This window comes from Leopardus geoffroyi, chromosome B2 (genome assembly GCF_018350155.1).
Source record: "Leopardus geoffroyi isolate Oge1 chromosome B2, O.geoffroyi_Oge1_pat1.0, whole genome shotgun sequence".
In the NCBI taxonomy this organism is placed as follows: Eukaryota; Metazoa; Chordata; class Mammalia; order Carnivora; family Felidae; genus Leopardus; species Leopardus geoffroyi.
This window is the reverse complement of record NC_059332.1, coordinates 77,945,079-78,017,167: the sequence shown is the minus strand read 5'-3', so window position 1 is coordinate 78,017,167 and position 72,089 is coordinate 77,945,079. Positions and strand designations below refer to the sequence as shown.

General features: G+C 38.6%; 1 long non-coding RNA gene across 1 annotated transcript; it reads left to right on the top strand.

Moving 5' to 3' along the window:
- Positions 1-22,031: 22,031 nt before the first annotated feature.
- Positions 22,032-68,229, top strand: LOC123608695. The gene is made up of 3 exons (XR_006717390.1): positions 22,032-22,086; positions 23,030-23,093; positions 68,085-68,229. It is a non-coding gene; the product is annotated as an uncharacterized LOC123608695 (long non-coding RNA).
- The last annotated feature ends 3,860 nt before the right edge of the window (positions 68,230-72,089 follow it).

The following is a 72,089-nucleotide window of genomic DNA, read 5'->3' as shown; positions in this document are numbered from 1 at the left end:
GGGCAGGGAGAGAGAGAGAATCCCAAGCAGACTCCACAATCAACGTGGACCCCCACACAGGGTTTGATCTCAGGAAAAATGAGAACATGACCTAAGCTGAAATCAAGAGTGAGCCGCTTAATTGACTGAGCCACCTAGGTGCCCCTGCTGTACTTCTTACCCATGTGACTTACTCATTTCACATCTGGAAGCCTGTATCTCCCACTCTCCTTTACCAGTTTTGCCCATTCCCTGACCCCCTCCCCTCTGGAATGATCAGTTTGTTCTCTATGTTTATGGGTCTGTTTCTGCTTTTTTGTTGTTTGTTCATGTGTTTTGTTTTTAGGCTCCACATATATCATATGGTATTTGTTTTGTCTGACATATTTCACTTACCTTAATGCCCTCTAGTCCAACCATGCTGTCACAAATGGCAAGATGTCATTCTTTATTATGGCTGAGTAATATTCTATTTTAGATGTATATATCCATTCATCTATTGATGGATACTTGGATTGCTACTGTATCTTGGCTTTTGTAAATAACGCTACAGTAAACATAGGGGCACATGTATCTTTAGGTAAGTACCCAGTAGTGGAATTACTGGTTCACATGGTATTTCTATTTTCAAGTTTTTGAGGAACCTCCATACTTTTCCACAGTTGGACGCACCAATTTATATGGCCACCAAAAGTGCACAAGGGTTCCTTTTTCTCCATGTTTTCACTAACTTATGTTATTTCTTATATTTTTGATTCTAGCCATTGTAACAAATGTAAGGTAATATCTCATTATGGTTTTGATTTGCATTTCCCTTATGATTAGTGATGTTGAGCGTATTTTCACTCAAATATTCCCTTTATAAGAACACCAGTCATATTGGATTATGACTTCACTTTAACTTGATTACCTCTGTAAAGACTATCTCCAAATTATATCACACTCTCAGATACTGAAGGTTAGGTTATATGAAATTATTTTTTGGTTGGGAGAAACACAATTGAACCCATAGCATCTCCCCTCTTTCCCTTTATTGACTATTAGTACGTACTCATGGTTTTTTTAAAAATTATAATCCATTTCTGTCATTATTAATTTTAATGCTCAAATTATCCCAGATTTGGTCTACAGGAGCTTCTCTGGTCTATCTCTGACATCCTTTTAACATATGTGTCTATCATTTTTTCAGCACTGCCCTACTATCTGGTCTAACAGGCTCCAGGTTCTTTTTATACTTTCCCTGCCCCAGTCCTGAAACTAGCCATTTCTCCAAGGACCTCTGGTTCTTTTTAGAGCTAAGCTCCATTTTCTTTAATTCAAACTTGGCTAGAAAACATAATGGGAGTTTGAAACTATAAACAATAACTAGTAGTTTTCTGAGAAATCTTGTTTGTTTTATGAATGTTGACTTATAACCTTGAGACTAAAAATGTTTATTAGGGTGACCTACATTTGTTAAAATGATTATTGTAGAAGGTGTCTTTGTTCACATAAATTTCTAACTGTATTTTCCATAATGTGTTGACTTTATTACTAAACTATCATGATCTCTCAATCTGTCTCTAGTTAACCAGTATGAAAGTTACCGTGTAGATTCTCTTAAAATTAGGCAATTAATTAATTAATTATTAATATTTTCTTTATTTTTTAGGGAGAGAAAGAGAGAGAGAACAAGCAGGGGAGGGGCAAAGAGAGAAGGGGGAGAGAGGATCTGAAGTGGGCTCTGTGCTGACAGGCTGACAGCAGCGAGCCAGATGTGGAGCTCAAACTCATGAACTCTGAGATCATGATCTAAACAGAAGTCGGATGCTCAACCGACTGAGCCACCCAGGCACCCCAAATTATTTATTTTTTTGTAAATATTTATTTTACGAAAAATAATGTGACTCTGACAGGTCAATTTTGAATCTCCGTATAACTGTATCAATCCTTATGTCTCTCCTCACTGTCTCAGAGGAACACATGTCCTTCCTCCTGAAGGTAAGTCCAGTTACTCATGAATTGGTTCTGTCCTTTCCTATCTCCTTGAGGATCTTGTTCCATCAATTATCTCTACTGTATTTTAAATTTGTCTATCTCCATTGCATCCTCCTCATTCTATAAGCACTGTAAACACAGCCTATAATTACTATCTTCTCATTACTCTTATCCCTCCTCCTCATCCAGGATAAAGTCCCAGGACTATTGCTTGAGACACAGTTTTGCTAGAACTCTGCTAATTTATTATGCTTCTGTCGCATTCACAAAAACTCTAATCCTGATGAATACAACTGCTTGCCCTCTGCTGCCTGCATTTGGCAGCTGATAAAGATTGCATACCTAGACTGATGCCACCATAAATTCATTCCAACAACCTCAACAAAGATGTCCAAGCTGCAGAACGACCCCACTCTGTTTCCATGGTGTGCTGTCTCTCCTTCACATAGTTGCTTTTCACATTCTCTGCTGTCTTGGATCTCCCTATATCCCAGTCCTTCACTCCTTCCAGTGCTCTTTGCAGATGATCTTTCCTCCCACTTTGTTCAGGGAAGAGTTACAAGTGAGTCTACAAACTTACTGCTCTGCCAGCACACCTACTTCCTTCCCTCCTGTGACAACGTCCCTCATTCCATTTGAGGCTCTTCTCTGAACTCTGCTCAGCAGAGCTTCCTCTTTTCTCTTCTACCTCAACTCTAGCGTATCATCTCTCTCTCCTCAGTGTTTAAATGATTTTCTGTGTACAAGCCTTTCCCATCAGTTTAAAACTGTCTGCATCTTTCCTGTGTAAGATAACAAACTCTCCCAGAGCCCATATGTTGCTCCACAGCTACGGCAGCTCCCTTCACTCTTTCATATCCACTTTTCCCTTCTTCCACCACCTCTCTGCTTCTCAATCCACTGTGCTCCCTCTTATGTGACCAAGGCAGGGAAAGACCTCTCACCCGTAAATACTCTGACATGCATTCAGTCCATGTGCTTTAGTCCTTGTTGACTTACACCATGGCAACATTTTATGCCTGTGATGCTCTTCTTCTGAAGGACTTGTTTCCCTTGCTTTGCATTTCCTACCTGCTCCAGTTATTTGATACTCTGGGCTGCCCTCTCAGTCCCCTTTGCAAGCTGCTCTTTCTGCACCAGCCCTAGAATGTTGGTGTTCCTGTCTTAGTCCTCCCCCACACACTGTTTACGGTCCACACTTTTACTACATGCACTCCCCTAGCTTCAGCTGGTATCTTTGTATCCAAAGTCCCCACTTCTGTTTTTGGCTTGGACTTCTCTTCTGACTGTACATCCACATGTGTAACTGGCTCAATCTTTGTATATCCAAATCTGGACTCAATCTTTTACTTCAGAGCTATTCTCCTTTCTTTTATTCCTCAGTTTAGTGACACTGCTTTCCATTCCTCTGCCCGTATCCGACAGATTATCAGGTCTGGGAGATGCCCAGTGTTACAATCTTGAGTCTTTCCATTTCTCTTTATTCCCACTACAAGTACTATTATTTCAACTCAACATTATCTTTCAGCCAGAATACCTCACGCCTCTCATGTGCTTTTCCTGTTTTACTGCCGTTTAATCTGTCTGTTCCCTGCACTGCTACCGAAGGGAACTTTCTACAGTGTAAATTTGATCACATGGGAAGACTAAACTGCTGATGACTTCTGTTGCCTTAAGAATCAGCCTTGTGGTTCAGCCCTGCGTCAAGCTCCATGCTGACAGCTCAGAGCCTGGAGCCTGCTTTGGATTCTGTGTCTCCCTCTCTCTGCTCCTCCCCTGCTCACACACACACACACACACACACACACACACACACACAGACACACACACACACACACTCTCTCTCTCTCTCTCAAAAATAAATAAACATTAGAAAAAATTTAAAAAAAAGGATCAGCCCTATGGATTTCAGGGTCCTTCACGATCTAGTCTCTGCTAGGAGGTCCAGGCTTCTCTTTACTGTTTACTCCTTTGCCCTTTTGTTTTTCAGTCATACTAAAATTAATTCAGTTCCTAAAATAAAGCATGTGCACTCTCTCCTAACCATATCTATTTATATAGTAATAAATAGATCTATCTATCTAGCAATCTATCTAGTAATATCTATCTATCTATCTATCTATCTATCTATCTAGTCCCATTTTTCTCAGTTGACTGATAAATGCACTGCATTTTCTTCTTATGTGGGGGAAAATCTGTTTATATTTACATGTGATATTATGTATATGATAAAGTCAAAATATTGTGCATATTTCTTTTAAAGATGAGTGTTCCTTGGAATGTACCTTCATCCAGAATTCTAGGAACCCAACTTTAGATAACCTAGTAACATTTAAAATAAAGTAGTTTGGTTAAGTCGTCCTTACTTTAAGGCAGGAAGACTGAATGGCATTTATGCTGTCACTTCCCCATATTGCCAGATAGTGCTCATTAGCCATGGCACTCTTTTGAAGAGCTGACTCAACCTCATGATTACTCCAGCAAGTCACTGCCAGTAGGAAGTTTTCCTAAGTTGAAACCCTTTGCCAATTGTATGAGTGGGCATGGCAAACAGTTTTGCACTGAGGACTTGAGGACAAATAAGTCCAGGGAAGTGAATTCTTACTTGAATATATACGTATATTATATATATATGTGTGTGTCTTATATTAGACATCTATCTTAGATACCATAATCTTAGAGGAATAATTCTGGTCTAGATATCTTTAAACAAGGTATGTATACCCATGGGGGATTTTCCAGGGGTACACAGCTTAGGCAGCTTTAAGGAAATCATTTTGTAGGTGCTCAGCTTCTATTGTATCCCTTTCTAAAGCTGATCTGTCCGAGAACCACTCCTGCAGTCAGTGTTTCTTTCTCCTTTCCTGTCTCCCTTTTCACAGTTGATTGTCCTGCTTTACGAAGGAAATGTGTACCTCTCCCCCATCTGAATCTTATTGTGAGGCATTTCCCAGGGTGTAAAAAAACTTAGAGGTACTAAACAGAGGGATGTTTGAAAATGTAGAGCTCCTGAATGAGGGCCCCTAGATTTGGTCAAGTGGACAAACAAAAATAATAAAATAATGGAAGAGAGCAATGCCTGATTTCATTCGGGCCACAAACTCATGGAAGGGCTCTATTCCCATCTTGTTTCTGTCTATGTGTGTTGGAATTGGGATTCATAAACAAAAGCGTGGCTATGGAGCACATCGTGATATTTTTACTTAAGTTGAAAAGTGGCAAAAGAAAGTCTGATTTCATTAATTGGTTTGACCATGAGAACTGCTTTGACAGTAAGGTTTTATATAGCAGTTATGTTTCATTAATTGAATAGGCTAAACCTGAAACTCCAAGTATATTTTAAGATATAGATCGCTCTCTATTACTCTATTTTAAGATATATTTAAATGTAGTAAATAATATTCAATATACTAGAAATTGCATTTTTGTAACTGTTACATTTGAGATAAAAATTTAGATTCAGAGTAAAAATATATGAGGAGGTATATAATTTTTCAAAATTGGTGTCAAGTTGCCAATATTTTAGGTACATTGTAAAGCAAATTTTCAAGTTTAGTATCCTATAATAATTTGAAAACAACAACAACAAAAAAAATTGTGCCTTGAATAATGGGGCCTGAGCATGTTCAGAGACCATAAAGACCCTCAGAATTTAATGATGAGAAAATTAGGGTGCAGAAAAATCAGTGAGTAACCCATAACCATACTCTAAAATAAGGACAGGTCCCAGCTAGTTCTTCTAATTTGTCAGTATACTGTTCTTTATATTCCTTATAAAAGGCCTATAAAATTGGCATTGACATCCCATAGACCTTGATTATACAAGGAAGCACAAATATACCATAAAGTGTAAGAAGCCTCATGTGTAGAGCTCTACTGTGTTATAAATTTAGCCTTTAAATGATATAACATATATACTGAACATTAATTGAGCACTTAATTAATTGCAATTTTTCTTACCTTCTTAACATTTAGAAAAGCTTTTAGAAATTATTTTTGTAGCACAGATCTTTTAAAATGCCGTCCAGGGAACTATGGATCAATTTTTCATTTTCTTTCATTAATTTTTTTCTTGGCAAATAAAGGCATTCCAAGCTGTTACAACTATCATTAATTTACTAATTAGCCATCTTAATACCTTGTAGAAGAAAGAACACCAGTCTCAGGAAATAGGAGTCCTGGACTTTAGTCCCAGATCTATCACTAATTTGTTTTGTGACCTTAGATCTTAATGTGTGTATGTGTGTTTGTCAGAGCATTGAATAGATTTTACTCAGAAGGCCAACTCTAATTGATAACAATTTCCTGGAGTTTTTCATTAAGAATGATTCTAAGGCTACTTCTGACATTTGTGGGAAAGGGTGCTATGACTGGTTTAGAATATTTCTTATGGGCATAAATGAGGAATGTTGTATATTTATCACCCCATATGATAAAAAAATTTATGTTGTCAGTATTTGGTCTTCTGGTACATGAGAGGTGTGTATATGTGTTTCCTCCTTCTAAATAAGGGTTCATTAAAAAAATAAAAAGTCAAGAACAGTCATATTTTCTTTAATTAATGTTGAAGTAGTTGGCCTTTAAGAATTTTAAAAAATAACTGACAAGATCACCTCACTGTTTCCCTAGATTTACAGCTTACAAGAGATCCACAAATGAGAATTAGAAATGCATTTATAGGAATTTGAGGAAAGGCCAATGAGTTTGTTTTTGAGGGACAGTTCAGTTGTGGGTAGAGCCTTTTAGAAAAAGAATTGTGTTTGACTCCTCATTTTCCATTGTTTATTCTATTTCCTTGCAGGTCTAAGAAAAAAGATTTGCTTGGTTCAACCAGAGATTATTATCTCTTGATGATAAACTCATTGCTATTAAATTCTCTTACATCATAACATTATATTCAATTCATGCTGGGTGGCAAGACCTTTTATGAATCTCTTACCAAAGATTTGCACTTCCTAGTAGTAAAGTACCTGGAGGTGAACTTATTATGGTCATAGGATGAGCATGGAACTATAGTACTAGAAGTAACGTGTTAAAGTGCCATTGAAAAGGTTCAAATGGTATATTGGACACCTGACTTAAGGGGCAATCTATTATAATCAGTAGGGGACCTGTTTTCCTTTTTATCTTAGAATGTTGTCTAGCACATGTATATAACAGTTTTTATTAAATCATATCCCCATGAGATATAATTTTGGGGTTTATGGAACTTAAGGAGGATAGTATCTGGGCTGAAAGGTTGGCAATGCCCAGATCTATCTGAGACTGTGCTACAGTTAATGGATGAGTGCCGTGTGACAGAATTTCAAGAGTTTCAACATGTAGAGAAGATAATAGAGATCACCTTCAAGTACAAATGTTCCAAAAAGAAGCAATGACTTACATGCTGAATTTGCTCCTTGTTATGGGATGTAAACTATTATGGGAAATGGGAGGCTGAACTGGGATGGTGTAATGCATGGGGTTGTAATCTATGTAAACTTACCCAGGGTGAGTCTTTGGGTCTTTTTTTTTTTTAATTTTATTTTTTATTTTCTAAAATTTACATCCAAATTCGTTAGCATATAGTGCAACAATGATTTCAGGAGTAGATTCCTTAATGTCCCTTACCCATTTAACCCATTACCCCTCTCACAACCCCTCTAGGAACCCTCAGTTTGTTCTCCATATTTATGAGTCTCTTCTGTTTTCTTCCCCTGCCTGTTTTTATATTATTTTTGTTTCCCTTCCCTTATGTTCATCTGTTTTGCCTCTTAAAGTCCTCATATGAGTGAAGTCATATGATTTTTGTCTTTCTCTGACTGACTAATTTCATTTAGTATAATACCCTCCAGTTCCATCCACATCGTTGCAAATGGCAAGATTTCATTCTTTTTGATTGTTGAGTAATACTCCATTGTATAGATATACCATATCTTCTTTATCCAGTCATCCATTGATGGACATTTGGGTTCTTTCCATACTTTGGCTATTGTTGATAGTGCTGCTATAAACATGGGGGTGCATGTGTCCTTTCAAAACAGCACACCTGTATCCCTTGGATAAATGCCTAGTAGTGCAATTGCTGGGTCGTAGGGTAGTTCTATTTTTAGTTTTTTGAGGAACCTCCATACTGTTTTCCAGAGTGGCTGCACCAGCTTGCGTTTCCAATTTGGGTCCTTATTTGAGATGCTGCATTACATACTCTGCTTTGCAGACTCTTGGGAACCCATGTTAAAACAGGAATCAAAATAATGGGTTGGGATTCTGAAATCCCCGTGTGGCAGAGACTACTGATTGCTCTTCACTAACCATTTCCCTTTTCTTATTAGTAATAGAATTTCTTTCAAGTCAGTTTTAGTGGAGCAGGTGGTTACCCAGCTAGAGAACACATTTGAATCAAGGTGTGTCCATGTAAATAAATTTAAGCCAATGCGATGTGAGCAGAAATACGTGTAATTTCTAGGTCATCTCCTTAGCACCTGTTTGCCTTGAGTTGTCTCTTCTCTGCTGGCTGGAGAATGGTGACAATTGGATCAGTCTTGGACGTCATGAGTCACCAATGGTAGAGCCACCCTGGGAGCTCTAGACTGCCTTGGGGGAAAATAATGAACTTCATTCTTATTATAAGCCACTCTGTTGTGGGGTCTTTTGTTATAGCAGCTGATGAATACAGGAAATGGTACCCAGAAATGAGGTCCTATGTAACAACAGTTAAAACTATGCTTAGCAGTGTGGCACTGGATTGCAAAGCAGAATATCCTGCAAGTTCTCATGCTGCTGACTGTAATTTAGTATACAGTAACCTGGAAGACGGACTACCTGTTTACTGAGTCTGTTGGTCTAGGGTGACTACATAAAAAAGCTCAAACATTTGATGTTTATTGGTTCCTTCTTCCTGGTTTTTGCAAAAGAGAGATGAAAGCAGATGGGATTAGCCAATTTTGTAAGCAGAGATGGAAAAGAGTATAGCTCTGCAAAAGGAAAGTCTCTCTGCCTATGACCTGTAGGATAAAATCTGGGGATTCACAGGGTTTGCAAAGTCAACTCTTTTGGAGCAAACTTCTAAAGATAAAACTATCATTGAGGCTTTGCTCACAAACCTGTTAAGACACACATCCAGACCAGGAAACAACTCCATGGCAAGGATCTGATTATAGGCATTGTTTTTCCTTCCAAGCTTATTGTTTAGAATGGCCTCAGGGTAGCAGTCATGAAATTGAGGAAATACAGAGGTCAGTAAATAAAGGGAAGAGTCACTTAGCTTAAGAACTATGCCTGAAGGAGAACTTTAGGAATGGTTATTGCACTTGGAACTTGGCAGAAGCAAATCTACAAGATCCTACCACAATTTTTAGAGAATTGTTTTGCCAAAGAAACAAGTATGGCCTAGAAAAGCTTATGATTGTTCTAAAGCATCCTCCCTTCCTCTGAATGTGTACCAACAAAAAGCTGGCATATGTGTCAAAGACCACTTTTTTGTTATGGAAGCACTACACTGGTGAATAAGAGAAAACCATCCAGAGAGCAATGCCAGTGACCACAGAGAATAATTTACAAGGAGTTGCCTCTTGATGAACAGAATCACATTCCAACCAAGAGATCTATACTTTTAGGCAAGGGTTCTTCATAAAACTGTCCAAAAGAATTCATCATTCCTGCAGATTATTCATGGCTGTGTGTGTACCATTCTTGTCTTTTATAAATTGGAAATTTTATGACAGCTATCTGGGTTTTCTCTACCGCTGCAAATGTGTGTATGTGCATGTGTGTGTGAGAGAGAGAGAGGGAAAAAGAGGGAGAGAGAGGGGGAGACAAAAAAGGGAGAGAGAAAGAGGGAAAGAGATGGAAAGAGAGGGGGAGAGAAGAAAGGGAGAGAGAGGGATAGAAACAGAGAGAGAGAGAGAGAGAGAGAGATAACACTTGGGTATTAGTCTATAGGTCACTGAAATGTGAGGAGCCTCATTTGGACCTGGTGGAAAGGACTTTGCATCATTCAGAGACTCAGGACTTTGAGCTGAATGGAATGAAATGGAGGGGTTTGGGGGGAATGTGAGTGTGCTTTGTATGTGCAAAAAAGGCTGTGTATGAATACTGGGATGAACAGTGGGTTGGACTATGACAGAGATTAGTAACTTCCTCCTAGTATTTTTTCTCTTCTTTTTTTTTTAGTGTTTACTTACTGATTTTGAGAGAGTGAAAGAGAGAGAGCAAGCCCAAGTAGGGGAAGGGCAGAAAGAGCGGGAGAGAGAGAATCCCAAGCAGGCTTTGTCTGCATTGTCAGCACGGAGCCTGATGCAGGGCTCAGTCTCACAAACTGTGAGATCATGACCTGAGCTGAAATCAAGTTGGATGCTTAACCGACTGAGCCACCCAGGTGCCCCTCTCTTCCTTTTAGTAAGACAACTTTCTCAGTCAGCTAGAAGTGGCATTTCCAATCTCCCTTGCAGCCAATTACAGACCAGTGGGATGTGAGCAGAAGGGATATATATGATTCCTGGGTTATCTCCTTCAAAATTAATTCATTTGACCTAGACAGCCTTTTTTTTTTTTTTTTTTTATACCGAGTGGGGAATGGTGAGAAGTGGGGCAACTCTGAGAGCTGAATACAGGGGATGGAAGAGTTGGCATTACTAGGCTGGTTCACATCCAGATGGCTCTGTGAGAGAGTAAGAAGCCTCAATCTTATTCAAGCCACTATATTTTGGGGTTGTTGGTGTTACTTTGTTAGAATAGATGAACTTCTTTCTCCTCATATTATGCAGGTAACCCTGGTGGTAATAACAGAATGATTTGTTGGGATGTTGCTGCTAAGCACTGGGGAAGTATGATAACATGTTACCAGACTTCATTGGGCGAACATCCTTCTAGTGCTGGGGTTGCTTGTGTCTGTCTTGCACAGTGCTAGATAAACAGTGACATGTTTGTTTTTCTGAATCTGGTATTATTAGCCTGATTACCTTTTTTTTTTCAGGTGAGATTTTCATTGAATGTGTTTATGTAACTGATTACATTTTTATAGGGATGGAGGATATTCTGTGCAATCTCAATGTGTATTTATATAATTAGTCCAACCCCCAACATTCTTGGAGAATCTTACCAAAGGATAAATTAATGTATTAGTATGAGATGACCTTTAATGAACAGCAACAACAAAAATGGAATGAGATCCACCAAATAATGGATGCTATGTGGATTTTACAATAATGATACCATAATAACACCACTAAAATGAAGTTATAGAAGCTAATTTTACCTATAATTTTACATTTGGAATAAATGGAAAATGTACACTAATGTTATTCTGGAGGCTGAAAGTAGAACCCAGCTCCCTTGGATACCTAGAAGATGACCCATTGCCACATTCATATTGGCAGAGAGAGAAAGAGACTTGAGAGTGACTTTATAATCTACCATCTTAGCTTAGCCAAAATTGTGGTGATCTAATTAACATTGTGATTTTAGTGAGGGAAGGGTCTGTCATAGTTATTAATTATTAACTGATTTGAGATGTTTTGCATCAAAATACATCACACATATAAGGAAACTTGTTTGTATAAACAAGTATGATGCATGGCTGGGATGTACACATTCTTTTTTTTTTTTTTTAAGTTTATTTAGTCATTTTTGAGAGAGAGATAGAGGGAGAGGGGCAAAGATAGAGGGAGAGGGAGAGAATCCCAAGCAGGCTCCATGCCATCAACACAGAGCCTGACATGGGGTTGAATCCACGAACTGTGAGATCATGACCTGAGTCAAAGTTGGATGCTTAACCGACTGAGCAACCTGGATGCCCTGGGATGTAAAATTCTTATACCCACAAACACATTGATAGTCTTCATAGGTACACTAAAAAATGGATTGATAATATTTATCAGAATGAACCCCAAAAGTATAAAATTGGCACTCCAAATGTTTTGGGATAGGCCAATAATTATATGGGCCTGTGGAGAAGATAGAACAAAATATCAAAATAAAGACGTTGTTCTTGGTAACAAGCCACCTGGGTGGCTTAGTCGGTTAAGGTCTGGCCCTTGATTTCAGCTCAGGTCATGATCTCACAGTTTGTGGGATCAAACCCCTGGTTGGAGTCCACGCTACTAATGGGGAGCCTGCTTGGGATTCTCTCCTCTCTCTCTGCCCCTCACCCTACTCGTGCTCTCTTTCTCAAAATAAATAAATAAACATTAAAAAAAACACACAACTTCTCCAGCCTGAATTAATTGCTCTCCAAGAACTCAGATTTATAAGCACGATCAATAAGGGAGCTGTGAATATTGCTTATGAGGCCATGTGATTTAAAATATTACCATGATCTGTTGTTAGGTATAGAGATCATGGTGGTGTCTGAATCATTGCTCGTATGGATTGCCCATCAAATTGCAATTGGCAGTAAGTGTGTGTTACTCTGTCCAGTCCCTTTCTCTCTGCCTCTGATAATGAGGGGTACATGTTTACAATACAGCTGTAGGAAGCTAAAGGAAAACTGACCGGTGTTAGTGTTAGGTTTATAAACTCAGATTCTAACGTACTGACACATCAGTCCAGACACTAAATAATTATTGTGCATTTGAATCTGGCACAGATTGTTTTCCTGCATAAAAACCTAGTTAATCTTGGAAATCAAGCATAATACGAATGTATTACTTCATTTATAGCTCTGCCTTGATATTTTTTTTTTTAATTTTTTTTTTTCAACGTTTATTTATTTTTGGGACAGAGAGAGACAGAGCATGAACGGGGGAGGGGCAGAGAGAGAGGGAGACACAGAATCGGAAACAGGCTCCAGGCTCTGAGCCATCAGCCCAGAGCCTGACGCGGGGCTCGAACTCACGGACCGCGAGATCGTGACCTGGCTGAAGTCGGACGCTTAACCGACTGCGCCACCCAGGCGCCCCTCTGCCTTGATATTTTTCAAAGTAAGTTAAAGCACAAAAAGTAAACTTTTACTTTAAACATTTTCCTGTGGTGTGTAGCATATACATTCTTTATGTTAATGGCCTAAAATTTGGAAAGGTTGATTCAACAGTGAGTAGGAGAGCCTCTTTCATTTCCTTTATTATAGGTTGTTAGCATTTGAGTGTTCTCAGTGCTCTTGAGAAACAGAATAAAAACTTTTCTTCCCTACTCCAATTTTTCTTTCTACTTCTTTGTAACTTTTGGTGCACTGCTCAGCCTGTATCTGAGGCATGCTGGAGTGGTTTTATGTATAGGTATTTCAGAGGTCAGTAGTTTTGCAACCTACAATGCTTCTCTTATGTCATATTGTTAAATATCACTTAGGTGCAAATAAAGGGTTTTTTTGCATAATGTTTTTTATTATTATTTACCTGTAGCAAAAGCACGGTCCTAATAAAACTTCTAGGCTGACATTCTGAATAACTAAATTGTGACAGTTCAAGCTTTTTTTTTTTTTTTTTCTGCCAGAATGTGTCAGAATGAGCCAGACAGAGTGCCAGAGATGTTGAACTTGATGTTTTCTGTCCCTTGACACATCTGGTGTCAGAAGCTGCCTCGGCTCTGGTAGTGAGTTTATTTTATCTACCTGTAACTGTGGAAATTGATGTGGGACAAGGGGACTTACAGTGATGAAGCAATGGGACGAAGCAATGGGACTATTTTGGCCAATGCTATACTTAGGTTAATATTTATAGGGTCATAGAACTTAAAAATGCAAGGGATCTTTGAGATGATTAAATGTCTCACTTTTTAGGCTGGGTTAATTTGAGCCCATGTCACAGTTTGCTGCTGGTGGTTTTAGTATCAGTGGTTAAAAAGTATTGGAGCAATGCATAGGTCAAAATCTGGTCGTGTTACCTAAGAGGTTCAGGCTCCATTCTCTCTCCCAGTGTCTCGTGTGTCATCAGTCCCTGGCCTCTACCTCATCATTGATGCACAGCTGTATTCAGGCCATCCTTAATGAGAGGTCTTGCAAACGGAGCTCTTCCCTTACAATTTTCACATGCCTAATGTCCACACCACCAAAGACTGCATTGCCATGTGCGCCATCATTTTAATTTCTGTCTCTTCTTCCTTGGAAATGTATTAAGAATACAGAAGAGAAGAAAAAGGATGGGAAAGACATATCTTGTAATGACAACTTTCTATCTCAAGAGGACAAATCATTCTTTTTCCGTTGTTACAGTCCCATCTGAGTAAAACCTCACTACCATTAAGTGGGAGGCCAGATAATGTGATGCCTAAAAGCTTGGATTCTGGAGCCACATTGCTTAGGCTTGAACCCTGGCTGTACCACTTGGATCATCACTTAATTTCTTGGGGCCTCAGTTTTGTCATCTGAAAAATGGGGATATTACTAGTACTAGCTCATATTGTTACTGTGAAAATTAAATTATTTAATATACCTAAAGTGCTAGGAATACTGCCTGGCAAATGGTAAGTTTTTTGTAAGTCTTTGTTGTTTTTGTTTTTTGTTTTTGTTTTTGTTTTTGAGAGAGAGGAGAGGCAGAGTGTGAATGGCAGGGGGTCAGAGAGAGAGGGAGACACAGAATGCAAAGCAGGCTCCAGGCTCTGAGCTGTCAGTGCAGTTCGAACTTGTGAACCATGAGATCATGACCTTAGCCAAAGTCTGATGCTTAACTCACCACCCAGGCACCCCTTTTTTGTAAGCCTTTATTATGAGAGAGACACACACAAACGGACCATTCTTTGGTTAAGGAAATTTGAATTACTGTGGCCTTCTGCTAGAACTCCTGAACAAGATCTCAAGATCTGTACTTAGGAGACAAAAGAAATATAACTGACCCACACATTTGATACTATGGGTTTGGCTACTTTTTAGTAACTTCTCCAGCAGAATGTTTGTGATCAGGGGGTGCCTGGGTGGGTCAGTTGTTTGATTTCCACTTAGGTCATGATCTCATGGTTTGTAAATTCGAGCCCAGTGTTGGGCTCTGTGCCAAGAACATGGGATCTGCTTAGGATTCTCTCTCTCCCTCTCTCTCTGCTCCTCTTCCAGTTCATGCATGTGCTCTCTCTCTCTCTCTCAAAATAAACTTTTTTTTTTTAAAGAACATTTGTGATCAGATAAACCCCAGAGTCTCTGTCACTGTGCTCATTGTGGATGGATCATGGGTCTGCATCAACCCTGCCCTGACTTCCTGCTCAGATTCCTCCATCAAATGTCAAGCCAGCCTCTCTTTCCTCCCTAAATTTGGAACTTCCAACTCACTGTACTATCTTTAAGCTTAAACAAAAGTTATGGGGTAAAAATTATTAACATGGAGTCTGTAACCTTCTCCCCACCCCTACTGAAATGAAGAGGACAGGGGTGGTGTTGTCACAATTCTCACCAAAAAAAAAAAAAAAATTTGGAGAAGAAGACAAAGGACACCTCCCTGAGGTCTGGCACAGGAGGCTATTATTGTTGTTGTTGGTAGTAGTGCAGCAGGGCTTGTGCTCCCGGATGCTTGGACCTCCAACTTCATAGTGGGAGAAAGAGATGACATAATACTTATGGGCTATTTCTAGCCAGAGTGGGTGATTCCTGGATGAACAAGAAATATTCTCCAGGACTGCTGTTGTATGTAAGAGAAGTGTTGGGGGAAGGGGGTGAACAGAAAGGAGAAATTTTACTAAAGGTTTGCTTTGGCCTACATATACCCCTCACAATGTTCAATAAATGCAAGTGAAGAACTCGAGATATTTTCAAAATGGCATTTAGCTGTTGCACTCTGTTTCCTCATTGTGTCACTGAGACTCAACTGTGTGATTGATTCCTGGCCTCATAGGTGTTACATAAGCCAGTGTCTTCCCCCAGTGGGGAATAGTCTTTTTCTTCATCATTGAACCATTCTCCTCTGTTTGTAGCTCAAGATCTCCTTTCTGCTTTGCAATTTAGTTGTCAGTTATCCTCCCACTCTAGCCCTTCAGCAATTATTGAAGATACACTATAGTTTCATGTTTGTGGTATGATTCTTCCCACTATGAGTTACTTACCCATTCATTCAATATGTGTTTTAAAAATCCACTTAGAACTTATTTTGGGTGCCTGAGTGGCTCAGTCGGTTGTGTCCAACCATTGATTTTGACTCAGGTCACGATCTCACAGTTCATGAGTTTGAGCCCTGTGTTGGCCTTTGTGCTGACAGTGCAGAGCCTGCTTGGGATTCTCTCTCCCCCTTTCTCTGCCCCTCCCCCACTTGTGTGTGCAAGCGTGTGTGAGCGAGCATGCTCTCTCTCTCTCTCTCAAAATAAATAAATGAACATGAAAAAAATTTAGAAATTATAAACTTCTTATAAATAAGGAAAATGTTTGGTATTTTTTTGCCTCTTTGTATGTTTTATATAATTTACTTTTATATTTTCCTAAATGATTTTAAGGCATGTTTCACATATATTATTTTAGTAAATTCTTGGAAAACCCCTTTGTTCTTAAAGAGGGAAGGTATTCACCCCATTTCACAGATGGAGAAACTGAGTCTCAGTAATATGAAGTGAGCTACTCAAGTCAAATCGCTAAGTGGCAACAATATTCTGTTTCTGAGTTGGTGACTAGATTTTGTCAGCTGAAGCATAAGAAGTTGGACCAGATTTCTGTTGGTCTGTCTTTCCTCATTTGATACTAAGAGGAGGAGGAGGAGGAGAAGAAGAAGAAGAAGAGGAAGAAGAAGAAGAAGGGAGAGGAAGAGGAAAAGGAGGAGGAGGAGAGACGAGGAGAAGAAGGAGGAGGAGGAAGAGAAGGGGGGAGGAGGATTCGGAGGAGGAGGAGGAATGAAAAAAGAAAATTCTCAGTGCCTTCCATTTCTGTGTGAGCAGTGTCTGGATATTATTTCAGAATCTTTGGAAACAGAACCTGTTTCTGCCTTTTCATTATGCTTCCATCTCATATTACACTGAGGATGAATCACTAGGTAACTTCTCAGTATTTTGCAAAGTATCTCAGTGTGTGTTTGAGGGAATTATTGCACATGATAGAGGGGCATTAATCATATGAAAATTGTGGGGAAATTTAATATTTTAAGTTTCTAAAGACACAGATCAAGTTTTTGGGTTTGAAGGAAATATTGATGGTAAGACACTGATGCTGACACTTGAATTATGAAGACTGTGATTACAATGGGAATTTATAATAGAAATTTACATACATTTGACATGGTCTGTAGTATTACTGTAAACTGACTTTCTAAAAAGGCTGCTGCAGTTTTATTCACACTTTGGTGATCTGTTGGACCTAGCTGAACCTTCTTGTGCTTAGCCTCAGAATCATAGTAAATAAAGGACTGGATTAATTAATGATACATATATTGGCTGTATCAGTAATAAATATTAGGATCACATGACACAATGAGGACCTAATTTCACTTGCTACTGAGTGAGTCACCTAGCACTTATGCCTACTGTAATACTTCAAGTTAATTTCAGCAAACAGCACTTAATTGCCTTTAAGCCTCTTTTTTGGATGATATGAGGGATTACAAGTGGAAATGACACAAAATTGCTCTCCTCTAGCACCTCACTATTTAGTGGAAGAAGAGGACTCATAAAATTTATTAAAATAGAAGATGCTGTGTGTTGTATAAAATGGCTACATAGGCAAAATGAATATATGTTACATGTTTATACAGTCTAATTCACTGTCTACATATTCAACTATTTGGACGATAGTTTTTGTAATGTTCGATTGAAGTTTAGGAGCCTGTATAGGTTTTGGGGACTCCTGGGTATAAAAGACACCCTATTCTCATGGAAGGGAGAGATGCAAATACACATGAGTAGGAAGGAGTCTGTGCAGCTATGGGGAGACACAGTGAAAGGAGTGACCAGCTACTTCTAGGCATGAGGGGGAAGTAAGGAGGCAAAGAAGGGCTTTGGATGGTGTCAGAAGAGCTCACCAGTGGGTAAGGACTAGAGAGACATTCTGGGTGGAGCGAATGTCTTGTGCCCTCCATGTTATGCTTACCTTAAATGGGTGCTTAAAGCTTAATCAGCATCAATTGACATTTTGAGTTTCCTCAGAAAATGTAGTCTTGCTTCAATTTCTCAACTTTTCTATAATTGTGAAAGCACAATTACTTCACTCTCCTTCCAGTGTGAAATTGGAGCTACACGGGTATTGAAAGGTCGAAAGTGTAAGCACTGAAATTATGTTTAGGGTAACATCTAGATAATCCACAACTCAGGGCACCACCATTGCTTTTTTTCATTTCTGATTGCTTTATCAGTGCTGAAGTGTTTGATAAATATGATGTATTAGTGTGACATTAAATTGAAGAACCAAATTTTATGAAGGTTTAGAAATCTCATTTCAGAGTGAAAACTTTCATTTGAAATTACACTCTTCCTTTCTTCTTTTACATTTTTTTTCACATTATAATCCTTTCTGCAAATACTCATTAAATGGCACAGTAAATAACTATCACTTACTCTTATTTTCTTCTGGAAAGATATACTCCTTCAAAAAAACAATACCTGCTAAAATACTTATAATCTGAAAATGGGGTTGTGATAGACTTTTTAAAATAGAGGGTTGGTTCTGAGTTTGGAAATGAATGCCATAGCAAGGCAAAAAAAGACACATAAGTGATTGTATAAATTATAATATTTATTAGTTATTTAAAAAAATTTTTTTTAAGTTTATTTATTTTTGAGACAGAGAGAGACAGAGCATGAACGGGGGAGCGTCAGAGAGAGAGGGAGACACAGAATCGGAAATAGGCTCCAGGCTCTGGGGTGATGGCTCAGAACGGGGCTCGAACTCACGGACCGCGAGATCGTGACCCAAGCCGAAGTCGGAAGCTCAACCGACTGAGCCACCCAGGTACCCCTATTAGTTATTTTTAAAATGTTCAGGGCACCTGGGTGGCTCAGTTGGTTGAGCATCTGACTCTTGATTTTGGCTCAGATCATGATTCCAGGTCGTGGGATTGAGTCCCATGTCGGGCTCTGTGCTGAGCATGGAGCCTGCTTAGGGTTCTCTCTCTCCCTCTGACCCTCTCCCCTGCTCATCTGCACTCTCTCTAAAAAAAAATAAAAATAAATAATTCAACGTTGCCTTTATTTCTTAAATAGAGAGAAATAAAACGAATGTATTTATTATGTGTCCTTTCTCATTATTTCTAGATTATTAATAATACATAGTATTTACTCATTGCTTACTCTCTGCTACCCTAAACAAATTATTGAGGTAGGTACTATTACTATACTCATTTTATAGTTGAGGAAACCGAGCTCAGAGAAACTAAGCCACATGCCCAAGATCCCTGAGCTAGTATGTGAAAGAATTGAAATCTGAGCTCAGATTCTCTAGGGGCACAGGCCAATTGAAGCTCTGCAGTCTTGTAGCTGCACCATCTAGAACATGGAGACTTTTCAGTCTGTGCCTCAGGGTAAGAGAGCCAGATCACATGCTGGCTCTTGAGTACTTCTTTCTGGCAGTGACAAAAGCCACGTTTGCTTGCAGCCTATTTTCCAGAGCTAGTTGTGTGGCCCTTCCCGACTGCCAAAGGGTGGGAAATGTGAGGGAGCAAACAATATTTGATGAGTAGCAAGTCCCTGCCACAGCTACTCTCATTAAAAACTTCCCTTAAAAGTTTCAAACAATAGAATACCGTTGAATAATATGAATTTCAAACATTAAGCCAGGAAAGAACCTATATTAAATATTCAGAATTTCTGGGCAAACTCAGCTGGCCCAGCCTCTTCACCTCACCTGCTCCCCCTGGTATGGTGTTCCTTTCTCTGGGTGGGTATATTAAGACCGTGAGTTACATTTACTTCATAATTTAGTTTTCTGGCACTTTCTGGACTCCCATTATTTATATGGAATCGTTTTTTTAAGCATTAAAACATTTTTTTAATGTTTATTTATTTTTGAGAAAAAGAGAGACAGAGCATGAGCAGGGGAGGGGCAGAGAGAGAGGGAGACAAAATGTGAAGCAGGCTCCAGGCTCTGAACTGTCAGCTCAGAGCCCGATGCAGGGCTCGAACTCACAAACCATGAAATCATGACTTTGATGTCAGATGCTTAACTGACTGAGCCACCCAGGCACCCCTGTATATGTGGAATCTTAAAATTACTGAGGTTCAGTCTCATTCTCAGATTTGCCTTCTCCAGGGGTCCTTCTCTTCCCACTGAGATTTGGTGCTGTCTTGCAGAAGACTGACTGTCGTGGAAGAGTGCTTGTATTTTTGCCCAGTTTTCCTGAATACATACAACAGCAAAACAATCTCTAAAATTGGCAGAGGGAATAAGGAATGTTATTTATTTCATTTCCCTCCCCCACGATTACATCCCTCCCATTATGTTCTCTGACTGTTGGGTCTTCCACAGGTGCTTGTATACACCCATTGATCCATCCATCCATCCATCCAAAAAATATTTGTAAAGTTCTTACTAGGTATCTTTCTATCAGATGAGTCTCCTTTGCATCACTTTTTGATTCTCAGTTTTATTAAAGATGTTTTTTTTTTCCTGGAAATGAGCTTACAGTGTAGTTTCAGACCTAGCCACTTCCCCAGGGAGCAAATAGCTTGCCCTGTGGTTGACACCCCTGTGCCCAGTCCATCGGATTTCCCTTGAGAACTTGACCATGATAAATGAAGGACACTTAGTCCCTAGAAATGCAGAGAGAAGAAAATGTCATGTGAATCCCCAGCAATCTTTTGAGGTGGCAAACACAAGGCAGAAACCTTGGTTTAAAATCTCATCATTATGCAACCAAAGTAGGACATGTGAAAATCACAGCCATAAAACTCACCTCCTGAAATATGATAGCTCCAAAAGAGGTTAGAACAAATGCTTGCACTGGAAAGTTTTCCTGTGAAATTTACACACAGCTAGAATAAATGCCATCATATAAACATACCTATTGCTTTGGTTATGGATTTATCAACACTGTGGTGCTCTTGTCTGGCTAAAATGAACATTCCAATGAGATAAACATCTATGACCTTGGTTCTTAGCCTGGTTTTTGGTGGACTCTGCAGCATCAAAATGGTATAATGGAATTTTATGCAGGCCTCAGGGTCAGGATTATTGGTGCTCTGAACCAGACTTGTGTGGGAAGGAGGGTGGATTTGAGAGACAGAGTGAGACCTTGTGCATAATACAGCTTTTTGCTTTAAGGTATATGGAGAAAATCCTCCTTCCCAAGATACTCCTCTGCCCCTCTGCACATTGCCAGTAGTAGACACATTCACTTAGTCATAGCAACAGAAATTCCACTAATTAGGATTCATTTATGTTAACAAGAATCCTTTTTAAGATTCAATTACCTTAGGATGGCAATTGCTAATTCACAAGTTCATGCAAATTTTCTTAATCAGATTGCCTTTCTCTTTAATACTTGCCTGAGATTAGTGTCTTTGAAGGAAATGGAAGGAGAATTGGAATTTGGTGGTGTTAGGGGGTGGAGCTGGGCAGAGGTGGAGATAGGAGGGAAAAAAGCAATTAAAAACATGTTTTTCCAATTACGAAAATCCTTCATGCAGTTTAGTGGAGTGCTTAAGGGATCAGGCTCTGGAGCCAGATGACTCTTGCCAGCTCTGTGATGGGGCAAGTTGCTTCACTCTCAACTACCTTGGTAATATGAAGATAATAATACTAATACTTATATTAGAGGGTTTTGTTGTTTGTTGTTAGATTAAATAAATTAATGCATGTAGAAAGGTTAGTATAGAGGAAGCACTCAAGAAATATTAGCTATTATGAATAATTTAGAAAATACAAAAGAAAATGAGTTGCCCAAAGCCCTATACATATCTCTAGAGCATCATACTTTAAAATGGGCACTGTTGCGGCACCTGGGTGGCTCAGTCGATTAAGCATCCAATTTCGGCTCAAGTCATGATCTCACAGTCTGTGAGTTCAAGACCGGTGTTGGGCTCTGTGCTGACAGCTCGGAGCATGGAGTCTGCTTCAGATTCTGTATCTCCCTCTCTATATGTCCCTCCCCTCCTCACACTCTGTCTCTCTTTCTCTCAAAAATAAATTAACAAATAAACATTAAAATAATTTTTTTAATGGGCACTGTTAGCATTATCACCTATATCTATCCACTATGTTTATATACCATATACAAGTAGACATATGAATTGGGATTACATTGTAATTATGTCTTATTCTGATTTTTCTTCAGGTTATATTAGCTTATGAACACTCTGGGAAGGGCTTCATGGAGGAGGTGACTGGTAAGGGTATTTGCCTTTCCACAGTCAGATTTGAAACGCATTTCCAGCCTAGCAGTACAGTATAACCAAAACATAAGGCAGGAAGCCCAGGAAGAAGTGAGGACACTAATGTGGGGCAGGAGGTCTCAGGAGGTAGAGAAGCTAAAGGAAAGGTTGGGTCTGATTACTGAGGAACAAGAGTGCTTACTTTTTGGCACTGATAGAAGGAGGCAGGTTTAAGGAGACCAGTTAGGAGTCACTTGTAATAATCAAGGGCAGAGGGGCAAAAGATTAGAATTGGACCTGAGCTACTCCTATTGGAATAAAGCGGAAACTATGGATAAGAGAGGCAGCATGGAGGAGAATTGACACAATATACTAACTGATTAGATAAGGGGCTGTTGGAGGGAAGAGATAAAGATGGCTCTGAGGGAAAAAAAAAATAGCTCTGAGAATTCTAGAAAGTATGACAGAGGGTATTGTATTATTCAGACCTTTGAGAGAAGACCTTTGAGAGAAGACTTTTAGAAAATTAATGAAATCAGTAAATAGAAACCAGATTATAGGGTTAACAGCACAAGGCTAAGAAGTTCAGGAAATGAGCATAGATAACTCTTTGAAGGGCTTGGTGTCAAAGGTGTAACATGGAGTGTTAATGTAAAGGAGGAATAAAATGGAGGTAAGTCTTTGTTTGCTTCTGGTTTGTTATTATGTATTTATTTTTCTTTTTTTTTTTCAACGTTTTTTTATTTATTTTTGGGACAGAGAGAGACAGAGCATGAACGGGGGAGGGGCAGAGAGAGAGGGAGACACAGAATCGGAAACAGGCTCCAGGCTCTGAGCCATCAGCCCAGAGCCTGATGCGGGGCTCGAACTCACGGACCGCGAGATCGTGACCTGGCTGAAGTCGGACGCTTAACCGACGCCACCCAGGCGCCCCTATTTATTTATTTATTTTTCTTAGGGATAAGGAAGACTTTTATCCCAGGGGAAGAGAACACATGAAGATGAAGGAGAAAGAAAAGAAGGTAATAGGGAAAGGGATGGAACCCCAGGTGGAAGAACCCACCTTGTATAGAAAGGGATTCCACCCTCTTTTGAGAGGAGAGATGAGGATAAAATAGAACAGTAAGTGAAAGGGGGGTGGTGTTTGGAGAGATATTGCCATGGAAAGACCCGGAGGAGAATCAAGTCACTGGTTAAGGGTAGAAGGCAAGTGTGGGACTGGAAATTTTCATAGAACGGAAAAGATTCTGAACAACCTGGGGAAAAGATAGGCTGAGGTTAAGAATTAAAACAAACAAAAGATATGCAAGAGCTTTGAGGCTTATCTTATTTAATTAGAGCACGTATGCCAATTTTGAACCATACTTAAAATTAGATTGATACGCTATACAAATGCTTTAGTTATATAAACCTATTGGTTGTTGAGGACATCTTTCATTGCAGCAGCTAGAGAAAATATAATCTTCATTAAAGTTATGTATTAATTCTTCTTAAGATTCTTGCTTGGATAAGGGGTACAGAAATAAGAGTAGCTTCTCTGTCTCAGGAAGTGATCATAAACAGTCCTTTTTTTTATTTTACATATATGTATTTACTTATTTTCCATAATTAGCAAATTGTGCTTTTATAGTAAATACAAAGCTATATCCACTATAAAGTTAAATGACCCAAGTTTTGGTTTAAGCACTAAATGAGAAAATATCAAGAATTTTGAAAAGGAACTACTTTCTAAAAAAATCAATAGCCTTTGTGTGAACAGAAGTGTTTGATGTTTAAAGCAAAACTCCATCTCTCTCTTCTTTCTACTCATTTGTACTTATTTACTCATTTATACATGTATTCATTCATTTAACAAACAATATTTAAGTTCCCACTATGTTTTATGGGCTGTGAAGAGACAAAAAGATGGAATTCTCAATTCATAACTGGTTATTGATGACTTATATTTTTATCAGAATGTGGAAATACTAAGAAGACCCCTTCCTCATCTTGGGAGCCAGATGTGTATACTCCATGTGCATATATGAGTTCACTTAAAATGGATCAGGGCATATCAATGTAACTTCAGGGAAATAATAGATTATGCCTATCATATATTCAGTGCCATCAGGTAGACTAATTTAAGTAGAATAGCTGCCATTGAAAATCTTAACAAAGGATGCTAAGAATAAGTATTAGCTGTCATTAAAAGCCCTATGGTATTATTAAAGAAACTAATAATCAAGAGAATTCACACAAGAAAGAATAAAATAAGATTATACATTTTAATAAAAATGTTTGTCTTGGGTTAGAGAGGCCTATAACTTAAATGTAAAGGTCATTTAAATGATCAACATCTATTGATCTGTTATGAGTCTGCACTGTGCTTGGTACAGGCCCAAAGATTATATTTCTCCTTCTTCCATGATGTAGGTCAAAGTGAGGACATTTTCTGGTCAATGTTTTAAGATTTAGTTAAATGGAATTGATACTTATTGATTCATTTTTAATATTGTTATTAGAAAAAAATTATTTTCAGATGGTATCTGCAACATAACAGTCTGCTAACTTTGAATCCTGTTTCTGTCCTAATTAGTTGTATAATCTTAGGCAGGTCACTGAATGATTCTGAGATTGTTTTCTCATCTGTGAATTAGACACAATGATTTCTTTTTTTTTTTTTTTTTATTTTTTATAATATATGAAATTTATTGTCCAAATTGGTTTCCATACAACACCCAGTGCTCATCCCAAAAGGTGCCCTCCTCAATACCCATCACCCACCCTCTCCTCCCTCCCACCCCCCATCAACCCTCAGTTTGTTCTCAGTTTTTAACAGTCTCTTATGCTTTGGCTCTCTCCCACTCTAACCTCTTTTTTTTTTTTTTTTTTTTTTTTTTCCTTTTTTCCTCCCCCTCCCCCATGGGTTCCTGTTACGTTTCTCAGGGTCCACATAAGAGTGAAACCATATGGTATCTGTCTTTCTCTGTATGGCTTATTTCACTTAGCATCACACTCTCCAGTTCCATCCACGTTGCTACAAAAGGCCATATTTCATTTTTCCTCATTGCCACGTAGTATTCCATTGTGTATATAAACCACAATTTCTTTATCCATTCATCAGTTGATGGACATTTAGGCTCTTTCCATAATTTGGCTATTGTTGAGAGTGCTGCTATGAACATTGGGGTACAAGTGCCCCTATGCATCAGTACTCCTGTATCCCTTGGATAAATTCCCAGCAGTGCCATTGCTGGGTCATAGGGTAGGTCTATTTTTAATTTTCTGAGGAACCTCCACACTGTTTTCCAGAGCGGCTGCACCAATTTGCATTCCCACCAACAGTGCAAGAGGGTTCCCGTTTCTCCACATCCTCGCCAGCATCTATAGTCTCCTGATTTGTTCATTTTGGCCACTCTGACTGGCGTGAGGTGATACCTGAGTGTGGTTTTAATTTGTACTTCCCTGATAAGGAGCGACGCTGAACATCTTTTCATGTGCCTGTTGGCCATCCGGATGTCTTCTTTAGAGAAGTGTCTATTCATGTTTTCTGCCCATTTCTTCCCTGGGTTATTTGTTTTTCGGGTGTGGAGTTTGGTGAGCTCTTTATAGATTCTGGATACTAGCCCTTTGTCCGATATGTCATTTGCAAATATCTTTTCCCATTCCGTTGGTTGCCTTTTAGTTTTGTTGGTTGTTTCCTTTGCTGTGCAGAAGCTTTTTATCTTCATAAGGTCCCAGTAATTCACTTTTGCTTTTAATTCCCTTGCCTTTGGGGATGTGTCGAGTAAGAGATTGCTACGGCTGAGGTCAGAGAGGTCTTTTCCTGCTTTCTCCTCTAAGGTTTTGATGGTTTCCTGTCTCACATTCAGGTCCTTTATCCATTTCGAGTTTATTTTTGTGAATGGTGTGAGAAAGTGGTCTAGTTTCAACCTTCTGCATGTTGCTGTCCAGTTCTCCCAGCACCATTTGTTAAAGAGGCTGTCTTTTTTCCATTGGATGTTCTTTCCTGCTTTGTCAAAGATGAGTTGACCATACGTTTGTGGGTCTAGTTCTGGGGTTTCTATTCTATTCCATTGGTCTATGTGTCTGTTTTTGTGCCAATACCATGCTGTCTTGATGATGACAGCTTTGTAGTAGAGGCTAAAGTCTGGGATTGTGATGCCTCCTGCTTTGGTCTTCTTCTTCAAAATTCCTTTGGCTATTCGGGGCCTTTTGTGGTTCCATATGAATTTTAGGATTGCTTGTTCTAGATTCGAGAAGAATGCTGGTGCAATTTTGATTGGGATTGCATTGAATGTGTAGATAGCTTTGGGTAGTATTGACATTTTGACAATATTTATTTTTCCAATCCATGAGCAGGGAATGTCTTTCCATTTCTTTAAATCTTCTTCAATTTCCTTCGTAAGCTTTCTATAGTTTTCAGCATACAGATCCTTTACATCTTTGGTTAGATTTATTCCTAGGTATTTTATGCTTCTTGGTGCAATTTTGAATGGGATCAGTTTCTTTATTTGTCTTTCTGTTGCTTCATTGTTAGTGTATAAGAATGCAACTGATTTCTGTACATTGATTTTGTATCCTGCAACTTTGCTGAATTCATGTATCAATTCTAGCAGACTTTTGGTGGAGTCTATCGGATTTTCCATGTATAATATCATGTCATCTGCAAAGAGCGAAAGCTTGACTTCATCTTTGCCAATTTTGATGCCTTTGATTTCCTTTTGTTGTCTGATTGCTGATGCTAGAACTTCCAGCACTATGTTAAACAACAGCGGTGAGAGTGGGCATCCCTGTCGTGTTCCTGATCTCAGGGAAAAAGCTCTCAGTTTTTCCCCGTTGAGGATGATGTTAGCTGTGGGCTTTTCATAAATGGCTTTTATGATCTTTAAGTATGTTCCTTCTATCTCGACTTTCTCAAGGGTTTTTATTAAGAAAGGGTGCTGGATTTTGTCAAAGGCCTTTTCTGCATCGAGTGACAGGATCATATGGTTCTTCTCTTTTTTTTTGTTAATGTGATGTATCACGTTGATTGATTTGCGAATGTTGAACCAGCCCTGCATCCCAGGAATGAATCCCACTTGATCATGGTGAATAATTCTTTTTATATGCCGTTGAATTCGATTTGCTAGTATCTTATTGATGAATTTTTGCATCCGTATTCATCAGGGATATTGGCCGGTAGTTCTCTTTTTTTACTGGGTCTCTATCTGGTTTAGGAATCAAAGTAATACTGGCTTCATAGAATGAGTCTGGAAGTTTTCCTTCCCTTTCTATTTCTTGGAATAGCTTGAGAAGGATAGGTATTATCTCTGCTTTAAACGTCTGGTAGAACTCCCCTGGGAAGCCATCTGGTCCTGGACTCTTATTTGTTGGGAGATTTTTAATAACCGATTCAATTTCTTCGCTGGTTATGGGTCTGTTCAAGCTTTCTATTTCCTCCTGGTTGAGTTTTGGAAGAGTGTGGGTGTTCAGGAATTTGTCCATTTCTTCCAGGTTGTCCAATTTGTTGGCATATAATTTTTCATAGTATTCCCTGATAATTGTTTGTATCTCTGAGGGATTGGTTGTAATAATTCCATTTTCATTCATGATTTTATCTATTTGGGTCATCTCCCTTTTCTTTTTGAGAAGCCTGGCTAGAGGTTTGTCAATTTTGTTTATTTTTTCAAAAAACCAACTCTTGGTTTCGTTGATCTGCTCTACAGTTTTTTTAGATTCTATATTGTTTATTTCTGCTCTGATCTTTATTATTTCTCTTCTTCTGCTGGGTTTAGGCTGCCTTTGCTGTTCTGCTTCCATTTTCTTTAGGTGTGCTGTTAGATTTTGTATTTGGGATTTTTCTTGTTTCTTGAGATAGGCCTGGATTGCAATGTATTTTCCTCTCAGGACTGCCTTCGCTGCGTCCCAAAGCGTTTGGATTGTTGTATTTTCATTTTCGTTTGTTTCCATATATTTTTTTATTTCTTCTCTAATTGCCTGGTTGACCCACTCATTCGTTAGTAGGGTGCTCTTTAACCTCCATGCTTTTGGAGGTTTTCCAGACTTTTTTCTGTGGTTGATTTCAAGCTTCATAGCATTGTGGTCTGAAAGTATGCATGGTATAATTTCAATTCTGGTAAACTTATGGAGGGCTGTTTTGTGACCCAGTATATGATCTATCTTGGAGAATGTTCCATGTGCACTGGAGAAGAAAGTATATTCTGTTGCTTTGGGATGCAGAGTTCTAAATATATCTGTCAAGTCCATCTGATCCAATGTATCATTCAGGGCCCTTGTTTCTTTACTGACCGTGTGTCTAGATGATCTATCCATTTCTGTAAGTGGGGTGTTAAAGTCCCCTGCAATTACCACATTCTTATCAATAAGGTTGCTTATGTTTATGAGTAGTTGTTTTATATATTTGGGGGCTCCGGTATTCGGCGCATAGACATTTATAATTGTTAGCTCTTCCTGATGGATAGACCCTGTAACTATTATATAATGTCCTTCTTCATCTCTTGTTACAGCCTTTAATTTAAAGTCTAGTTTGTCTGATATAAGTATGGCTACTCCAGCTTTCTTTTGGCTTCCAGTAGCATGATAAATAGTTCTCCATCCCCTCACTCTCAATCTAAAGGTGTCCTCAGGTCTAAAATGAGTCTCTTGTAGACAGCAAATAGATGGGTCTTGTTTTTTTATCCATTCTGATACCCTATGTCTTTTGGTTGGCACATTTAATCCATTTACATTCAGTGTTATTATAGAAAGATATGGGTTTAGAGTCATTGTGATGTCTGTATGTTTTATGCTTGTAGTGATGTCTCTGGTATTTTGTCTCACAGGGTCCCCCTTAGGATCTCTTGTAGGGCTGGTTTAGTGGTGACAAATTCCTTCAGTTTTTGTTTGTTTGGGAAGACCTTTATCTCTCCTTCTATTCTAAATGACAGACTTGCTGGATAAAGGATTCTCAGCTGCATATTTTTTCTGTCTAGCACACTGAAAATCTCGTGCCAATTCTTTCTGGCCTGCCAAGTTTCAAAAGAGAGATCAGTCACGAGTCTTATAGGTCTCCCTTTATATGTGAGGGCACGTTTACCCCTTGCTGCTTTCAGAATTTTCTCTTTATCCTTGTATTTTGCCAGTTTCACTATGATATGTCGTGCAGAAGATCGATTCAGGTTCCGTCTGAAGGGAGTTCTCTGTGCCTCTTGGATTTCAATGCCTTTTTCCTTCCCCAGTTCAGGGAAGTTCTCAGCTATTATTTCTTCAAGTACCCCTTCAGCACCTTTCCCTCTCTCTTCCTCCTCTGGGATACCAATTATGCGTATATTATTTCTTTTTAGTGCATCACTTAGTTCTCTAATTTTCCCCTCATACTCCTGGATTTTTTTATCTCTCTTTTTCTCAGCTTCCTCTTTTTCCATAACTTTATCTTCTAGTTCATCTATTCTCTCCTCTGCCTCTTCAATCCGAGCTGTGGTGGTCTCCGTTTTGTTTTGCATTTCATTTAAAGCGTTTTTCAGCTCCTCATGACTGTTCCTTAGTCCCTTGATCTCTGTAGCAAGGGATTCTCTGCTGTCCTGTATACTGTTTTCAAGCCCGGCGATTAATTTTATGACTATTATTCTAAATTCACTTTCTGTTATATTATTTAAATCCTTTTTGATCAGCTCATTAGCTGTTGTTATTTCCTGGAGATTCTTCTGAGGGGAATTCTTCCGCTTGGTCATTTTGGATAGTCCCTGGCGTGGTGAGGACCTGCAGGGCACTTCCCCTGTGCTGTGGTGTATAACTGGAGTTGGTGGGCGGGGCCGCACTCCGACCTGATGTCTGCCCCCGGCCCACCGCTGGGGCCACAGTCCGACTGGTGTGTGCCTTCTCTTCCCCTCTCCTAGGGGCCGGATTCACTGTGGGGTGGCGTGGCCCGTTTGGGCTACTTGCACACTGCCAGGCTTGTGATGCTGGGGATCTGGCGTATTAGCTGGGGTGGGTAGGCAAGGTGCACAGGGGCAGGAGGGGCAGGCTTAGCTCGCTTCTCCTTAGGTGATCCACTTCAGGAGGGGCCCTGTGGCAGCGGGAGGGAGTCAGATCCGCTGCCGGCGGTTTGGCTCCGCAGAAGCACAGAGTTGGGTGTTTGCGCGGAGCGAGGAAGTTCCCTGGCAGGAACTGGTTCTCTTTGGGATTTTGGCTGGGGGATGGGCGGGGGAGATGGCGCTGGCGAGCGCCTTTGTTCCCCACCAAACTGAGCTCTGTCGTCCGGGGGCTCAGCAGCTCTCCCTCCCTTTGTCCTCCAGCCTTCCCGCTTTCCGAGCAGAGCTGTTAACTTATGACCTCCCAGACGCTAAGTCGCGCTTGCTGTCGGAACACAGTCCGTCAGGCCCCTCCGCTTTTGCAGGCCAGACTCCGGGGCTCTGCTTGGCCGGCGAGCCGCCCCTCCGCCCCGGCTCCCTCCCGCCAGTCCGTGGAGCGCGCACCGCCTCGCCGCCCTTCCTACCCTCTTCCGTGGGCCTCTCGTCTGCGCTTGGCTCCGGTGACTCCGTTCTGCTAATCCTCTGGCGGTTTTCTGGGTTATTTAGGCAGGTGTAGGTGGAATCTAATTGATCAGCAGGAGGCGCGGTGAGCCCAGCGTCCTCCTACGCCGCCATCTTCCTGGAATCCTCTAGACACAATGATTTCTAAGGCAATGTGTTTGTGAGGATTAATTGGACAAGATAAGGACAACTGATCCTTCCTTCATCAAATATTTACTGAGTACTTGCTCTGTTCCAGGCACAATTCTGGGACTGTGCACACAGGAGTGAATAAGGCAGACATGGTTCCTATTCTCATGAACCTTAAAGTCTTGTAAGTGCCATTAAATACATGGAAAGGATAACAAGAAGGACAACAATATAATGGGTGGGCAAGGAAGTCCTCTCTGAGGAAGGGACATGTCAGTTAAGAGTGAAGGAAGAGAGAGGCAACTATGAGAGAGTAGTGAAGAATAGTAAGCTAAATTCCCTATGATAGGAAAGGTGTGTGCAAAGAAATGGTAGAGGCAAGTGTGCTGGAGCATCAGAAGTTTAGGAAAAGTGGTGTGACAATGGAGTACTACGTGGCAATGAGAAAGAATGAAATATGGCCCTTTGTAGCAACATGGATGGAACTGGAGAGTGTTATGCTAAGTGAAATAAGCCATGCAGAGAAAGACAGATACCATATGGTTTCACTCTTATGTGGATCCTGAGAAACTTAACAGAAACCCATGGGGGAGGGGAAGGAAAAAAAAAAAGAGGTTAGAGTGGAAGAGAGCCAAAGCATAAGAGTCTCTTAAAAACTAAGAACAAACTGAGGGTTGATGGGGGGTGGGAGGGAAGGGAGGGTGGGTGATGGGTATTGAGGAGGGCACCTTTAGGGATGAGCACTGGGTTTTGTATGGAAACCAATTTGACAATAAACTTCATATATTGAAAAAAAAAAAAGGAAAAGTGGTGTGAGATATAAAAAGGTTGGTTGTAGACTCAATTGCGCAAGACCTTGTAGATCATGGCAGGGTTTATGGATTTTATTTTTAGATCATGGGAAAGCCAATGATAGAAAGTCAGAACTGTAAAAGATCTGGCCCTAGTGTTGTTATTTAGGTTAAAGATGGTCATGTACCAGGTTGGTAGCATAAAAGACACAGAGAAGCAAATAGATTAGTCATCTGTTCCGATAGAGAGTATAGGTTTTTAAGTATGGAATGGATATGAGAGATAAAAGAGATAGATGAACCTGTTATGATTTGGTATATTCTGCCTTGTGTAATTGGATAGGCTGTGGTAACATTTACTAAGATGGGGAAAAATAGAGAAGGAGCAGGATTTTTTTTTTTTTTAATTTAATTTTGGTGGGAGGGAGGTTAAGAGTTCTGTTTGGAGCATGTTAAATTTGAGATATTCAAGTAGAGATATCAAGTAGATAACTAGGTTGGACTGTATCAGATACTTGCTCAAAACCCTTCACTGGCTTCCCATCTGAGTTAGAATAAAATCTAAAATTCCTTTTTTTTAAAAAATGTGTATTTATTTATTTTGAGAGAGGGAGAGCGTGAGTGGGGGAGAGGCAGAGAGAGAGAGAGAGAGAGAGAGAGAGAGAGAGAGAGAATCCCAACCAGGCTCTGCACTGTCAGCACAGAGCTGGATGTGGGGCTCAGTCTCACGAACTGTGAGATCATGACCTGGCCAAAATCAAGGATTGGATGATTAGGCACCCAGGAGCCCCCAAATCTAAATTTTTTATAATGACTAAGAGGGTCTTGTTTTGCCTTCTAGTTACTTCTCTGATCCCATCTTCCTCCTTTCTTTCCCTTACTCACTGCTCCAGGCACACTTGACTTTTTTCTCTTTGTAGAAACTAAACATGGTATTCATGTCTCAGGGCCTTTGCATTCACCTTACTTGCTACCTAGAAAATCTCTTCCCATAGGTCTTTGCCTCTTGGCTTACCCCTACTCCACTCAGGTCTCTGATCAAATTCAACTCCTCAGAGATTTCTTCCCTGACCGCTCTACCTAGAATGGTTTCTACCTTCAACTTTAATACTCAATCCCTATATCTTGATTAATTTTTCTTTTTAACAGTTATTGCTTCTAACACATAAATATTCTATGTGTTTATTGTTTACATGACCTGTTTCCCTACTAGAAAATAAGTTTCATGAAAGCAGGGACTTTGTTAAATTCACCGCTATATCTCCAGACCTAGACCCATACACCACAGGTACTCAGTGCCTCAGTATTTGCCGAATGGATGACTCTGTGGGTCAAAAAGCAAAGAAGTATTTGAGCCTAGAGCGTATATTTGGGAGCCACTAGCATATAGATGGTGTGTAAAACTCCAGGAGGGACTGAAGTGACACAGGGGACAGTATGGAGAGTGCAAAGAAGAGGGCCAAGCCTTAGTGCTAAGGCACTCTCAACATTGAAAGGTTGAATTGAGGAGATTGGGGGAGGACCAAAGCCAATGGAGACCAAAGGTTGATAATCAGAGAAGACTGGAAGAAAAGCTAAGAAACGGAGACAGGATTCCAAAAAGTAAGTTCTATTAGAAGGCAGAAGTTCCTTTCTTGTTTGATCTGTTCTTCAACAAAGTTGATTTTAAGCTTTCACATTATTGCTCAAAGTTAATTTCTCTACATAACCAAAACTTAGCCACATTGAGGCTATTAATTGTAAATTGAGAGAAAGTACTCAATTAATCTGCTTTTGCATATCATAATTATAATCCTTCCATCAACCTCTTTTCCCATTACTATTGCTAAAACACAAAATTTGAGTAAATTTTAAGATCTAATTGGCTTTATTCAATGATTCATAATTCAAGCATCATCCCATTTAGCAAGTGGAAAGAGGGTCCAAGGAGTTATACAAAATGGAAAGTTTTTATAGGCAGAAGTTAACAGAGTGGATTATTTCAGGCAAGCCACCTCTCATTAGGGAAAAGCAGGAGGTCTTATCATGTGGATTGTCTCACTAGCGCTGATCAGGAAATTCCAGACTGATTGACTTAAAATTCTTCTCCTGGGAGAGGCTGAAACTATAGTTAGGTTAGGTATTAAGTTGTGGTGGGGCTTAGCAAAAGTGACTCCATTTGGGTATGTTGTTTCTTTTTAATACTGTTTATTAAGACATCTATTTGGCAAATACTTAGAAATACCATCAGCCTTAAATTTCTTCATAAGATTATTTTTGTTCCCACTGCCTGTTCTTTTGTCTTTGTACAAATATAACTATATAGTTTAAATCACAGCTGGATTGGAGGTAGGATGGGTGGACCAATGAAATCAAAGTAGCACCAGAATAGTTGGGCTAATCAAAGAAATAGTATTATTTGTCATTGATTATTTACATACCAGTATCCTAAAAATGGCAAAAACAGTATGAAGAGATGATAAAAGATGTTTGAAAATGGTAGGGTGGATATTAATATTTGATCTATTCAATGAATATAGATTTAATAAATCAACTTTTTAGGTGGGGTGCTACTTAAACAAGGGGTGTTGATTTGATTTTCTAAAACATAGTCATAAAATTAATTTTCTTTCATTGTTGATATTGCCAAATAATTTCCTTGGTTCTGAACTATTTCAAAGAGGTCTTAAATAAGTAAAGCCAAACATGTGTTTTCATAGGTGATTTTATCTGTCCTCTAATATCCTGCCTTATTTCATTATTTAGAAATGTATTTGAAGTCAGTCACCTTGGCCACCAGTAAAATACATGTTATTTGCTTCTTTCAGAAAAAACTGTTCTTTCAATTTAGATACCACATAGTGTTTGGGCCACAAAGAAAATACTGCATTCTCTGGTATTAGGACAAATCATATACAATTACAGAAGGTAGCTTTTGCTTGAAGTTATTTCTTACTGGTCCAGGCAGTATTTATTGTTGCGTATAGAATACTTAATGTTCAGATAAAACTCTAAACCCAGTTTTTATTAGTTAAGATATCAGAAAAGTTGTTTCTCTTATAATTATTGTTTCTGATACAGGTAGGACAAAGTGTTCTGAATTTGTACCTTCATGTTAATTTCACGTTGAAATGTAAGAAATGAAGGCTTGAAAACCAGAGTCTTATCATCATACTTGGAAAGTAATCTCTCTTTCTCTTTCCTTCCCTTTTTTTTCTTTCTCTAATCTTTCCCTTCTGTTTCACAAAGATTTAAAGTGGCATACAAAATATAAAGAGTAAGTGAAAATAAATATAAGGCCAATAAGAAACATGAGGCAGAAGAAAAAGTCAAAGATAGGAGAGTAAAAGGGAATTAGGAGTAAGTTCAAATGTCCAAACCCTAGCCCCAAATTCCCATGTACTTGTTAGAGGTAGGCTGTGAATGTGAAACTAAGCCTTCTAATTGGCAATATGAGGAAGGGGATACAATATGTTTTACCAAAAGGAGAAATAAGTCAGTCACTTAGGGTAATCATTGTATTTCCTGACAGTGAGACCAGAAAGACTTTTTTCTACCCTTGGCCTTCATAGAGGGAATACTGTGTATGTAATGAACAGTCTTTGATGACATTCTTAATAATACATGGGCTTATGGTATTAAACAAAAATACAACTCATAAAAGTAATTTAGGTCCATGAGGGTGGGAGATTGGAAGGGGTGTTTATCCTAAAATGCAGTCAAGGTTAAATACTCCCTAATGATCTACTCTCATTGGATTATATAATGTTTAGATAAATGGCAAGTTTTATAGCCTGTAGATCACTGATTTTCAAACTACAGGTTGCATCTGTTAGTGGTTAGTAAAATTAATTCAGTGGTTCACAACCAACTTTTAAAAATGATTAAAAAAATAGAAGAGAGTAAAGAAGAAAAATCAGAGTATCTTAAGAAACTTCATCATTTCTTTCAAATGTGTGTATTGGGTCATGATGCAAAATGCATTTCTTACTGTGAGTCTAGTTAAATGGCATGAAAAACCCTGCATTGAGGCAATTCTCATAGACTATCTTTCGTGCCTAATTTTGCAGAAGGTATTCCTTGGCAGTAACTCTAAGATTATATCCTTTGGCAAGCACCTTGAAAGCTGCAATTCTGAGTTCAGTCATCGGCTGGGGGCTGGGAGTGGGGGCACAGGGGTGGGGGGTGGAGAGAGAAACATTGGAATACACTTGGAAAAATGGAGGTCACTGGCAAGTGCTCCATACTGCTGCATGACGGTGAACCAAGACAGTGCACACCAGGCCATGACAAGCTTTCTGGAAGCAAAAGGAAAGACTATATAACTAAATGCATGGCTTAGTATGGAGCCTCAGCTATAGCCCAGTTAAGAGTTGGAAGTCACCCATCCAAAAAAATAATTTTGGTCCTTTTTTCAAGCAATAAGTATAGTGCAGTTCCTGTGATAAGTAATAAGTTAACTACATAATTGTGGTAAAGTTACATTATTTATAAGAGAATACCCTATAAAAAAGTGTCCTTGGTTTCCACCAGGCAAGTCTCCTGATGCTAAAGACTTTCAACTCTAGAATTTGATTAGTTTTCTGTGACTACAATGCAAAGGAAAATTCAACCTGTTTCCTCTCATAAGCTTCAAAAGTGGTTTCCTGTGTGTTGAAGTGCTACAATTAGAAATGTCTCAGAAAACAGGACTTCAAACATGACAATCCCTGAATTCTATCTGACACATATTAAACCCAAGAAGAACCACAGAAGGAGATGTTAGAACAGCATGGCTTATGAAGTCTTCTTTTTTTAAAAAAATGATGTACATGGTTACTGTGAATTGTCTTTTTGCTGGGCCTGCCTTATCCACCATCTTAGGCTCCCTGAGATTGGAGACAATGTTACACACTTTTAAAAGGAGAGTGAGTTTATTGATGTTTAATTTACTTTCAGTAGAATTCACTCTTATTGTGTGAACAGTTCTAATGAATTTTGATATATGCTTATTGAGTTTGTGGCCACCTTACAAATCAAGGTAGAGAACGTTTCCATTGACACAAGAAGCTCTCCACATGCCCCTTTGCCCATTCCTCTTTTGTTGCTCTGGGGTCTTGGCAACCACTGATCTGTTTTTTGTCCATAATATAGTTTTGCCTCTTTCAAATGTCACTTAAAAGGAATCATACAATTTGTACTGTTTTGGGTCTGTCTTCTATCTAGCATAATGCTTTGTGATTCATCCTCGTTTCTGTATTTGTCAGCACTTCCTTCCTTTTCAATGTACAAGTATTTATCCATTTGCCAGTTGATGCACACTGTGTTTTTTCAGTTTTTAGTAGTAGTGACTAAAGCTACTATAAACACTTGTGTACATTGACATGTCTTCATTTCTCTTGGGCAAATGCTTAGTTGAGGGATTACTAGGTCATATGGTGAATGTAGATTTAACTTCATTAGAGCAAGCTCTTCTTGGCTAATCATTCCTCAGTCACTTTTGGCCAAAGATCAGCACTTATAGGGAACAAACTGAGTACACTTAAATGAAAAACCACCAATCAGACATCAATCCCAATGAAATTATTACCAGAAAACATAAAAAAATGGACTGAATTTGACTTCTACTTCCTTAGTTATCTTCAACTATTCTGAATTAACTACTGATAAACAGTGAAATGGTTCAAGGCAGCAGGAAACAAGTTAGGGAAGCAATTGGAAGAGTGCTGAATTCATAAATTGAAAAATAAGTGTCTAGAGAAGAAAGAATTAGTGATGCTTGCAAATCATGCAGTGTGCTCGCTTTTCTCATTTTCATTCTTTGAGCTAGAAAGTTAATAATATTTTTAATGATTCTGATTTTAAGTTAAAGGAGTTGAATTTACATGGAAGCAACATAAAAGTGACTCAGCATATTTCTTTTGAAAATGTGAGCTAAAAAATCAATTTTGTATGTATTGTGCTACGTTTTAGCCACTTGAACAGAGACTCATGTCAACAAATGCCATCAGACTGAAACACTGCTTCATCTTCAAGTGTTTCAACATGCAGTAGTCCCCTCTTACTCCACAGTCTGGAAGCAGGTGATCCTACTGATGTGTTGTCAGAAGGTCAGTAGTAGTCTAATGCTATGTCACAACACCTATGACATTCACTTCACTTTGTCTCATCACATAGGCATTGTACCATCTCACATCATCACAAGAAAGCACAATAAGATATTTTGAGAGAGAAAGACCACATTCACATAACTTTTATTACAGTATATTGCTATAATTATTCTATTTTGTTATTATTGACAATAATTGTTTCAATTATTATTATTATTGTTACAACAATAATAATTACTGTGCCTAATTTATAAATTAACCTTTATCATAGGTTTATATGTATGGGAAACAACATAGCATATATAGGATTTAGTACTATCTGAGGCTTCAGGAATCCACTAGGAGTATTAGAATGTATCCTCCACAGATAAGGGGGGAGTACTATCTTGTCATAAATAAGAAATCAGCTACAATAAGAAATGCATATATTATTTTTTTAATATATATTTTTTAATTTGAGAGAGAGAGCAGGGGAGAGAGGCAGAGGGAGAAAGAGTCTTACGCAGGCCCTGTGCTCAGTGCAGAACCTGACACGGGGCTTGATCCCACAACCCTGAGGTCATGACCTGAGCCAATATCAAGAGTCAGACACTTAACTGACTGAGCCACCCAGGTGTCCCAGAAAACCATATTTTAATCAAAGAATTTCTGTTTGAACTTCCAATATACCTTTCCTTATGGTTTTATATCTGTAAGATCTTGGTTATTTTGACAAAGCATCAATTCAGTGAAAAGCCATTTTATATTTTTAGTGTTTAGGTGAGTTCTTCCAACTTAGTCATTTGTCTGAAGTCAGTTTGAAGAAGTGACTTCTATGAATCAGAATTCATAAATGCAAAGATTCTGTGAAGGATGCTTAGCGTTATTCTTTGTTAACAATCAATGTGTTGGGGGGATTTACTCACAGAGAGAGCTCTCCTGGTTTTCTTTAACTTTTTGAAATGATGTGCTTTTCAAATAATGCATTAAATGTGCACTGTAGACTATGCACTTATTTGTGGCCACTGGTTTTGTAAGACAGAATCCAGAGTTATTGAAGAAGAAGTCAGATAATACTTGGAAGACAGTATTCAATTATCACACACAGAGGCAAGGAATGGTGCTTAGCTGGACCAGCACATCAATCATTAAGGCCTAATTAGTACATAGACTTCTTTCTCTTTCTGGGGTCTTGTACACAGTTATGCCATGTGTAGGTTCAGTGGGTGCACAAACACTGTTGGAATGTGTACCCTGACACTGCTTCTTGCTGTTCTCCAGGTTGATGCCTGGATTTCACATTTTCATATTTCTATATTTTTAAAAAAATTTTTAAACGTTTATTTATTATTGAGAGACAGAGAGAGACAGAGTGTGAGCAGCGGAGGGGCAGAGAGAGAGGGAGACACAGAATCCGAAGCAGGCTCCAGGCTCTGAACTGTCAGCACAGAGCCCGACATGGGGCTTGAACCCACAAACTGTGAGATCATGACCTGAGCCAAAGTCAGACACTTAACTGACTGAGCAACCCAGACACCCCTGATATTTCTATATTTTTGACTGAGGTATTCATTCCTGTTAAAAACTATGTGAAGCAACATTGTCTCTTACAAGTATCTTTTACACTATAGTATGAAAGAAGGACAGAAGAACAGGTGCTACTAGATAAGACCTAGGGAAATTGTGGGAGGAATGTGAAATGCCTTTGGTTGGGAAAACACAGTTCATGCTCTAGAACCCAAATTAACTAGCTTTTGCCCTGGAAATATAAATCACCATTCTTGCTGACTTACAGTCCCCCTTAGATAGAACCCAACCACACCTGGGATCATCACTTGACCTATATAAGACTAGAGTTCCCAAGGGAGAAATGATATTGTCTTGCACCAGGTGATAGCAGTAGAGAGGAGGAGAACAGCTAGATTTGCTACTTGATTGTTGGGCTGGGACTGAAGGAAGGAAAAGGCATGAGGCAAATATGAGGCAACATATAGGGCAATGTGGGGCAAGCTAGAGGAGAATCACAGTTTGGGAAAAGAGTGAGAGATGCATTTTGACCAGATAAATTCTGAGATGCCTATTAGATATCAGGTAAAGATGACAAGTAGGCTGGGGCACCTGGGTGGCTCAGTCAGTTAAGTGTCCAACTTCAGCTCAGGTCATGATCTCATGGTTCATGGGTTCGAGCCTCAAGTCAGGCTCTGTGCTGACAGCTCAGAGCCTGGAACCTTCTTTGGATTCTGTGTCTCCTTTTTCTCTGCTCCTCCCCCACTTGTGATCAAAATAAAATAAACATTAGATAATAAATGTTAAATAAATTACATTAAATAAATAAACATTAAAAAATGTCAAGTAGACAATTGAGAGGTGCCTGGGTGGCTCAGTCGGTTGAGCAACTGACTTCGGCTTAGGTCATGATCTCACAGCTTGTGAGTTCGAGCCCCGTGTTGGGCTCTGTGCTGACAACTCGGCGCCTGGACCCTGCTTCAGATTCTGTGTCTCCCTCTCTGTCTGCCCCTAACTCACTTGAATTCTGTCTCTGTCTTTCTCAAAAATAAATAAACATTAAAAAATTTTTTTTTAAATGTCAGGTAGGCAATTGAGATACAAGTGAAAAGCTCAGAGAATAATTTGGGGCCAGACGTGTAAGTTTGGAAGTCATCAGCACATGCATTTTATTTATTCACCTGAAGTGTAGAAAGAGAAAGGAAGAGTTATGAGTTAAGAAACAACTCTGGACAAAACAGTGGAGAATCCTTACATTTATAGTAGGAAGGATAGAGAAGGAAGAACCAGAGGTCAGATGGAGAAGGAAGATCCTAGCAGAGGATTGACAAGGGACTCTCAATGAGGTAAGGGGAAAACCAGGGCAGTATAGTGTCACAAAAGCAAGGGAGAGAGTATGTCAGGTCAGGAGTGCTTAAACATGTTAGCTGCTACTGAGAGGATGAATAGGGCATTGGCCACTAGACTTGGCAGCATGGTAGTGTTAATGACTGACAGACCATCTGTGGGTTCATAGTGCCAGAAGACAAAATGTTGAGGATGGAAGAGTGAACAGAAACTGAGGAGATGGAAATTTTTGAGAGATTCTACTATAAAGAGTGGAGAAATGGAGAGGAAGTTTAATGTGGGGCCGATGGATAGAGGTTTGTTTGCTTTTTTTTTTTTTTTTTTTTTTTTATGAACAAACTCTAGAGCCTGTTTTGAGTCTGAGATACAGAATTAATGATATGAGAGAGAGGGAGGGAGGGGATAATAAGAAGGTGAAAATCTTGAGGCCAGAGAGACAGGATCCACAAAAGCAAAGTTTGAACTCAAATAGCAGGAAAGAAAGTAAGTTCCCGTTGGCTCTTGTTTGCTTGATGAAACATGGAGGAAACCAAATGAGAGAATGGGAAATAATTAAGGAGTGAGAAAATGGTGTAAATCTTGGAGAGGGGCAAAGCAATGGGGAAATGCAGTCAGATTGCTGGAGTTTTGAGGGTCTACTGGAGTTTGTGGTCATGAATGTTATGTGTAATTAGTCAACTTACCTGTGTGATTTTCTTCATCAATGTTCATCTGTTTCGTTAACCATCTCAAATATTTGTATCCACCAGGGTTTTTATTTTCTATTGGTACTTATATTTAGAGAGGCACAGGGAAGGTGAGCTGAAAATGATGGGGTCCGTGGAATGGAGGTCTTGAAAAGGTTTAAGAATTTTATTAGGGGGATTATTGAACAAGTGAGCTAGAAAGATTGAAAGTGGTGATTGGAGAATTAAATGCTTGAAACTGAGATTTTGAAGGTGGAGCAATTTCTGCTGATGAAATGGAGAGCCTAGGATTTAATCACAGTGTGGGTGACTGGGGTGGAGTGGAGGAAAGCACATTACAGATGGTGTCAATAAGAAAACCAGAATCCCAAGTGGATAATCTTGTGAATGTTGGAGTCCTCATGAGCAAGACAGTAGTTTCATGGGAAGGAAGACCATATATAAAGCAAGGAAGTGGGAGATGACAAAGGACGCTAGTAGATGACAGCAAACAGGAGGAAAATAAGGTGGTATATTCAGGTGCCCTACAAATCAAGGGAGCAGGATGCATTCTTTCCCTTTCCCTTTCCCTTTCAATCTCCCCCACACCACCAAGAGGACATCTGCACCACCCACTGAGAAGTAAATGCAAACTCCTTAGAGCTTAACTTGGCTACCAAGGCTCTGCATGATCTGGCTTTCTTAATCTACTTCTCCCATCTTTTCTAGTACATTTTGGAATATTACCCACATTATAGTCATAATGGCCTTCTTTTAGTCCCTTGAGGAGACCAAACTCCTCTCTCAAGGTTCTGGCATATGCTATTTCTGGTGTCTTAAACTCTTTTCATATGAATGACCCCTTCTCAGCCTCAGCTTAGATATCATTTCTCTTCCCTGACCTCATAAATTAAGGTGGTCCTTTTTATAATGCTTTGTTCCTTTTCTTTGTGTTGCTTATCAAAACTTGAAAGCATATATTTAAACATTGGTTTACTTTCTTATTATTTATGGTAGCTCCATGGAAGTAGGAATTGTCCTCCCACTGTTGTATTTACAGAAGCTGGCAGAGTGCTGGGTGCATGGTAGGCAGCTCAGCAGAGGGGCACCACATAGTGGTTAGGTGTTCAGGCTCTGACGTTAGATAGCCTGAATTCAAATCCCAGCTCTGTGGATAATATTTATGAGATTTTTGGAGGATTACTTTCTCTGTGTCTTTGTCCTTTCCTATTCAATCTGTAAAATCGAGAAAATAGTAATTGTCTTATAGAGCAGATGTGAGGGTTAGAAATAATATATGAAACTATATATGAAGTCTACCTACTACAGAGTTAAGTGTGCAATAATTGTTTGCTAAAAGATGCTGTAACGAAATATTCATTGACTCAACTTTCTATTGTGTGTAGATTCGTCATAGAAAAAGCTTTTTTAGTTTCAAAGCCGTATTATTTCTAACATTAAGTAATCAAACCTCTCTAATGTTCAGTTTCTTCAACTATAAAATGAAGAAAGTTGGGTATTGTGATCTCTACGTTTTTTTTTTTTTCTGGTTCTAGAATCTTCAATTATATGACTACCGAGTAGGTGTGTTTTGTTTTGTTTTTTTTTGCCTTTTTTCCCCCTAATTACACCACAAAATAGGTTTTGTTTTCCTCCTTTGACTTGTTATAAAAGTAGTCATCCTCAATTACTTAAAACAGTGAGTTGTTTTGTTTGTTTGTTTTTTTTTTTTTGCTTGTTTTAGTAAGAGTTGGAGGCTAGTGAAAATCGTCTAGGAAACTTTTTCAAATTACACATGTTTTCCCTCTTCTCTTGCCTTTGATTCTAGCACAGAAGAGGAGGGAGTGTTGTAGTTAAAAAAACTCCCCAGCTAAATCAGATCTCCTCCTTTGGCATCTTCTGCTGACCACCTACTGTTTGTCTTATTCAGAACCAATGCTTTAAAAGTTAGGAAAGAAGAGATGCTTAGCATCACTGCCTATATATAAGCCAAATATAACAGGCTTTCCTTCTTTCGACAATGTGATGACTATGACCATGTACCATTTATTCCCCCCAATTGGGATTGTTATGAATGTCACTGTTCCAAAAATGATTCTGTTCACAGCTCTGTGCAACAATCTCTCTCCAATCCTTAGAATTTCTGTATCAAGTGGCATTTTAATATCACAAGTCTCTTTTAAAAATTACACCATAATAAAATTTAAGTTCCTTGAATTTCCTTGTATTCTACTTCAGTGAAATTCTATTTAGATTTTAAAAGGCATCATGCCTTTGAAATATGCTATAATCAAATCCCAGTGAAAAATAACAACAAATCTAGGTTTCAAGTGTAAAATTTTGAATAAGTGTTTTATTTTGATTCTTGTCTGATCTGCTTTAACTCTTTTTACTTACCTGTCAACCAAACAGAGAAAAGGGGGAGGCAGATTCACAAACTAGACAGGGCATGGGAGCTGGGTCATGGTAGGATTCTTGACCTTAGTATCTACCAAGTTTAGGTGCCTGGAAAGTCCGAAGTGGATTTTTATTTCCTCATGGTGGGAATTGATTTATTAGCTTAGGTGGTGACCATGACTCTGCCTCACTTCATGGCCTTTCCTCTGCCTTAGATATATGTCTATTCTCTGAGGCCTTTGTTGTCTGAGGTTGCAACCAGGGAATTTTCTACAGCTTGAAAAAAAAACAGTGTAAAGAGAAACATTTAATAGAAATCTTTGAAACCTAGTCTTACTTGTATTTCATTTTTCTTCTTATAGTTTTAAATTTTTCAAGTATAATCAATTTTGTTGTATAAAATTTCCATTTCAATCAGCACCTGCCCGAAAAAGCTTTTCAGAGTGTTTTTAATTTATACATGCTAAGGTGGCTCCTATTTTGCAAGGTGTTTGGATAGGAAACCTTTCTAGTTTGAGGAATCTTTTGCAAATTCTTGCTTATATTTGCTACTGCAGATGTACCTGAAGCTCTAAATTACCTCATTTTCTCAACATTTTCTGAAACTTTCCCAGTGTTTCTGGTATCATTGAACATTTGAAATAGAAAAAAAAAGTTTTGTGTAACTTTGAATGGAAAAACCAGACAGTTTTTAGGAGACTAAAAACATAGAAGCATGAGGGAATTGTTTCACTATTCCAGATTCTTCTCTGAACTTAAAAAATTTTTTCAATACATGTCTACTAGTGGCGATAAGATAACATACAGGTGTGAGAGAAAGCCAATCTTCCAAAGACCCCAGAGGGAGCTCCCACTTTTAAATGTGGGTTCCAAGCAAACTTTGATTCAGTTCCACAATATTTAATATGTGCCTATTATGAGCAAAGCATTGTGAGAGATAAGCATAAAGCAAAAACCCATCCTTTTGGGAATTCACAGTCTAATGGAGGAGACTGAAATTTATGCACATGACTTAGATTAAGAAGACCATGACTAGTGATGTCTTAGGAATAGACAGGAGGGGATTTGGACACATGGGGAGGGACTAGGGAATCTTGAGGAGCTTCTTGAGCTGAGCCTGGAAAGATGTGTATAGCAAGGTACATTCTGAAATTCTTTCCGTTTCCATTAAGTATCACATACCTTAGCAATAATCTAACTCTGCCATTTAATCATTTATTTATTCATTCAACACCATTGAAGACTCTCTGTGGGCCAGTTACTGGGCATTCTTGGATTTATTCAATGTTTATTCATTTAATATACATTATTTTAGTGCTTACCACATACTCTTCTTACTGTATTTTCTCCCTAGGACTATAATCTTGGGAGGTTCTGAAGATGGTCAGCCATGGGAAACTGTGCATGGCCATGGAGTCCAACTCAAACTTTTTCATTCTCCAAATAATTCACAACTAACCCAACATTGTTCACCTTACTATTCATAACTGTAGTTTTTCCAAGGCAAGGCCATTCTAAACTTAACTGATACCATAATTTGAGGTTAAAAGAAACAAAAGTGGACTAGGAGAGAAATGTCTAGTTCTGAACCCATCATTTATTATCCTCTCTATCTTGGGCAAGTCAGTCTCTCCCTGTCTGTTTTGCACCTTTAAGATGAAGATAATAATCTTGACTTGGTAATAATATTAGAGTGGGTAGTTGTGAGGATTGAATGAGAAAGCATGCCTGAAAGCCCCTTGTAAGCTGTGAAGCATATAAAAATGTAATGTTTTATTGGTTAGCAACTTTTAGCACAGCAGGTACTAGACATTTGCAAAATACTTGATGATGATCATTAAATTGATGGTAAATACTTAGTTGATGTTGAATATTATCAGTATACCCAGCAAGTGATCATTGGAAATGTGTCTGTTCTGGACTGAGTTGTGTCTCCCAAAATTCTTAAGTTGAAGCCCTAATCCCTAATGTGACTGTACCAGGATATAGGGCCTTGAAAGAAGTAGTTTAGGTTAAATGAGGTCATAAGGATGGGGCCCTAATCCAATAGGACTGATGTCCTTATAAGAAGAGGAAAAGACACCGACAGTGCTTGTGGATAAGGAAAGGTTATGTGAGGACACAGCAAGAAGGCAGCCATCTGCAAGCCAAGGAGAGAGAGACCTCATGAGAAACTAAGCCTGCCAGCACCTTGCTCTTGGACTTCGAACCTCTAGAACTTTAAGAAAATAAATTTCTGTTGTGTAAGCCACCTAGTCTGTAGTATTGTATTATGGCATCCCTAGCAAAATAATATAAAATCCTTATATACACTTCAATCATTTTTCACTCTCTTAATGGTTTATGCATGTCACAACTAAAAACTATTAAAATGGAGAAATATAAAAATCATGCTCACCTAGAGTTTTAGATCTGGAGTTACTTAAAAGCAGTAATAACAGATTTAGAGGATTATCAGTTGTTTAATGCTACAAGTTTAAGAGTTGTAGGAGTATTCTACCTAATTCATTTGTTTCTTCTTGAAATTTTACCTCTAAGTTTTTAAATTACATTCAACAAATTTTATACCAAGCAGTACACATCTGTTGTTAAGATGCACAGATGTGTTATTTGCAAAAAATATGTATCTCATGGGGTGTAGGGTGGCTCAGTGTGTTAAGTGTCTGACTTTGGCTCAGGTCATGATCTCATGGCTTGTAGGTTCTGGCCCTGCATCGGGCTCTGTGCTAACAGCTCGCAGCCTGGAGCCTGCTCAGGATTCTGTGTCTCACTCTCTCTCTGCCCCTCCCTTGCTCACTCTTTCTCTCTCTCCAAAACAAATAAACATTAAAACAATTAAAAATATATAGATATCAGTAGAAGTGTTAGATCTTAGTATAATGTCTATCAAAGAAATGAAATGCCAGAAGTCTGGAATTTTTTACTGGGCTCATTTTCTTACCCAGTGGGGATTATATTTATATATGCATTGATATCTTATTTTTGTTCAACATGGAAGGGTTTTCACTTGTGAGACATATGTTCCTACCTCATTCAAATTCCCAAATATTTGCATTGAGAAATATTACTTGTTTTATTTTTATTTTTCATGTATCTATAACACTGTGATTTTATTTTGGGTGCTTTGTTTTTCAATAAACAAGGATTAGGAATTCATGGCTAAAATGACAACTAGTCTTCAGAGTGAATCACTTGGTACTAAACTGTAGATTTTAGAGTACATATAAATCAGTTCTTATTCTCTGATAACTGTACAGCATCTTTTTAAGTACATAACACTTTATTTTGAATAAAAGCTTTAAGGCCGTTTATGAAAACTGGCTAACATTATAAGATAGGTTATAGGAAGAAGGAGTTTTTTGGCATCTGATACTGCCTCAAGTGGAGGCTTAATGTGAAGATTTGGCAGAACAAACATATCCTTAATAAAGAAGGCGAATGACTTAAAAGTTCAGAAACTGATATAGTAACTGATTCAGGAAACCACACCATTTTTTGGTTACGAAATTAGTGTAAGCAAATAGTATGATGACAATAGACGAATAGGTGCTGGGCATATATTCAACCCAGTAGCAAAGTGGACTTTGTTGCTTAGAACAAAGAGGACTCTTTCCAGTGATTACCCCATGGTCAGAGGTTTTGTTACCAGAAGGTGAAATAAAGCAGGAGGATTAGGCATACATTCATGAGAGGTGGTGGTGGTGAGATTACCAAGTACTAGCACTCTCTAAAATAATGATTGACTAGCCTAGCATGTTTACCTTGAGACCAATCTCTTGTTAATCTATGTGCAATTCAGTCATCATCTATTATCTGTTTACTGCTTTCTTTGTTTTGTGGTGGCTCTCCAGGAAAGGGGAAGAGGTTGAGAAGACAATAAGAATCCATATAGTTAAAACACTTTCTCCCACCCTGGAGGGGAATCAGCTTGCCACTCTCCCCACCATAGTTCTCAGCTTCTTAGAAAGAGCAGGACTGCTCTAGCTCTGTCCCCCTGTTTTCCCGAAAGTAGAGCCTTTCCCAGGGGCCTTAGGCCAGGCTAGCCAGCCAGAAGTGAATCTGTGTGGAGGCTGCTGGTCATTCTTTGGATGGCTTCCTACCTGCCTCAGGGCAGATTCATGAGCATCAGTGACTCTCTTAAACTCTGCAGTCTTACTCTTGACCAGCCTATGTAGCCTCTGGTGCATTGTAATATATTTTGACTTAATAATTTGCAGTTATAAAGAAAATCATTTTAGGGATGCCTGGGTGGCTCAGTAGGTTGAGAATCTGACTCTTGATTTCAGCTCAGGTCACGATACCAAGGTCTTGGGATAGAGCCCCATGTCAGGCTCTGCACTGAGTGGGGAGCCTGCTTAAGATTCTCTTTCTCCTTTTCTCTCTCCCTTTGTCTCTCTCCCCAGCTCATGCACAGGTTCTCTCTAAAACAAACAAGCAACCAAACAAATAAATAAAATCTTTTTAGATTAATGTTGTGTCTCTTAACTGTTTTCAGTTCCCAATCCACATTTGCTTATACTGTTCCCTTTACTTGGAATGGCTTTTCACCTTCCTTTATTTACCTAAAATTTGTACATCATTCACTGTTAGCCTCAGTCTCAATTACTCACAAGCTTCTCTTGGATGCCCTCTCTTCCTTAACTACTACACCATTAGGATTTATGCACAGGGAGGTATAGAAGTAAGGTAATGAGTAAGGAAACCTTCCTAACTATAGCCTACTCCTAATAATTAATATTAAATATTAAGTATTAAGCATTCTCTTTGCTGAAAAGAAACCTGCTTAATATAGGTTAATCAAGTGTTTTCCAAATGTTTTGACTGAAACTTTTTCTGCTAACATCTGTAGACCTCTGACTGGTGTGAAAACCATCAGCATGACCTTCAGAGATGGTCTAGCTGATCTTTGTTCCACATTCAACAAAGTACTAGTCTAGGCTGTGTTAACTCAGAGAGGTCAGGGGTGCATCTATGTCTCTCTTTTGATACCTTCTTCTCTTTTTATATTCTGTTGTGTGATGAGTTGCACTAGATTCACAAGATGTAGTCCCCAACACACGTTATTTTTTTAAGTATTTTATTTAATTAATTAATTAATTAATTAATTCTCAAGTGGGTTAACAGACAATGTAGTCTTGGCTTCAGGAATAGAATCCAGTGATTCAACACTTATATATAACACCCAGTGCTCATCCCAACAAGTGCCCTCCTTAATGCCCATCACCCATTTCCCTGCCCCCCATCAACCATCAATTTGTTCTCTGTATTTAAGAGTCTCTTATGGTTTGCCTCCCTCTCTGTTTTGATCTATTGTTTCTTCCCTTCCTCTATGATTATCTGTTAAATTTCTCAAATTCCACATCTGAGTGAAATCATGTGATATCTGTCTTTCTCTGACTATTTCACTTAGCATTTACCCTCCAGTTTCCATCCATGTTGTTGCAAATGGCAAGATTTAATTTTTTTCATTGTTGAGTAGTATTCCAGCGTGTGTGTGTGTATATACATATATACATGTATATATGTATATATATATATATATATATATATATATATACATATATACATGTATATATATATATATATACACACACATACCACGTCTTCTTAATCCATTCATCTGTTGATGGACATTTGTGCTCTTCCATAATTTGGATATTGTTGATAGCACTGCTATAAACATTGGGGTTCATGTGCCCCCTTCTAATCAACACTCCTGTATCCTTTGGATAAATTTCTAGTAGTGCAATTCCCAGCACACATTTAGACTAGTCAATTAGCAGAACTGTTCCAGCCATGTGTATATAAATACATAAAAAAGGCTTTGCATTTAAGCTCAGTTTGGAGGGGGGCAGTTGAGCCTCACTCACTGCACACACAGGTGGTAAAGACTGGCTTTCTATGAGATGATAGTTCCATGTAGCCAGGAAAGTATTGTTGATATCTCAAATGCATCTCCTTACCAACTTTATTCTGTATACTTTAGTAAAACTTGTTTATGATGTCTGCACCTGATCTTTTGGTTACTGTAAACCTGCTCTTGGCATTTGCCAGTATTGAGGTCATACAGTCCAGTAAATACCAAAAATATCTCCCCATGAATAACCTAATCCTCCATTTATATATCTTAATATTTTCAAGAAGCTATGATTGTCAAATGCAGCAGATAAAAACCATAGTTTTAACTTAGAAATTATAAGATTACAGTCTTTTAACTAATTGTCATTAAACTAACTTGCCAGATTGAGTTGTATGCTTACCAAAAGTAGGTTGTGCTTGATCATGTACCTGTTTATGCTGTCCTATTTATTATACTCTCATTTAATTAGGTATTACATAGCCAATGACAACAATGCAGAAAAGATTACTGTTGAATGCTTTGTGTAAAATACTAGATGAAATGTAGCCTGCCAAAAACAAAACAAAACCCTGCTGTAAAACTAGGTGTGGACAAGACAGTTATAAAAGTTGGGGAAGGAGGAGCCATAAAAATTTGGAAGTGCCTTTAAATTCTTGGCTTACTTAAAAGGCTTAGAACTAGACAGCATAGATAATGTATCATCAATTATGAAAAGACAGTGTGGAATTCCAATCAGCAAATCCATATGCTAATGAAAAGTTTGGTTCTAAACCCAAATCTGGGTGAATTAATGTGTTTTTAATTAAAATGAATTATGTATCATATGTGTTGTGTATCATTTTTAAATGATCTTTTGGTTTAATGATCTTTTTCAGTTAAATAACCAACTTGTCAGTTCAGTCCTGTTATACAGGATGAGAGGCTCCTGTTGTATGAGCGTTGTGACAAATTAAACCTCACATTGCCCGCAGTCATTTCAGGTCTCCTCCCTCACCTAGCTGTAATGTGCACACACCTAAAGCCACAAAACCCTGTGCTCCCTATAGTGCAGTTGCTGCATCCACCTTTCAGCTCTTTTCTGTTCAACAGTCTGTAGGAAAGTGTAAAATATGGGGCAGAGGCTCTCTCCCTGCTCTGGATGAGCTTTTTCCTTCTGTCAGCTATTATGGCTGTTGTCTTGCCCTCTCTGAATTCCTGAAGTCCAGATGTTTGCTTGCTTTAGTCCCAGAAATCCAGTTTGCCTTTCCTAACATTGCATTCACTTCTTTAAGCTGGTCTGGTGACTTGCTTTGGTAGCTGACAGTTCAAATACTCTCTTTTTTGTTTTTGCCTCCAGGCTCATGGGTCCCATACCTATTCTACTCATACTTTCCATGGCTTCATCTTTCTCTGAGTTGAGCATCTGCTGAGTTGAGCAGTTGAGCATCTGCTTCATTGGTCTTCACTTGGCACCTTTGATGCTTGGGACACAGCTTACGTCTTCTAGACATCATTCTCCTGATTGAATAGTGAAATTATTTTGCTCTTTTAACTATGTTTTCCAACAGAGGCAGAAGACTGGAATGTAACTGTGAAGGCAGCTATGCTTTGCATGTATTGCTCTCAGTTCTGTTCTTCTTTATGCTATTTTGAACTGAACCTAGGGGCAAAGATGAAACTGGAGAGACTAATCTCTTGTAATTTTGTAGCTTGTCCACAGGCATCTGTGGTCACCACCCACCACTAGTTGGCTCTGGATTATTAATTATATATATATATCTTGATCATGGTTTTGGATTTTAGAAAGCAAGGCTAGGAGTTCAGTCCAACCACGGAATCCTGGCATATTTTTCCAGTAAACAGATAAAAAGGAGTAAGGTGGGGTGGTAGTGGTAGTGAATGGCTGTTCATTATTATAAAGATGTACTATATCCTTGGGTCATGGTAGAGAATAAACCCAGTGAAGTTACTGTGAATACAATAGCTGAAAAAGGAATAAGAAAACAGTGCTTGTGCTTATAATACTTTGTAGGAATTAGGTTTGTTTGAGCTTGAAGTTTGAAAAAGGACCTAGAGCAGTTTAAAACATATTTTAGACTTATTATTAAAGGAACAAAATGAGAATGATAACATGAACCACTCCATAGTCATGGCCTTCAAAGCACTCTCCTCAAATACTCTTATAAGTGATGCTAAATCAAGGTTGTCCAGTGATATAACAAATAACAATATATATGAACAAATACCAAGGTCAATATGCCTATACCAATTATTAAGCCAATCTAACCATTTATTTCCAAATAGACTTGTAGGTGTTATTATATGGTTTTGTAGCTCATTCAATACTGAGAATTCTACTTCCCCTGTCTGGAATTTATCAGTTAGATGTAGATTCCACATGTGTTGAAATTGTCTATAAATGTGACTCTGTCTATACCTTACCTGAAATCAGTTCCTGATGAACAAGGCAAGGCAAGGCAAGGCAAAGGCTTAGGAATATGATTCAGTGGTACAGAAAACAAACACAGAGTATACTCGCACTATGCTAAAAACCAAACAAATCCAGGGCATAGGTATAAAGGTAATTCCCACAATAGAAAAAGACACAGTGTCTTTAAATAAAGTAATGCTGGGAGTGTAGGATTCTCATTTTATACAGTAATGCACAATAGCCAAACAGTGTAAACTGTGTTCTCCAGATACCTTTAGCAGAAAACATCATCCTGTGCCATTCAGCCAATAGTTACAGACAAAAGGTTTACAAACGATAAAGAATTCCATTGGTATTAGTAGGCTATTTTTGCCACTTCTACTTGATAGAAGTGCGGGGTGATAATTCAAACAGCAGGAACTTAAATGAATTTGCATGGTGTTTACTAGCAAATGCCAACTTGCAGTAATTTAAATTACACTCATTTTAGATACATTGATTGGTAAAATTATATAAATATTTTAAAGCACACATCAAAGATTACTTCATTGCTGTATATGCAAAATACTACACATAAAAATTTCTTCCACTTAATAAGCCACATTGCAAAACCAATTTGGAACCTGCTTGCTGTGCTAAAAATATAAGATAAAAACACAATTCCAAAGATCTCAGCAGAGTGTGGATTTTTTTGACAGAAGAAAATACAATATGATTGAGGCCTATCTGGGGCTTCTCATGAGATCCGTTTCAGCTTCCTGCTTCTTGTCCTAAACAGGACGTTGCCCTGAGGACATAGTAAGAAGGACCCTATGAGGGGGGTGGCACCTGGGTGGCTCAGTCGGTTGAGCATCCAACTTTGTTTCAAATCATGATCTTACAGTTTGAGGTTGGTAAGTTGGAGCCCCACATTGGGCTCACTGCTGTCAACCTGTCAGTGCAGAGCCCACTTTAGATACTCTGTTCCCTCTCTCTCTGCCCTTCCCCTGCTCACGCTGTCCCCAAATAAATAAATATTAAAAAAAAAGAAGGACACTTTGGGTTATATTAATAGCAGGAACAGGGCACTAACACCTATGAAGTTATGTTTATATAATCATGTGTAAGGCAGTGATTCACCTCTGAGCAAGTACTCTGGATCATTTATTATGTAGCATTTTCAATACTGAGCTGCTATGCACCTGTGCCATAGTCTTGCCTCATCCTTGGATAATTAGAACCAAGTTATCTTCTCTTACTAAACCTCTCCACTCCTACCACATTATTATCTCTTTGAGCTATGCATGTGTGACTGGTATACTGAATAAGCTAGGTGCAGGACTCTGAGATACTAGAGTAAAATTTTTTCTTTCTAACTTCCCTTGTAAAACTTGGTCTCTGATTCTGTTTTCCATGTTCCTAGATTAAAAAAAAAAGATGAAGGTAAGTCCTAGAGTTTTGGGGACTCTGAAACAAAGAGCAGGCTCATTTCTGAAATTAAAATGTCCTGTTGAGTGTAATAGTGAAATTTCAAACCTCATTTGATTGGTATCTTTTCTTCTCCACTAGATTGGGCCTGATTCAGGCAGGTACCCTGTAATGGGGGAGGCCATATGATTGGCTTCTCTCTCCATACCATGCTTCCTCTCCTCGGTTAGAAGATGGGTTTCTGACCATTTTGGGCTCGAGCCAAAGGAGGAGAGGGAATTCACAAGAGGCATGATTTGGGCATTTTAGGTGAGGTTATAAGGCTCTAGTATTGCCCTGGTACCTTCTGGATGTGATGGAGGCAATTTGGCTAGCTCTTTCTCCAGTGGCTTGTGTGTGTGTGTGTGTGTGTGTGTGTGTGTATGTGCATGTCCACATGGCATCACCTTGAAGCTCAACCAGGGATCCTTGTCCTGGCCCCCGTTCTGTAGTGTGTCCTCCTTCATCTATGCACCTTCCCATAAAATGAAGACTCCACAAGCCCAAGGAGACTAGAAGCCCACAATTCCAGACCCCTTCTCTGTACTGGGACCCTGGGATACCTTTCCAAGTGGCTCTGACCCTGCTTTCTAGTCCCTGCTCATGCCTCTTCCCCAGGTCTATTTTCCAAGAACAGACCACACCCACTGTGTGCACTCCAAAGCCCAGGGGATGGTCAAGGGTGACTTTTTGCCAGGGGGCTGGTAAGTGGGCAGTGGGAGTAAGTGGGGGTGGTAAGTGGGTGGTGGTTTGGGTTTGGGTGTTCATATGAAAGCACGGGGATCTCCTTGCACTACAAAGAGGAGTCAGGATGAGAGATCCAGACTGGAGACTGAGGGCTGGCAACCGCCTCCCCCTACACACCCCCATGCTACCCTTTTGTGCCATGGAACTCAGAGGAGTGTGAAAATTGTAAATCTGAACCTGGTCTTGCAGATCATTCTGTAATTATATTTTTAAAGTAGTAAGATGAAACATTTTATTCAACAATTTATTAGCTTCATTTATACTTTTAAGTATTTAGGTAATTGTTGATGGGCCTCTAATTGTATTTTTGCCCTAGACCCCTCTGTGGTGTGTGTGTGCGTGTGTGTGTGTATGAGATCTATTTCCTAGAGGCCTCTAATTATAGTGAGTGTGTGTGTAGGTGTGTGATCTGTTTCCTAGGGGCCTCTAATTATAGTGACATTACTGTAGTCAATGTGTGTGTGTGTGTGTGTGTGTACACTTTCTTTCTAGCTCAACCATTGGATTTCTTATAGACCACCCAAACAACTGATCTCTGTTGGGTCCCTTCATCCTTTTAGGCAGAGTGATATGCTCTTTAAAAATATGTCCCCATAGGTCCCTTTGGCCATGAGAGAACAGGCATCCTTTCCCTATCATCATCAGAAGTGAACATCTCCTATAGGAGGTCTCTTTCTCTTTAGTGCTAGGACGTGCTTCTATATACAGCCTCTCTCTTAGTTTCCTACTGGAAAGAGGTTGTCTTCATCCTCTCAAATGCCAGGGAACATGCAACAAGTTCTCCCTATGGTTCTCTCAAAGTTACTTGCACTTGGCATGAAATAATGGGGAAAGATCTCTTCTGGATGCTCCATGGGGGTGTGAGGTTCTGCACAGTCCACTGACAACCCTCCAGGACAGTCCTTCTTCCCTGATATCTCCAATATCACCCCCATTAGGCTGGAGGTGGATGAGCATTAATGCTGGCAGACCTGGGTTCCCACTCTCCTTAGCTTGCTCAGCGTTGATAGTCTAGGATCTCCCTTCAGAGAGTCCTTGACAGATATTGTATTTATGGACCTTTGAGGTCTCCACCAAAATTCCTCAGTTTCAGGAAAAGCCAAATTTAACATCCTGTTACATTTGCATTTGAGGGAGGCTCAAATCCCATGTCCTTATCTCTCCTGCTATGGAAGATGGGGGCGGGGGGACTAACAGAGAGAACCTCAAATGTGTGTAAGAAAATAAATGTTTAGATCTCCAAACAAAGGGAAAGTAAAAGATAAGAAGATGCTAAAATCCAGTAAGTAGTGTAGACTTACAAGCAGAAAAGGAAAAGAACCAGTTTAAGAAGCAGGTTAAAACGTTAAAAATTAGCTAAGCCAACCTCACATCAAAGGAAAACTGAACGATAGACATAGTTTCTACAACTACCAAGAAAGATGCAATGGAATTGATGTCCTGGAATCATGGAAAATTCAGAAGCTGTGGATTTCAAGATTTTTGTGCAATCCATGCCAGGAATCCTACTGGTTTGTAGTCAATCCTCAAAGGCATAATCTTCAAAAGCATCAGGAGGAGGTTCAGTGAGGGAGATTGCCAGGGATGATTATCCTGCTAAGACAGGTGGGCTGATCAGAGAGCAACTGCTCCAAGAAGCATGTTTTGAAGACGTTAAGAAGCAAGAGGCACTGGCAGCAGCCACTGTGTCTCAGGGAAAGCATGTCTTGCCTGACATAGATGAGAAAATGCAGACACAGGAGCAGCCACTCAACCATACAGCTATTAGATTCATTTTTAGGTGAGGGAGAGGTCTGGTTTAGGCTGCTCTTCAACACAATTTTGTCAGAAAAAAAATGTGGTATTTTGATGCCCATTTGATACCCTGTTTATTTCTCATTTTGTTCAGAATCTGTAGGAGTGAGATTATTACCTTGAGAAACTACAATTCTCTTGACCCTTGTCAAAGGCTGAGTAGACACAGCCTCTTAGTCAGAGATACAGACCTGCCCACCTCTTGGTCGATCCAGGTCCTCAGCTCCTGTCCTTCTTGGAGGCAGAATGATATGAAGCACATTGGAAGGAGACCTGCAGGAAGAATGCCAAAATAGCACTTGGCAATTATAACCTTGTGACTATTTCTCTAGGAAAGGAGATGCTCAGATTCTACACGACTGGTTACGTTTATTGGCACAAAAATATGAGGGAAAACTTCTGAGAAAATGTAAGAATTTAATATAAATACCCCTCAAAAGCAAAAAACTCCATTTGCTTTGTTTGTTGTGCTCATTAAACCATCTCACTTTTTTTCTTCTTAGTTGTCCATTCACTGGAATATATTGCTATCTTTTTCTCCAGGCTTTTAGCTTCATCCTATTCAGGGAATTACTCTCACCTCCGCCCATGGGGACTGGTTTTTTTGCAATTAAAAGAAACTAGCAACTACTGACTGGGGAGAATATGTTAGCTCAATGTGTTTGATACTATCTGCTGCCTAGACTCATGGCTTCATTTGCCTCACTGATGCTGGTGCTCTTGCCAGGATTTTCTCTTTTGCCTGTTTTTGATCTGTTGGGTGCTGATCTGCAAGTACTGCTCTGCCCTTTAGCTTAGTCAGATGACTGAGATCCATGACCTAATGTCTGCTTTGAATTTCATGCTGGAGTAGGTGGGTGTGTGTCTTTGGGCACTAAGTTAATAAGTTTGGGTGAGTCAGTGGTCCACCTTTCTGTTCTCAAAATAAGGATGGTTTCGGTGTGTGTTTACAGGTATGTGGATTTCTCATAGACAAGTGTCTGAATACTCTAAAGCCTAGTTAGCAATTTTGCACTGCCTTCTATTCCAAAGGATTGTGCAACAACTTACAAATACACAAACAACAACAACAACACAAAACAAAAAAGAAAAACAGAAAAAAAAGTGAGTAAATAGGAAAAAAAGAGAAATTGGATTGGAAAAATCGGGTGAAACCAGGGATGAGGTTAGCACACAAAAATGGATGCTGAGGCCTGCCACACTTGCTGCATTTAAGAGCATAGGTTTTCCTTTGGGTTTTCTAGCAGTCAACACAGAGAGAGAAAAAACAAAAATACACAATTTTCTATGAACATAATAAAAACATTCACAAGAAGGACAATTATTCTTGAATACTATGAATACTAGGGGCATGCCTTCTGTGTTTTCATAAAGACAGTTCTCTGAAATTTAATGAACCACATCATTAGTAATGTCCTCATGGTGAGACAATAGTGAATATCTCAGGGTTGTTTCTTTTAGCATTATCCCTTAACATAGCTGATGTAATTATTAAACATAGTGCATTCACCAAGAGCAATTCTACAGGGACCAGACAGTGTGTTCAAGTCACATGGCCCTCAGAGTTTCAACTTGATTCAGGACAAATTGAAGTTTACAATTTATGGACTGCTTATCCAAAGTTTGGGCAATCCTTCTTAAATAGTGCTTCTCTCGGGGAGCCTGGGTGGCGCAGTCGGTTAAGCATCTGACTTCAGCCAGGTCACGATCTCGCGGTCCGTGAGTTCGAGCCCCGCATCAGGCTCTGGGCTGATGGCTCAGAGCCTGGAGCCTGTTTCCGATTCTGTGTCTCCCTCTCTCTCTGCCCCTCCCCCATTCATGCTCTGTCTCTCTCTGTCCCAAAAATAAATAAACGTTGAAAAAAAAAATAGTGCTTCTCTCAATGGAAAATTTTGACAGCTACTGGGAAACAGTAGGTAGGAGGTTATGGTTCCTTTATAAGTTCCTGGAGTGAAGACAGTCCATATTATTGGTTAAATTCAGAATCTTATTTCTTTATAGTCAGGTAGGCTGGAAAGTAAGACTGACATTCTCTCAAATTTGGAGATTCTTAATGATCTCACTTCTATAAGTGAGCCCAGGTAATTTGCATGTATAGGATCGTCGCTTTTCTTTGCTCAAGCATAGTGAAAAATTAATGATGCAAGCAGCTAAGTTCTATTACTAAGGGCTTAAATGCAATAATTTTAGTCTAGACATTTTTTGAAGGGGGTGTTGAGAAAAAAGTTACTCAAGCATAAAAAATAATTCAGTAAACATCTATGAAATATGTAGATTTAAACATTTAGTTTCCTGGTGAACTTTCCAAAGAAAACAGATTGCAAAATGTATCCCAAAAAGCCCCAATGATTTTACCATGGCTGTAGGATATAAGCAAGTTAAATTTGGGGTGAGTCCATTCAAAAATGAAAAAATTAACTTTTGAATAATTGACATGTCACCAGTCTTCCTGGTAGTAATTAGATAATGGCACATTTTCTTACCTTCTACTTTCAACTTGTAATTGATTCCATTAATACCATTTTGCTGAGTTATTCAAGTAAAACTTATTTCTAACAGAACTCTTCCTACTATATAGCTTAAAATATTATGGAAATTTCATCCACCCATTTCTCTACCTTTCACATATGAGTTATTCACTTTAAGACACTGTGAGTCCTTTTTATCAGGAAGGTAAAACTTTTCTAGAGGCCCCATTGAAGATTTTTGCTTGTGTACATTAGCCAGAACTGTGTCACATGACCACTTGTAGCTGTGGTGGAGGTTGGGAAAGTGAGCATTTAGCTTTTCCAGCCTCTAGAGAGAAAGGCACATCAGGAAGAGTGGGAATGGGTGTTTGGTTACCAACAGACAATGTTTTCTACAACAGTGCTCTATGCCATAATAAGAAAGGTGGTGGTGGAAGTAGGTTTTAGGTATTCCCTTATACTTAAATTTAGATATTTTCATTAGCAAATGGATAGGGGGCACACAAGGAACTATTGTAACAGAGTTAACACAAAGCAGGAGGAGGCTCAAGGCAATAGTCCTAACATAGAAAGCCCTAAGTCGTCTTCCTCTTCTCCTTTTCAGTCCTAAGTCTTCTACTTATCTTTTAATGTAGCAGGTTTTTGTACACTTCTTCATAGCAGGCCAATATATCTTTCTGTTTCATCTGGAGGCATTTCTGTGGCCCTTATCTGAAAATTGAGAAGAAAGACTTCAAATTTGGTATCCTGCCTTTGAATGAAGTATTTGATGGAAAATATTTTGGAAAATAAAAACATACCACAAGAAAAAGTGGTGTAATTATTATATAATTGAGTAAGTATGTAAAATAGTCACATCTCTCTCTTTCATTTTATATTAGAGGTTTAACCAAACAAATTATTTTTTGTGTGATATTTATTGCATAAGAAACATATTGGGGAAGAAAAATAATTATATCTTCATTATTTGAAGCAACTGTTTTTACCTTAGAAAGACATCAGGTAGAATGTTTTCAGCAGCAAACAACAAATGCCTCATCTCTAATGACTTAAAAAATAATGAGATCTATTTAAGTCACATAATAAGTGCCTATGTAGGTGGACTGCAGGAGTCACTTCAGGTTACCTCTGCCTTCCTCGGAGAGGCTCTTGGCTCCACCCTCTTCTGTGTATTGGTACCATTTGTAGGCTGGTACCAAAATTACCACAGTTCAGAGCATCACATATAAAACAAATTTCCATAGAAGAGCTTATTTTCAAGAGCAAAGAATCCTCAAAGTGTTATTTAGACTGGCTTCATTACAATCACCTGGGAACTTGTTAGAAATGAAATTCTCAGGACCCACTACAGAACCATCAAAATTGGAAGGAAGAGGGGTATGAAAAGGGGAGGGGGGAAATAGGGAGGGGGTTAGGCCTTGGGACTTCAAAACTTCCCCAGACTAAGAATCTTTGGTTTCACCTAATTGTGACCCATCCTCTGGACTAGGAATAGCCTGATCCCAGACTTCCCAGAACACATGTTCTTGAGAAAAAGGTGGATATCTGCATGGAACCATGGTCCTGTTGGGAAGGATGATGGCTATTGATTGGCAAGGCTACCAAGAGCACCTTCTTCACATGTTCCATGGTTATAAGCTCAGCATAGATCCAAATTAATACTCTCTTTTCCCTCTCTTAATGTTATAATGTATTTTCATATTGTTATATAGTTTTACTTCATAATTATTGCCTTAATGTCTACACAATGAATTGAGTCATTTTGAAGTTGAAGTGTATGTAATTTTCACAAACTTAAAAAATGTTCATAAAGACTCTGAGGAGCTGGTGTTATATAAGCTTAAAATTACCATAGAAACAGACTCTGCAAAGCTATGCTATCAGAGGCATAACAGACGTGTGTGTGATGATGTGTCAAACACGAGGAAAACATAGCTTTTGGGAGCTGTGCTCAGTGTTTTTCTACCTTCCCTGGTGACAGAACTTGTATGGAGATAATTCCAAGTAAAAAAAAATGTACAAGGGTACAGCCGTACACTATAATTAGTAGAATACTAGTTCTTCTAAGTATGCAATGGAAATACCATGACTCATGCTGGAGAGCTAAATATTTGGGAGCTCAATGCCACATATTTCCTAACTTTATTATGACAGTGATCACATAAAGTAGGAAGAAAACTAATTGACAAATCAAACAATGGATACCTATTAGGCACCTATAAGAAATACCTACAAGACAGTATGTTAGGGACTATGCAAGAGAAGGAAGAGTAAAATGTGATCCCTGCTCTTGAGATGCTTATATTATTGTTGACAGATGAATCAATGAATATAAAAAGGCAGCTAATTCAAGGAGCCAGACAAATAACTAATAAAAGACCAGGCATTTATCAAATGGCTATTATCAAAAATGAGATTAATAGGTGCTTAGTGGAAGATTTTGGATTAAGGTGAGTCGGGCAAAATCATAGAGGAGTGATTGCAGCAGGATTCCAAAAGATAGCCTGCATTTAGGTCTACATAGGAGGATCACGGAGTAGTATAGTTAGGTGAGAGAAAGGCACAAGGCAAAGGCCTTTTGAGGATGAAGGAGTAGACCAGTCTCGTTTGAAAAGTGAAATAAAGTCCATTCCTATTGTGTTTCTGGTTAAAACATCTGGTACTTTTACTCTCTAAATGTAAGCGGGAGACTTGTATACAGTGATATTGGAGATATGAGTGTGGACTAGAGGTGTTAATGAATGTGTTATGGTTTTAAGCTTTCCTGTGCCTCAGTTTCTTCATCTATAGAATAGGACTAATAATATACACCTCAAAAGGTTTTTATGAGGATTAAATGAATTAGTACAAGCGCATGGTACCCAGTAATTGTCCAGTAAATGTTTGTATTATAAGTACTACTAGTATTATTATCGTATTAGCAATGGTAGACCCTTAAAGATTATTAAACAGAAGATATTAATGATCCAATTTGCATTTTAAAAAATTACCCTGGGGGCACTTGGGCGGCTTAGTCGGTTAAACGTCTGACTTTGGCTCAGGTCATGATCTCACTGCTCCTGAGTTCGAGCCCCACATTAGGGTCTGTGCTGACAGCTCAGAGCCTGGAGCCTACTTCGGATTGTGTCTCCCTCTCTCTCTGCCCCTGTCCTGCTCATGCTCTGTCCCTCTGTCTCTCAAAAATAAATAAACATTAAACATTTTTTAAATAATAAAAATTAAAATAAAATAAAATAAATTCCCTGGCTGTAGTGTAGAGAATGGATTGAAGTCAGAGGAAAGAATAGGTAGAATAGTGAAATTAGAAGGGAGTTGCAATAATCTTGCTGACAGAGGGTGGAGCCCTGGGTTAGCCAGTAGAAGTGCATTGGATTGGTATGTGTAGTATTTGGGTATTTCTTCCAACTATCAAACTAATAATTACTGAGCTCTTACCATGTGCCAGGTACTGTCTCAATGCGGGGGTACAATGGTAAGCAAGAAAGGCAAGGTTCTTTTCCATTTAGAGCTTAGATTACAGGAAGGGAGATAGATTAAACCACATGCTAACTAATAGGTGAAAGACCTATCAATTGGGATAGGATTTATGAAGGTAACAAACAAATGAGGGGCTAAGAAAATAACAAGTCAGGGGTAAAAGTGAGGCTAGTTTTTTGTTTTTGTTTTTTTTTTTTTTTTTCAACGTTTATTTATTTTTGGGACAGAGAGAGACAGAGCATGAACGGGGGAGGGGCAGAGAGAGAGGGAGACACAGAATCGGAAACAGGCTCTAGGCTCTGAGCCATCAGCCCAGAGCCTGACGCGGGGCTCGAACTCACGGACCGCGAGATCGTGACCTGGCTGAAGTCGGACGCTTAACCGAGTGCGCCACCCAGGCGCCCCGAGGCTAGTTTTTGATGCTTCTTTTAGAAGAAGCCACTCCAAAGTGGCTTTGAAGCTGAAAACTAAAGGAAGAGAAGAAAAAGCTGTCCAAGGGAAGTGGGGTTCAGGCATTGGGAATGGCACCCACAGGACAGAGCCAGTGTTCCTGGAGCCCTGGGAGCACAAGCAGGAGCAATGTGAACAGCAATGGGAGAGGTTTGCAGGAGCCCTGTTATGTGGTCTTCCAAGTCTTGAAAAGGGGTTTGGATTTGACTTTAACTGCAATGGAGAGTCTTTGTAGTGCTTAAAGTAGGAACGTGAGAGACACTTAGGCTTCATGGTGCTGTTGTGGGGCTGTTGTTGGAGAAGACAGAGGAGTTTATTAAATCCAATAATGAACAATTGGGAATGAGTTGTGTAAAAGGTATAAACAAAATGCTCTGTCACTCAAAGAAAGGCATTGCAGTGAATGTGTCCATTTTAGATGGAGAAGCCTGAGTGTATAGAGTTATACTTGCTAATGTAGTAGACCAACTTCTAAGAAGATATCTCTTCTATTTGACTAACACTCTAAAGAACCTATAATGTTAAAAGCAATCTTTTTTTAAAATAACTAAAATGATAGGTTTTTCTGTTCTTTTCATATAGAAGAAAATTGTAGATATTTTCATCTTTACCTAATTTTAAAAATGCCTTTCTGAAATTTCACCTATTTTTAGATCATCTCTTCTGCTCCTAAAATATTACTTTTAGTATCATACATTGGAAAAACTGTTCCAACAGGCAAGGTCAGTAGCGAACAAAGAACTGAATCTTAGAACTCTAGAGTTTTGGAAGTGTAAGGACAGCTAGCTTTCATCTTGTCCAAATTTCTACCTCTTATCAGGATTCTTTTCTATAAAACCCTCTACACTGCAATGAACAGCTCATCTGTGGGCTGAGCCACCACTCCCACACTCAACTGACCCCCAGGCAGACAATACTACATCTTTCTTAAATTGAATTTTATATTGCTATGATAGCTGCTTTGAATTTCACACATTGGTTCTACTTTTACCTTCTGAATTAACAGAGAAAACATCCACATCCTCTTCCTTTAAAATATTTCATAATGGTGAATTCAGTTCCTGCATGCCTTCACAAATATTTCTTTTTTTAAGCCAAACATTTTCTATTCTCCTTTTTTTCAGTATATGATTTTATCAAATTGGTTTCCATTCTCTTTTTTTTAAGTAAGAAAATCTTTGTCAATTTACCTCATCAATCTGGCCTCCCTCTTCTATTCTAATAGTTAATGGTCCTCTATCTCTAAAACTTAAAAAGTAGTTAAGAGTAACTAGATTTACACTGTGGTTCATGTGGAACTGTAAGTAGTTAAAACTCCTAATTTTCATTTGAATAAAGGAAATTTTCTTCTGGCCTGTCTTTGTGTCTTGAATTTTTTTGAACAAAAGCTTAGGATTTATTGTTATTTTTGTTTAAATTTTATTTATTCCTGCACTTCTAGTTATCATCTAAGTATTTTGGAAAAAAAAAAAAAAAACTTGAGTACTTATTCAGCCAGTTATTGGATTAAGTGTATTTTAGGTTGTGTTCAAAAGACACTTAGCAACCATTATCATGCCATCTTTGTCTTTATCTCTTCTCTGGAAAAATGATAGAAAGTCATAGAAAAGAACGTAGAAAAAAACTCTTGTGACTTTTCAGTAGTCTGATATTAATATGTTAATTTACACTGTAATAATAATTGCTTATCAAGTGTAAAGTGCTTCAATAACTGCATTGCATTTATTTATTTAATATTATATCCTATAAAGATGGTACTACTATTATTTCATTCTTATAGTTGAAAAAAAGAGGAGCTTAAAATCAAAGTAACCTCTCAGGGTCACCTGCTAAAAAGCTATAGAGTTAAAAATTTTAAACTAGAGAATCTGAAACCAAGCCCACACTCAACCACTGAGCAGTCTTCTCTTTGAGCCATCTAGTTGTATTGTATCCAACGCTTTTCATTTTGATCTCAAGAGTGCAGGTGAGTATTTTGGCCAACAATAGCTTAAAGTCCATTTTCAAAATACTTATTTCTCTGGTTTACTAGTGTTTTACCACAATTAAAAAAAAAAGCAAAGAGAAGAATTTAACTTATGTGGGTAACATAGAGTTTCTTTTAAGGACTTTGCCTATAACATGATGTACATGTGTACAGAGTCCATTTGAGTCATTTATCCCTCAGTATGAATGACTGGCTTTGATTGTAGGAAGAAGATAAAGCATCATTGTATCTTTTCTATGTTCCAGTCAGAAGTGGTGTTGAGGCATTAAAGTAAGCCCCAATCAAGAGAGTCAGTACAGGACTACTTTCTTACATCATACACAAAAATAAATTCAAAATAGTTGAAAGACCTAAATGTGAGACAGGAAACAATCAAAATCCCAGAGGAGAAATCAGGAAGCTACCTCTTTGACCATGGCCACAGCAGCTTCTTACTAGACATGTTTCAGGAAGAAAGGGGATAAAAGCAAAAATGAACTATTGGGACCTCAATAAGTCAGTCAGAGAAAGACAGATATCATACGTTTTCACTCATTTGTGGAACTTGAGAAACTTAACAGAAGACCATGGGGAAAGAGAAGGGGAAAAAGTAGTTTCAAACAGAGAGAGAGGCAAACCCATAGGAGACTCTTAAATACAGAGAACAAACAGGGTTGTTGCAGGGGGGGGGGTGTGAGGGAGAGGGGAAAATGGGTGATGGGTATTGAAGAGGGCACTTGTTGGGATGAGCACTGGGTGTTGTATGTAAGTGATGAATCTCTGGAATCTACTCCCAAAACCAAGAGCACACTGTATACACTGTATGTTACCTAACTTGACAATAAATTATATTAAAAAAAAAAAAGCTTCTGCAAAGTGAAGGAAACAATCAACAAAACTAAAAGGCAACCAATGGAATGGGAGAAAATATTTACAAATGACATATCGGATAAAGGATTAATATCCAAAATCTATAAAGAACTTATTAAGCTCAACATCCAAAAAACAAGTAATCCAGTGAAGAAATGGGTAGAAGACACGAATAGCCATTTATCCAGAGAAGACATCCAGATGGTTAACAGACACATGAAAACATGCTCAACATCATCAGAGAAATACAAATCAAAACCACAATGAGATACCACCTCACAGCTGTCAGAATGGCTAAAATTAACAACCCAGGAAACAATAGATGTTGGTAAGGATGTGGAGAAAAGGGAACCCTTTTGCAAACTGATGCAGTCACTCTGGAGAACAGTATGGAGATTCCTCAAAAAATTACTGATATGGGGCGCCTGGGTGGCGCAGTCGGTTGGGTGTCCGACTTCAGCCAGGTCACGATCTCGCGGTCCGTGAGTTCGAGCCCCGCGTGGGGCTCTGGGCTGATGGCTCAGAGCCTGGAGCCTGTTTCCGATTCTGTGTCTCCCTCTCTCTCTGCCCCTTCCCCATTCATGCTCTGTCTCTCTCTGTCCCAAAAATAAATAAACGCTGAAAAAAAATTTTTTAAAAATTACTGATAGAATTACTCTACAACCCAGCAATTGCACTACTGGGTATTTATCCAAAGGATACAGCAGTGCTGATTCAAAGGGACACATGCACCACAAAGTTTATAGCAGTGCTTTCAACAATAGCCAAATGGTGGAAAGAGCCCAAATGTCCATCAACTGATGAATAGATAAAGAAGATGTGGGGTGTATATATATATATATATATATATATATATATATATATATATATTCAATATTGAATATTGAATCTTGAAATATGAATCATATTCAATATTGAATATGAAATCTTGCCATTTGCAACAACATGGATGGAACTAGAGTGTGTTATGCTAAGCGAAATAAGTCAGTCAGAGAAAGACAAATATCATGATTTCACTTATATGTGGAACTTATGAAACATAGGAGAAGGGAGAGAAAAATAAGATAAAAACAGAGAGCAAACCATAAGAGACTCTTAAATACAGAGAACAAACTGAGGGTTGTTGGAGGGGTGTTGGGTGGGGGTGGGGATGGGCTAAACAAGGGATGGGCATTAAGGAGAGATCTTATTAGGATGAGCACGCTGTGTTATATGTAAGTGATGAATCACTGGGTTCTATTCCTGAAACCAATATTACACTGTATTTTAACTAACTTGAATTTAAATAAATAAATTTTTAAAAAGGTGGTATAAACAGAAGTTATTTAAAAGATGAAATTTAAAGAGTACATTATTTGAGGAGAAAATTTCAAAAAAAACTTAATTTTGGGGGATTGTCAAGTAAAAAAGAGGAAAGAAATGGCACCCATAATTCCACCATTTAGAGATAATATCTCTTAGCAGAAATGTGTATGTTCCATACCTTTTTCTGTGTTTTTATTTTTACCTTTTAAAAAATTAAGAAATTTACTTTTTCATGCAGTTTTAAGTTCACAGCAAAATTGAACAAAAGTACAGAGTGCTCCCGCACACACCCTGCCCCCACACATGCATAGCTTCCCTCATTATTAACATTCTCCACCAGAGTGGTACATTTGTTACAGTTGATGAACCTACATTGACACATCATAATCACCCAAAGTTTGTAGTTTATGTTATGGTTTATCTCAATGTTGTACATTCTGTGGGTTTGGATAAATGCATAGTGACATGTATCCACCATTATAATGTCAAGGAGACTAGTTTCACTTCCCTAAAAATCCTGTTTTCTGCCTGTTTATTCCACCTTCCCCCTAACCCTTGGAAACCACTAATTTTTTTACTGTTGCCATAGTTTTGCCTTTTCCAGAGTGTCGTATAGTTGGAATCATAGCCTTTTCAGATTAGCTTCTTGCACTTAGTAATATGCATTTAAGACTCCTCTATGTCTTTTTGTGGCTCAATAGCTCATTTCATCTTGGCACGGAGTAATATTCTGTTGTCTAGATGTACCATAGTTTATTTATCCATTTACCTATTGAAAGACACCTTGGTTGCTTCCAAATTTTGGCAGTTATGAATAAAGCTGCTATAAACATTCATGTGCAGGTTATTGTGTGGACGTAAATTTTCAGTTCATTTGGGTAAATACCCAGGAGCACGATTGCTGGGACATATGGTAAGAGTATATTTAGTTTTGTAATTGAGGTATGCATTTTAAGCTCAACTGAGCCATATCGAGGATTGAATTACAAAGTTAGGTTTCTCTAGGGCTCATAGTGCCTCATCTCTCTTATTTTTGACTTTCCTCTCCAGCCTGACCTTTTATGTACTGCTTCTGTCTTGTAATTTTTGCTGGTTTGTGGGGCTGATCCAGCACTGACTCAACATATAACCTTTCTAATCAGTGTACATCATCCTCTGGTGTCTCAGTTCAAATTCAGGAAGGGAACAGTCTGATTGGCTCAATCTATCCTGTTAGATTGATTGATTTGCTTCCACTTTGGTGTCCAAGCAGCTGGGGCAAGGGTTCAAAGCCTTTAGTCAGACCTGCCCTTCAGGAGAGATTTAGGGAATAGTGGGGAAGGGGTGTAATTTCAAATCAGGGAGTTTAAGTTAGGAGGTTATTCTTGGTCTATACCATTACTACTGATCTCAGTTAACCGGTTTCTCTGGTCTAATTATTAACAATAGCACTCCCTTTTAATTTTAAAACTATTCTCATTTGGATGATAAATTGTATGTGGACCTGAAGTACAACCTACTTAAATGCTCTGACTGGTATTATCTGTGATTATCAGGTACATGGTAGGGGGGTATTCTAGAAATCTTCTTTTCTGAAGACTTCTCTGTATTTTGGGAGTAAGTAAACTGCATAGAATAAGAAAAACAAGGAAAAAAATCAAACTATGTTCAAGTTGTAGTCTGCAGGAGTTTGATTACATTTTGTTTCAGATGAAATGAGTATTAGTTCTTAACAGACAAAATGAAACAGTTCATAAATTTTCTGAAGTTGATCATCTTCTATTACTAATATACTTTAGTTAAATGCAAATGAACATAAAAGGACAGTAGTCCTCCCTTATTTGTGTTTTTTCTTTCTGCATTTCAGTTACCTGAGGTTAACTGTGATCCAGAAGCAGACGATCCTCCTTTGGACATAGTCTGAAGGTCAACAGTAGCCAAATGCGAGGTCACAATGCCTACATCATTCACCGCACATTCACCTCAGGCATTTTATTATCTCACATCATCACAAAAAGAAGGGTGAGTATGGAACAATAATATATTTTGAAGAAAGAGAGACCACATTCACATTACTTATTATAGTATATTGTTATAATTATTCTATTTCATTATTATTTATTGTTGTGATCTCTTACTATGCCTAATTCATAAATTAAACTTTATCATAAGTATGTGTGTACAGAAAAAAAAACATAGTATATATAGAGTTTGGTACTATCTGCAGTTTCAGAAATCCACTGGGGGTCTTGGAACGTACCCCCAAGGATAAGGGGGGACTACTGTAGATGTCTTATTGGCTCAAATTTACCTGTTAATTAAAGAGTTCTTATATTTTGCATCTTTCCAATATTTGAGCAAACCATATATTTAGTGACAATAGTTCTATCATATAAATCCAATAGTTCTTCCTGAAAGGTAATTAATAAGTAAATGGTTGGGTTTTGTGCCCATTTAAATAATTCTTTTTTTTTTTTTAACTTCCCTTCTCAGGCATGGTTTTCTTTCAACATTGTTTATTAGATCCCAAGCAGCTCTGAAATTAAAATAAATATTTTTAACTTTTTAGGGCTACTTTAAATTTACTTCAGCTTTAGTTTGTAATCCTAAAAGAGAAAGGGAAAAAAAAGGAATGGGTTCTATAAACTATATTGGTTCTTGTGACAGGCAATAAACATTTGTTAAAATATGATTAAAGAGATCTACCTGAGATGATAGCAACTCTGCTGTTTTCAAGGATAAATATTCAAATGGTCAACATGAATTATTTCACATTTTTCTTCTATGTTTCTTTATTACATTCTTTAAATAAGTCATAGAGGATGTTATGTAGGGAATGAAATGACGATCACATTAGAACTTGATTATTGGAGGTTTGGGAGATGGTTGTTCAATTTTAATTCTGTGCACTGGTATTATTTCAAAATCCTCTTAGGAAAAAAAATCTATAAAGACAGTTCTGAGGATATCAGTATTGTAAACAATAATTTTGGCAATCTGCCTGACACCATCCAAGTGATAAAAGGGACAAGAGTGTTCCAAAGTGGAGGAATAAAAAAACGTTGTGGAAAAGTGCTAGTTTCCAAGAGTGCCAAGCCCCACAGATAGAATCACCAATTTATCAAATACTGTTATAACATCCAATTCAACATAATGGGGCTTTTTCCATAGTCTGGCTTACAGCCCATGCCAGCATTGCTTTTCTGCTGTCGATACAAAGAAATCTATTACACTAAAAACTGATAGAACTGGATGTTGATTGCAAATCTCTGCTGCCTTGTCAGCAGACTCCTATTAAATGGAGACATTGTCCTTTCGAAAAGGAGTTGGGTACAGTAACTCCTGGAATACAATGGCATATATTCTTAATGCATTTTGACATGTTGACAGATTCCCCCCCCCCACCCCCGCCCTTTCTTCTTTCAGAGCTCTGTCCTCAGACCCAGTCCCAACTGTGGTTGATTACACTTATGTCTCATACGGTAGATTCATACTGTATCTCCTTACAGATGATTTCCTTGCCCTTCCCACCACTACCAGCTAACTTCAGGACACCCCACCCTTTTATCACTGCCGTGTCTTAATATGGCCACAGTAAGCTGTAATTCATCAGGAGTTACTCTAGTTGTTTCACATATATATATGTCCTGACCATATTGTTAAGGACCATGTGTTTTAGTAATTTGTATTCTTTAAATATCAGGTATTCTATTCAACAAATGGAAATCACTTTCTGAATGCTGAATAAAGAAAGCCACATGGCCTTCAATTTTTTTTTTCCATTTTACTGCTTAAATGCAGATACTCAGATGGAGTTAATATGACACTATTAAGTCTTTCTCTGCAGGGCCCTCTTTAAGGCACGGAAGTGGCCTCAGTATGTGTTCACATGGTCATATGATTTTGTGTAATTTGTAATAGTTATCATTTTAACCTTAATTAGTTAACATTGTTGTCTTCTTCCACTCATAGTCACCCCTGTCACACTTCCTTTCACACTGAGTGGTATTAGAGTGGCTTGCAGTCATTTTCAACTCTAGATTAGATATTTGGCTGTCATGGTGGAGAAAAAGCTTCCAGGAATATGCTCACCACTCCTTGTGCTGAATTACAAAGGGACAGGGCTAGAGGTTGTATGATAATGTCCTATAGTACTCAGCTCTGGACGTACATTGAGAATGGAAGAGAAAAAAGATTTGGAATGTATAGAAGAACCAATAGCTAGTATATGAGAGAATCTTGCAAGTATGAGAGCTTATATATGAAGAATAGCAAGCATCATATATATACACACGGACCACTACTGTCACCACCGCCAATGACAAAAGCCTTAATGAAAGTTTTCCCAAATTTGACAGCATTCCTTAATAAATTTGTGTGACCTTAATGATGGTGAGATATGAAACAAATGAAATATTTTTCAAATTGTCAATAATTAAAGAATATGAACCTTCACATGCAAGAACCATCTCAGAAGAGGGGCAACGAAAGCTTCATCAGACGACCACCTTCTTAAGAACACAAGCAGAAACCATTTAGTGATGTAGCCTTCAAATATATTAAATCTGTGAGATTTGTGTCAAATTTAACCACTTAGAAACTATTAGAACTGAAGTCTCCCTTTATTATCCTAGAATCTCATTTTGTTAAATATTATGTGCAATAAATTGCCCATGGTTATGTTCTGGAAACCATTGTGTTTTGCATTGGATTCAGTCTGTCACTATGTGCCAAATGCCCTTCCTATTCTGGCTGGCTGGCTTATTTGTCACCTCCACCATGCTGTGTGTCTGTTTCCCTGTAATGTGCTTGTTCCAGTTAGTCTCTTTACTCAGTATGCCAGTATTTACAATTGTTACCACTTAGTCAAATTCTACTCCCTCAGTATGCAGATCAAAGGTTACTCTTCACTGCAAGGAGGCTTTTCTGACCCGGTAGCAAGAAGAGCAAAGCCTCTCCAACTTTGAGGCTTTGAGCAAAGCTTCAAAACCGTCTTGTGACATCCTTTATATTCTTGTCTCTGTTGCCATTTGATTTTGTGCGTCTCAGTCGTATTTCTCCTATTAAATCCAAATGTTCTTAGGGACCATTATTAGCCCTACTGTAATTATTTGAGGCCTCAGAACTGTAGGAATTCAATATTATTTTGGAATAAATGTCTCAGGAATGGCTAGTGTTAAATCTGAGAATAAGACTTTAAGCTAGAGTGATCACCTTGTCAGTGTAAGAGGAAGAGGTTCTTTTTCTGAGATTAGACACCAAATACTTGTTTTATTTCATTTTTGCAAAAGTGGGAACAACTTAATATTTTAAGAGCTTCTAAACTCCCACTCTCCCCCGTTTCTTTAGAGGTAGAGGCTTGAATTCGCATTTAAGGGCCCTAGGCTCATTTGTTTTGGACCCTACTCCTCCTCCTTTTCTCCTTTTTCCTTCTTTTTCTTATAAAAAACAATAAAGTAGATATTTTTTAAGGATATTAATATAAACAAATATCTGTATATGCAAATATGCTTCAGGATATCCTGTCTGTAAAAAATCTGTTTTATAGCCCCTTCCAACTGTGGTCTCATTTATTTGCTTCTTATTCACAGCATAATTTCTCCTAGTATTTCTTTTTCTCCTTCCTGTTTTCTTTCTTTCTATTTATTTATTTATTTATTTAATATGAAATTTATTGTCAAATTGGTTTCCATACAACACCCAGTGCTCATCCCAACAGGTACCTCCTCAATACCCCTCACCCACCCTCCCCTCCCTCCCATACCCCATGAGCCCTTAGTTTGTTCTCAGTTTTTAAGAGTCTTTTATGTTTTGGCTCCCTCCTTCTCTAACCTTTTTTTTTCCTTCCCCTCCCCCATGGTCTTCTGTTAAG